This window comes from Lotus japonicus, chromosome 2 (genome assembly GCF_012489685.1).
Source record: "Lotus japonicus ecotype B-129 chromosome 2, LjGifu_v1.2".
Lineage (NCBI taxonomy): Eukaryota > Viridiplantae > Streptophyta > Magnoliopsida > Fabales > Fabaceae > Lotus > Lotus japonicus.
The window spans coordinates 32,235,531-32,307,619 of NC_080042.1; the positions used below are offsets into that span (position 1 = coordinate 32,235,531).

The 72,089-nt window shown below is 39.8% G+C and overlaps 1 protein-coding gene and 1 pseudogene across 1 annotated transcript; one reads left to right on the top strand and one right to left on the bottom strand.

Moving 5' to 3' along the window:
• The first annotated feature begins 27,027 nt into the window (after positions 1-27,027).
• Positions 27,028-28,531, top strand: LOC130736348 (multiple C2 domain and transmembrane region protein 16-like; annotated as a pseudogene).
• Positions 28,532-28,702: 171 nt separating this feature from the next.
• LOC130737898 (uncharacterized) lies at positions 28,703-33,832 on the bottom strand. The gene is made up of 10 exons (XM_057589758.1): positions 33,682-33,832; positions 33,174-33,411; positions 32,865-33,069; positions 32,023-32,113; positions 31,682-31,827; positions 30,838-31,081; positions 30,543-30,647; positions 30,149-30,331; positions 29,861-30,065; positions 28,703-29,405 (listed from the first exon to the last, which is right to left on the bottom strand). The coding sequence occupies exons 2-10, from the start codon at positions 33,391-33,393 to the stop codon at positions 28,918-28,920; spliced, it is 1,887 nt and encodes a 628-aa protein (XP_057445741.1). The 5' UTR covers positions 33,394-33,411; positions 33,682-33,832; the 3' UTR covers positions 28,703-28,917.
• Positions 33,833-72,089: the final 38,257 nt, after the last annotated feature.

Genomic DNA, 72,089 nt, shown 5'->3' on the forward strand with positions numbered 1-72,089 from the left:
TTTCTTTTATCTTTGTTTTTTCTTCACTGATCCAGTAGTAGTTAGTATCTTTTAGTAGTACTTTTTTCTTTTGATTTGGATGAGCCCTGAGTGGCTCTAGCATGCTTCTTTTTGCTTTCTTGGATGATTGTTTGTACTATTTGGCTTTCACCTATTATATATACATTTGGTATTTCCAAAAAAAAAAAGAATAACTGTGAGACAATTAGAATAAATATGACATTGTCATATTATGCAACCAAGCTAAGTATCCTTCATAAAAGGTCGATACTTGCTTCGGAATTCATTTAAGTGAGAAAATGGCTTGAACGCAATCTGCATCAAAATATGCTGCATAACTACTTTTTGCAATTGACGTCGGGTGAAGAAACTTTCTTCTGGAAAAAGATCACAAACGTCGAAAGAAATGAGGCAATGAGGATGGAAACTTTGTTAGAAGCTCCGAATAGAAAAACTCTTTATTCAGGGTCTTATTTAAAGTCCCCGAGGAGATAACGTCTAGCTTTATCAGGCTTCCGTGAAGTGAAACCTATCCTGCGTACAGTCTATAGTTCTGTATCGGAACACTGGTCATGGGAAAAATACCCTTAGGTTCTTATTTTTCTACCGGTTTTAAATTTCGCTTAAACAATGCTCTAGGAGCGGAAATAGTCTTTTTCAGATACTCTCTGTAAGACCCAAGTTTTTAAGCTTAGAATAAGTGGAAGAGATTTCCATTTACGATTAGGCTTGATGTATCGTGAAAGGAAACCTGAACAAGAGTTTACCAAATGAAATATATTTATGAAGGAGAAAGTTCAGGAAAAGTTCAAGGATTGCATTATGATCGATAAAAGTTATAGCACGATCGTTTTACGCTTAAACCTAGGTCAGAAACCCTAGTATGTAGCTAATTTTCACTTTTAGGCACGATGGAAGTTAATTCCAAAAATCTTCAGAGAAATGTTAGAACTTCTCTTTTTCCATATATCAAAATCGTTTCGAGGCGAAACTCTAGGATCTACGAACGTCCGATTCCAATCATCGGAAGTTTGCCGAAACCGAATCCCTGGTATTCCAAAACGCTATAATTTCCCGACAATGAAGACTTTATCTATTCAGAGCTTCAAATGGATATTCTACACGCGTACACCCATTTCTCTTGATGATTTCAATCTTTCTTCAGAAGGAAGTTTTCCATTCCGACATTCGATGCAAAAAGCAACTTATCGGGTAAAATAGTTTTACACCGACTTTGCACCGACTTTGCATTAGTTGCCAAAAATACAAGGAGACATCTTCTTAGCTTAGGAATTCCTTTGCCAAAACCTATCTTAGAATTCATGGAGAATGATGCCGGAAAAATCAGATTCGCGAAACTTTCATTTCGCCGCGAATTTCCATCTTCTACATATAGCAAGAAAGGTGAGAAAATTTACAAGAACTCCTCCATTTCTCTCCCAAACCCGCGAGCTCCATTGAAGAGGAAGGAAGAAGAGTTTTTCTTCATCTCTTGCTTGATCGTCGATTAATCAGTTGCTGCTTCAAGGTTTCGAGGTATAGTCGCTAATCCTTACCTCTGATCGCTTTTTCCATAGCTTTTCTGTAGAGTTTTCTGAGTGGATAGTTTATGGGTTTTTGCAAAACTATCCTGAATCTTTCATTTCTGATTCTAAACCTCTTCTATATGTGCCCAAGATCACTTCTGCCGGATTAGATTTTCCGTTATGTCGCCGGAATCAATTTTAGCCTTAAATACCCATTTTTGGAGTTTTTGAGGTAAAGCTTCAACCTTTAGACTAAAAACTATCGCCTTAGCTTAGTGTTAGTAGGATTAGTTGTCATAAACGTCGTTAGTAACGTCCCTGCAAAATTTTATTTTTGGGATTTCAGTTTTGAAAATCCTAAGTTAAAAATCATGACCAAAATACCCCTGCGACAGTTTTTGATCCGATAATTTTTCCGAGTTCAGAATACCCTTAGTTACGGCTTATGAAAGCATAGGAACCAAGTTTGATCGAAGAAAAATCGAGCCCCATAATTACCTAAAGTGGCCGAGCCCTATTAAGGGGGAGGAGGAAAATTTCCTTTTCCGAAAACTTGTCTTTCGCGCTAGATTATCGTACCTTAGAGTATAGATTACTTCGAGTAACCTTAGTAAGTATCGATAGCTTAGTTTTCGATAGATTCTAATAGTATTTCTGTGGTTTTGCTCTAAAGGTGATTTTGAGGAATTCCCAGAGGAGCAAGGCTTTGATTGTGAACAAGTGTTAGGAGATCGTCCTGGAGAATCTACAGGTGAGGGCTTCTCACTGAATCTCTAGTTAATGCTTAGGGTCGATGTTTCGACATTGTTTACTGTTTAAGCACTGGAATTGTGTGTGAATGGAAAATGTTTTCTGAGGCTTCGGCTGACAATGTAGATGATGCATCTACTGAATGTTTTTGATGAGTGAATGACATGCTAAGTGCTAATTGGGTAATTTAGGATGTGTGGTGCATGCCTTATATGCTAGGTGCTATGTGGTTATGGCTTAAGATATTGACATATGACATGTTGATTGATTATGATGAGTTAATTATGCTTTTGCACTATAATCTGAGTTTCTGAACGGTGAGAAAAGCGGGCAGGTCATGCCGATTTTATTTTGAGAGTTTTGAGGAAGCTTGAAAGGACGAATGAGATTCGGGCCTTGTTATGATATTTTTGGATCGAGACCTTCTCTGGAGTCATTTGGGGGATTAGGAGATCCCGAGAACTTATAGGAATTTCGATAAGACTAAAAAGGATATTATTTTGAAAAGAAAACTCATAAGACATTAAACAACCTCTAAAACCTTTAAGTAATGGTAATAACCTCGAAGGAAGGCATTGGAAGTCAAATCATAGTTTTGGAAAAGTGAGGAGTGTCGTCGGATCCAAGTGTTGAGGAGTTTGGTAAGTTCTGAGTATGTTGGTACTCCTTCGCTCGTTGAGCAGTTTGTTAGTCATCCAAGGGATGAGCCGAGAAGCTTCACCGAGGCGTGAGACCTTGTGAATGCGGGATACTCCACTGAGGCGTGAGACCTTGTGGAAAGCATGGAACTCCACTAAGGCGTGAGACCTTGTGAGAGCATGAAACTGCACTAAAGCGTGAGACTTCGTGAGAGTATTGATGACCCGAAGAGTCATCGTGAGCGGTAGTCACTCAGGCACGCGTGAGTCCGTATGTTCAATCCGAGGGATTGGATCGATTCAGCGATTGCCATTTTACCTCGCATGAATCCGTATGTTCAATCCGAGGGATTGGATCGATTCAGCGATAACCTTTCGACTCGCGCGGATCCGTATGTTCAATCCGATGGATTGGATCGATTCGGCGATAGTCATTGGACACGCGCAATGTCCGTATGTTCGACTCTTTTGAGTGAACCGACTTGGCGTTGTCATTTGTTGCGTGTGTGAGTCCGTATGTTCATCCCGATGGGTTGGATCGACTCGACATGCTTAATTGTGGGAGTCGCGTGAATCCGTATGTTCAATCCGAGGGATTGGATCGATTCAGCGATAACCTTTCGACTCGCGCGGATCCGTATGTTCAATCCGATGGATTGGATCGATTCGGCGATAGTCATTGGACACGCGCAATGTCCGTATGTTCGACTCTTTTGAGTGAACCGACTTGGCGTTGTCATTTGTTGCGTGTGCGAGTCCGTATGTTCATCCCGATGGGTTGGATCGACTCGACATGCCTAATTGTGGGAGTCGCGTGAATCCGTATGTTCAATCCGAGGGATTGGATCGATTCAGCGATAACCTTTCGACTCGCGCGGATCCGTATGTTCAATCCGATGGATTGGATCGATTCGGCGATAGTCATTGGACACGCGCAATGTCTGTATGTTCGACTCTTTTGAGTGAACCGACTTGGCGTTGTCATTTGTTGCGTGTGCGAGTCCGTATGTTCATCCCGATGGGTTGGATCGACTCGACATGCCTAATCGTGGGAGTTGCGTGTGCGAGTCCGTATGTTCAACCCAGGGGGTTGGATCGACTTGACATGCCTAATTGTTGGGCTATCCTGGGGATAAGTCCGGGAAACCGGTAGTTTCCGAGTATGCGATACTCTTTGCTTGTTGAGCAGTTGTGACCGTCGGATTGAGATGAGTCGGATGATCCGGAGATCATCATGAGTTATTATGTTGATGTGAAGAAGTGTCTTTTGTCGCAGAATCGACTTTACCTTAGGGTAAGCTTTTAGAGACTTTAATTTACCTAGAACACGTGGCGACGTGTCGAGTGAGAGTCGGAGAAGTTGTTTGACTAATCATCCTGCATTCATGCATACTGATTTAGTTGTCGAGTGTGATTGTTATTTGTTAATCCTATTTGGAACATGTTAATTGTTATTATTGCTGTTAAGTTCATTATGGAATATGCAACCCTAGGATGTTATCCCTAGCTATAAGCCTAAGTGGCTATTCTCTTATCTATATCTATTGGTGCTATTATTTATGTAATTCTTTGGAGTTGACCCTCGCGTCTTCTGTGTGTGCTTTGGCGGACAAACGCCCTTTGTCAGATGTCTTTGGCGGACTGGTTCACGACGGTTCACCCTTCGGGGGAAACTAGAGTTGGGATGCTGGAACAGGAGCGCATCGCGATAGCGAGCGGAGGACGGATGGTGTACATAGACTAGGTCGTTCTGGATTTCGAATTCGGACGACGATCATGCCAGCATGCAGGATTGAGTGTTAGTGTGAGCTCCTCGAGATGGGATTAGTGTAGGAGTAGAGTCTTAGCTCTGAACATTATTTGTTTCATTCGGGACAGGGTAGTTTCCCACCTATAGCTTTTTGTGTGGTTTCTTTACGGGAATCACAGAGAGTTGGTTGGACTTAGGAGGTCTTGTTTCAGGCCGATGGGCCAGCTTATTCTCAGTTTTGAGGGATAGTGTTGCGGACACTTACCTTTAGATTTGGTTTGTACATTTTGCCTTCGAGCGCTACTTTTTTCTTTTCGTCACTGGGGGTTACTCGTGACGAGGTTGTTACTTACAGCGGGGGGCTGTTTATATATTGTATATTAGCTCTATTACTTTTCGCTTTTGGGTTTTATTTAACTCAGTCTTGTCTTAGTTATTATCGAAAAAAAAATATTTCACGTTTTTCCGCATTAAGTTTACTTTTGGTTACTAAAGTGACGCCACCGAAATCGGGGTGTTACACTCTCGACCTTAGCCGGGTGTGGAAATGGATCGTGCTATCACTTAAACCGACTAAAGTACTATCCTCGGTCATTTCCTAAACTTTCTGCTTCATCTTACTTATCAATCCATCAATCGCTTGCTTAGGTTCCTCTCACGCTTACAGAGCATCTTAGGCGTGAGTCGGAATTTAATTAATTATTCTAATTCTAAAAATGTGGGTCTTACAATAGCATGTGACACCCGGGGCTGACGAGGGCGATGATTGATCGCCTTCTATGTGGAGGGACGCACCACACCCGAACAAGAGGTATTCTGAGATTGTGTAGGGATGAACTATACAGTTGAGGAGGGCATATATGAGGCTTTTGTACCCTAGTAGTATAGTTTTTTTTGGAAATTACAGCTTTGGGGTACTTTTTCTTTTATTTACCACTCTAGTATAAATCGCCACTGACAGTGGCGATTCTATTTACTTTTTTTTTAATTTTTTAAAGAATCGCCAATAACATTGGCGTTTTCATTTTTTTTCGTTTTTTATATAAATCGCCAACCATGTTGGTGTTTTCTTATTTTTTTTTTTCTGACAATCACCAATTATGTTGGTTTTTTTACCTTTTTTTTTTAAATCACCCACACGTTTTTTTAATTTTTTTTTAAATTAGTAATTAAAATGGTATTTAATCAATTGATATTCACACACAATTTTGTGTCATTACTCGCTTTTGCAGCACTTTAATCATAAATATTTGAACCGATATTTAAAGATAAACATATGCATTACATAATTTAGTTGGGGATGAAGAGTATTGGCCATCTTACTCAGGTCCTAATTGCATGCCAAATCCTCACCTTAGCGCGAGAACTTGCTGGTAGACCAAATAATTTATTATCAAAGTGCTGCAAAAGTGAGTAATAACATTAAATTGTGTGTGAGCATCAATTGATTAAATACCATTTTAATTATTAATTTAAAAAAAAAATTAAAAAAACGTGTGGGCAATTTATAAAAAATAAAAAAGGTAATAAACACCAACTATGTTGGCGATTGTCAGAAAAAACAAAAATAAAAAAATAAAAAAAATGAAAATGAAAAAAAAAACATGGTTGGCGATTTATAAAAAAACGAAAAAAAATGAAAATGCCAATGCTATTGGCGATTCTTTAAAAAAATAAAAAAAATAAATAGAATCACCACTAATAGTGGCGATTTATACTAGATTGGTAAATAAATAAAAAATACCCCAAAGCTGTAATTTCCAAAAAAAAACTATACTACTAGGGTACAAAAGCCCATATATGATTTGGTTGTACTACCCATAACAACAAGTTGCAACTTCTTTTCGGGAGCCAAACTCATAAGAACTCCATGGTTAAGTGTGCTAGCCTTGGAGTAATATTATGATGGGTGACCTCCTGTGAAGTTTTCCCGGGAAGTGCGCGAGTGAGGACAAAAGCGCACTGAAAAGACTCGTGTTGTTATCGTGAGACTAGTCGTCAGATCGGAATGTTACAAATGGTATTAGAGCCAACCTCTCCCATTACGGTGTGGTTCGAGGACGAACCTAGCGGAAGCTGGTGGGCATGTGACACCCGGAGCTGACGAGGGTGGGGATTGATCGCCTTCTATGTGGAGGGACGCACCACACCCGAACAAGAGGTATTCCGAGATTGTATAGGGATGGACTATACAGTTGAGGAGGGCATATATGATTTGATTGTACTACCCATAACAACAAGTTGCAACTTCTTTTCGGGAGCCCAACTCATAAGAACTCCATGGTTAAGTGTGCTAGCCATGGAGTAATATTATGATGGGTGACTTCCTGAGAAGTTTTCTTGAGAAGTGCGCGAGTGAGGACAAAGCGAACTGAAAAGACTCGTGTTGTTACCGTGAGGCCAGTCGTCAGATCGAGTTGTTACATTCATCTTGGGCTTGGCACGGGCTTTCAGCTACTGACGCCACCTACTTCTCTAGAGGAGGATCCGATGGAGCATCTCTCTGATGGAGTACCTTTCCACTCTACTATCGCATCAGGAGCCAGTAGCGGGGCCGAGTGTCGATCCTACTTCTGTTTCGTCCACCTCTAGGCACTTGTGCCGAAGAGAGAGTCGGGAAATTCATCCTCATCTCTGTACTTTACACCTCCCTGCTCACGTGGCTACCGTGTGGATCCTCTAGTATGTGTCGAGGAGAGGGTCTTGAGGACCGAGACGGTCGATGTGGAAACCGTTGTGGATAGGAGTAATATTAGGATCGTTCGGCGAGAGATTGTAGATGTGGACACCGAGGTGATCACGCTTGAAGACTATGATGCGAACCCTTTCACGAGCGAGGAAGAGGAGGAGGCCTGGTAGACTGTGATGTTATGGGTGGGTAGAGTTTAGAGTTTAGTTGTAGTTGCTTTGACCAGCAATGTCTGTATATTGGGGAAGGGTAGGTCCCTGACATGATACTTTTTGTGTGGTTTTCCGCTGTTGGGAATCACAAGAAGTAGTTGGACATTGGAGGTCTAGAGGAGGCCATTTTGGACTGACTATTCCCTTTTGTTAAACTTGTAACATTTTCAAACTAATGTTGTTTCACCAAACTTGTAAATATTGCCTTCGGGTCTATGTTTCTAGCAAATTGGGTTGTAATTATTCCGTTAGGGTTATGCATTGCATGTTGTGAAATGTTTTCCCTTTTTGGAAAAAAAAAGAATTACTCGCATATTTCATATTTACTTTATAAATAGGTTACTATTGTGACCCCTGAAAGTTGAGGCGTTACACTTATATTTTGTTAAAGGAATCAATAATACTTCAAACAAAAGAAATCGAGGGAACACCTAACACAACCACAAGGGAAGCAATCAAGTTTGGAAGAGCATCCTCAATCCAAACCGAACCATAAAAATTAAAAGCTAATTTCGATAGAAAATCACCAGCCCTAGTATAAGTTATTTTAACAAATTAACGAGCAAAAGAATCAAAATAAGACACTAACATGAAAAAATCTCATAAAATATAACGAAAATAAGACGGATCGAAACAACAATTTAACCAACTATTGAACAGAACTTGGCTATTCGTCTAAAAAACCATCGAAGGAAATAGAAATCCTTACTAGTGACAAGAGGCCAACTGAAACATAATGTCTCCATATTGAGAAGGACGTAGCGCACAACAAAGGAATGCAACAGGCAGTAAGGAAAAGTCCTTCACCGTATGGGCAACCATAACCAAGCCAGTCTCTCCCAAATCGTGAAGTGTTACATCAAGTTTCACCTTCATGTTGTCATTCAAAGGAGAAGCCCAGAGTACAACCTATAATGCAACTCCAGGTGGATCAGATGTACTAGACCGTAGAGCCAAAGGGACCAAAAACTAATTCTTGCGCAACAACAACATATCAAGACTAGCCAGGTTAAATTTGAACAACAACTTTTTCCCTCTGCCCCAAAGTATATAGAATCACGTGAATAGAAATTGCACCGCATCCTCATTAACATGTTCAAAAAACCGCAGCAAAAAGTCAGCAACCGTCAAGTCCGAAAAATCACCCATACACAAACTCAATGGGGACAAAAACCAGAAAGGGTCTTTCTTCAAAATAGTGGAGGAAGGCATGGTCCACAATTATGGCTCTGTAACACAAATGGGACACAAGTGATAGACGTCCAACCCAGCGAGTTAAGCCTCGTACGCACTGACACCACATCTTTGCACATCTTCTAAACCAACTCGTTTGAATGAGGAAAGAGCCTTAGCCTTCCAAAGCTACTTGTAAAAGGAACTAGGTAGCGAAGACGCAAAAGAAGTGGAGGCCTCTAGCTGAACCTGTTGAACATGTTACGACATCAACTAAATCGGAAACATTATGAACATCCATCCCGAAAGCGGTTTGATCTCCCAATAAATTAGGAAAAATAAAGGGAAACCAATTTTAATGTCGAAGACGCACCTGAGCACCATTTCCATTCCTATAACAACACTCTTTATAAAACATCCACTCCGTTTGGAATATGCTAGACCACACAAAACATGGCCTATTTCCCTTCGCTGCTTCCCATAGAGAACGTCGAGGAAAATAGACCGTCTTAAACATTTTCCTATAGAGCGAGGTTCGGTGATTCTTGAGCCACCACCAATTCTTAGCTACCAAAGCATCAATGAAAGACTTAAAATCTAGATGGCAAGCCGCCCTCCACTTGCGAAACACAAAACTTTGACCACTTTAACCAATGTATCCCTCTCTTGGAGGAATCCGCCCTTACAATACTTCCTATGAGAAGTCTTGACCAAAACTTAAGCCTTAAGAGGCTGGTACAAAGAATATAGGAGGATTCCCAGACAAGAAAATTCAACAGCTTGGAGAGGCTAGAGCAAAGAATACTCGTGAAGCCTGGAGAGATTTGGACAAAGAATACTTGTTAAGCCATTCAGAGGCTTGGACAAAGTATACTTTTTATGCTTAGATAGGCTTGGACAAATAATACTTGTTAAGCCCGAATAGGCTTAGACAAACTCATTAGTTTGGAGAGGCTAGATCAAAGGACACTTAAGAGGAGTCCCACGAATACTCAATAACTTGAGGGGTTGGATAAAACTAACGCTTGGGAGGAGTCCCTTCTAATTCTCAACAACTTGGAGAGACTGGATAAAGAACATTTGGGAGAAGTCCCTAAAATACTTGTTCTAGGACTAGTCCTGCTAATACTCTTTTATAGTGAAAATCTATGTAGAAGACCAAGGACAGAATGTAGCCCAGGTTGGGTGAATTAGGATGAAATTTTATGTACTCTCTAACGTCTACTTTCTTGCAACTCGCCTCATCAATAATCCACTGCTCTCAACATCTAGACGATTCAAGAAGATGAGTTTGAAAACAATATTTTAAAATTTTCAAAACCATCAAGATTTATATAGACACAATTCAGTCGCTCTTGTTGTGTCCATGTGTTTCTCCTTAATTAAGATTTCTCAAAGGGCTCTGATGATTTCTCATTTACTGTTCACAAATGATAGTATTATTTTTTTCATGTGCTAAGATTCAGGAGGCGATGGGTACCTATGAGATTCTTTCTATTTTTGGGCAGGTTTCTGATGTGGAGTGAGACTTAGTGGTCTAAAAATATATATGGAACGTTAAAAAAAAGAGTGCATTAACTGATCAACAGTTAGTAAAAAAAAGAGTGCAAACTAGCCGTTGAAACCACCTCGATTCAATAAGAAAAAAAGGCTTGACCCACGTGGCGACGACAGTAGGTACGATTTGTTCTTTTGAAAAATGAGGCAAAATGTCAAACACGCAGGTGGAAAAAATAATCTAAAAGCAAGAATTTCTCCTATATCCCATAAAGCAACTTGTCAATCTTTTAATTAATTAAACAATTATAGGATCATCAAAAATAGATTACTATAAAATAAACATTTCACATCAGAGTTTTCACATCGGTGGATTAAATACCTGATGTGAAAAATAATGCGGTAGCAATATTGAAATTATAGTGAACTTTTATGAGAGTTTTCACATTAGTTGAGAATATGACTAATGTGAAAAGTAATTAGTAAAGAGTTTTTATAACGGTTGAAACAATAAGCGATGGGAAAGTTAAGTGCGGTGACATTTTTGAAATTTTGATGAAGTATATTTTACATCGGTTGAGAATATAACCTAACCGTTGGGAAATGTCTCTCTTTTCTTTTCAAACTCAAACCCAACGCATCTGAAAAAACCTTTCAGAAAACATTCACGAGAAAACCTAAGTCGCCTACGCTCTTGCTCCACTTTCGCCGTCCGTGCTCACCCTCCTGCACTGTTCACTCTCTTTCATTCTCCTCTGTTCACTCTGCACAATTTCTTTCTTCCTTCTTCGTCCACCATGGAAGAAGCAGTAGCTGCAGCGGCAGCGGCACCGTCTTCTCAGAGAAAAGCCAAGAGGAAGTCTCGAACCCTAGCTTCCGGTGACCCTGAGCTCGAGCGTCTCAACTCACTCTCATGGAACCCCACTTTTCCCCAACAAGATGATGACAAAAATCTCGTTTCCCTCTTCATTGGCTCCAATGAACTTGAAGGAGGTAGGTTCCTTCCTCTCACCCCTTCTCTTTTATCTTCCCCAACCTTCTTCTACTCCCTTCGCAAATATGCATTCTCTGCGTTCTGGGACGTATAATTATGTATATGTAGATTTTGTGTTATGCGTGAATGTTTGAAGAAGCTAGGGTTTATGAGATAATCTCGAGAATTAAGCATTTATATAGTTGTTATTGTCTGAAGGTTTTGTTTGCTTTGATATTGGTATATCCTTATATGGGGTATGCAATTTTACATTGAGCTGCTTTTATTTTATAGGTTTTCTTTCACTTGAGGAGATTGATGAGGCTGATTATGGAATGTATATTCATAAATTAAGCTGGAGATGACAGCAAGAAGCAGGTGCCTAACGAGGGCAAAAAGTTGAAGAAACAGAAGCAAGATGATGGGGTTGATGGTGCTCGTAGTATCGACGATGCGCCGGAAATGCAAACCGATGGGGAAATCGCTAAGGATGAGGGAGTGAAGTCTGAGGTGAAGAAAAAGAAGAAGAAGAAGAATAAAAACAAGGCTGCTAGAGAAACATGAAGCTCGAGCCGCAGCCGGATAGTGGTGAGTGGTGATTACTTGTTTAATTTTAAATGAACCAATTAATGTTAAAAGAGTGGTTTCTGTTTTTTTGATTGTTTTTATAATGTTGGTAATTGAAGATGAGGACGACACAATCCACTAATGTCCATGTCTTCTTATAGGTTTAGATGCTGATGTGAAGGATGATGTTGGGGAAGAGAGCATTGATGAAACTGAATTTTATGGATGGAATGAGTTGAGGCTTCATCCTCTTCTAATGAAAGCAATATACAAGCTTGGCTTTCAGGGATTATAATATTAACAACTTTGATGAAATGTTATTAAATTATTAAGGGAGAAATATTGTCTGTTCACTGTTTTTTCTTTCCTGAATGCACAGATTGTGAGTAAAGAAGGTGGATTGCTCTTAAAAGATAACTGTGAGGGAGGGGCTACTTGGGAATATGAGGTTGGCTCACAATCAATGGTATGCCCTATCATAGTGGAGGATCTTAATCCTCCCCGTCAGATGCTAGTGGAGGTAGTGACTGATGCTTTATAAAATTACAAAATTGTTTGTCCTTAATACATTTTCATGATAAATTTTTAATTTGTTTGCTTGGTTTCTCTGCGAGGAACAGGGTTTTTTATGGAAATAACTGACTTAATAAGAGGATTAGATTTCACCATCATGAAGGGGGCCATGGAAGCCCGCAATGACAAGATCTAGGCACACTTTGCTGTTGAGGTAATACACCTAAAAGAGAAATATCAAATAACATATAATAACTACCAAGTATAATGAACTGCCTATAGTATAAGTCAACATTTTTTGGGTAACTTACATCGAACGCAAACCGATGTGAAAAGTAAAAAATAACCGATGTGAAAAGTACTTTTTCTAGTAGTGATAATTAAAAAATAAGAATTTGGAGAGAGTGAGAAAGAGGCTCATTGATTCTCCACTTTGGAATTTGGTAGATTGGATGAGACTTGATCTTTATACCCAATAAGCTTAAAGCATCATTTATAAACAAAACCACACAGTCAATTGCTTTAAGCGCAAAGCTACGTCAAACCACGGCTTTGATAAGTACATAGTTTTGCTAAGTCAAGTTGTGAACCAGTCTATGATAACGATATGACTATGGTATATGTAATATAAATGCTATTATATGGAGTCACTGAGAAGCAAGAAACAAAGGGTAGCTAGTGTTTGAAAGAAATTGACAAAATGAGCTTGAGGTATTGTTCTATAAGATCTAAACCACGCAAGTTTGGGATCTCATTCACTGTGCCAGATCGTGTCAGTGCAGAAATCAGTGACAAAAAGAGAATCATGGGGAAGCATCCCTTGAGGATGACTAGGATTCCTTCAGGAGGACCAAGAGAATTTCACAAGCTCATTGAAGAAGCTGAGAAAGGGACATCATCTTCTTTGACTTTGAAGAAGAGAGAATTTGGCGTTACATTCAAGAAGCTGCTACATCACACAAAGGCGTATCACAGGAGCCGCTTAAATGATTGGTATGTGGAAGCCTTCTTCTTTGAGAGTTGCAGTGACACTAGTGGTAAACCCTCAGAAGTCAAGTCAGAACCTAACTCATCAGGGTAACAATTAAATCTCACATTGCTTAAAGATAAAACCAGCTCAAATTTTAAAATTAGTAACTCTACTAGCTCCTCCCGTTGTTAGACCTTAATTTGCTCACTTGTTAATATTATCTAATTTTTACATCTAAAAGATAAATTACACTCTTTAAAGATTTATCTCAGTATCTCACATCCCCACTCCAACCCCTATGTCATGCTCTTACCACTATCATTTAACACTTGTTATTATTTGAGTTAACATTTGTGTAATTTCTCTATCTTATCTTTGTGAATATAGTTTTAAATATTGTCGTATAGCTTGAGGTATACCTTTCGTCATTGCTGTTGGATTATTAGGTAGGATTAGAGATTGTATACGAATAATTTTACTTTTTGAATTATTTTTTTCAATTTCGATTTGTGTACTATATAAATATGTAATTAATAAAATTATCCGTCGAATCATGTGAAATTAATATGATAACTGTCAAAATTCAACTAATTAAAATTAAAATTAATATGTATGTGCAAATTCATTCCTACTGGGATGGAGGTGGACAGTGAGTCAACTTCACTTGCGACAAAATTGGGGATTGTTGGTGAGACTACGGAGTTGTGCCAGTCTCTTTCAGTGGGGATCCGTCTTGTTTTGGTGTTCCTTCCTGTAGAACAGTAACATGAGTACAAATCAGAGTAGAGAGAAACACACAAAAGCTTTAGTCACACAATTAGGCTAAATTGCTTATGTCTGCGACTATAGAGCAGTTATAATTATGTTTATTAATTCGCTTTGAATACAATAAACAGAACTATAGCTGCTCTATAGTCGCATACGTAGGCAATTTGGCCGAACAACGTGACCAAAGCTTTTGTTTGTTTCTCTCTACTCTGGTTTGTGTTCGTGTTGTTGTTCTAACAAGTGGTATTAGAGTCGATGGTTCGTGAGACCATGGTAAGTACTCCTTGTATCGAAAGTCTCCCTGACAGTGTGGTCAGTGCGGAGTGTCCTGTTGCACATGGTTGGACCAAGGTGCGCACGACGGTACAAGGATGGATAGCTTCCGCAGAGGGGGCTATGATAATGTGATGGTAACTTACACTTGAGGGGAAGATTGTTGAGAATTCAAGTGCGAAGTTGGAGTCCCACATTGGTAAAGTATGGGTGAGGAGAAGACTTTATAAGAGATGAGACCCATAAACCTAATGTCTTCATATTTTGAGTTAAGATGTGTAGTCGATATCTATTGGTATCTTGCTCCTCGGCCTATGGGCACCCCTGTCTCCCCCAACACTTCTTCTTGGGGTTCTTCATGAGACATGGTTGAGTTTTTAGAGGCTAGACCCTGGGTTCCGAAGGAGTGGATTCCGAATGCGTTTCTTTTCCCGGAAACTTGTGTTAGTGCAACTGCTTCCGAGGTTCCTAATAATGTGATATTACGTTTGCTTGAAGTCGGTGGTGACACTTTGAGGAACGAGGCTGAGGGTTCTTTGTATTTGGCTTTGCTCGAGAAGTCTCTAGTTGATTTGCGCTTGGTGTGAAGTGTATGTAATTCGTGTAACGCCCCGATTTCTCGAGTGTCACACAGTAACCAAATAACCAATTTTCGTAAAGAATTTTCGTCGATTCAATTATTAATCTTCAATTAATGACAAAGGTTCATTTATTGCGAAACTCTTGAAAACTTAACCAAATTAACTTGCGGAAATAGATACCATCGTAAACCTCGACATTAATTAATTCATGGAAAATAATAAATAATATGGAAAATAATAAGTAATCGTCTGAAGGAAACCTCAATGTAAAATTACATCAATCCTTTAGAAAGAAAATATCCAAATGAAAGAAAATAAATAAAGTTCGGTGCCAACCAGTATCTCAAACCTAAAAGTAGAAGTACGAGTCACTCACCCAACCCTAGTCGTCCAGGAACCTGTCCTCCATGTAAGCCTTCAACCCCTGGTAGATACCCCTTGACCATTCTGGAACTGTCGCTTGGTCCTAGCGGTAAAGCTTCGGAACCTCAGCTCGTCATCAGATGGGGCAACCTCGTGTAAGATCAAGATTTGGTCAGGTGGTACAACTCTATGTTTTGATGATAACAAGTTTTTTATTATGTATGAGCAATTATGGTACTCTAACGTTTGTCTTTTAAGCTGTGGCAAACAGGTTCTGACTCTGATTCAAAGACTCAACATTTATTAGAAGTTGAAGACACAAGAGTAGCCAACATTACGCTTTTGCATTAACTACGTTCTTCTGAACGGTAGCAAACGCTTCAGATGCTCTGAAGATTAAAGCTCTGATGTGAACTCTGAAAAATTCAAGCTCTGAAATTCTGAAGACTAGATGTTCTGAGGAACAGTCCAGAAGCTGAAGACTTGGAAGCTCTGAAGTCCAAGAGTAAGCTGCCTCTCAAGACCAGAAGTACTTCATGCTCTGAAGGCCAGATGTTCTGATGAACGGTCCAGAAGCAGAAGTTCTGAAGGTCATAGGATCCAAGCTTCCCTCTGACTCTGATCTAGGGTTGAGCATCGGGCGGGTTCGGGTGAAACATGTCGGGTTCGAGCGGATTTGGATCTAACATATTGAAAACCAATTCCGCCCATGATTGGTTTCAGGTGTGTCGGGTTCGGGTAATCTGGGTTGGCGGGTGGATCGGGTGGGTTGGGGCGGGTTTGACTACCACCAAACAAAGAGAAGATTAACCAGAAAAAAAAAAAATTCAGAGGAGAAGAACTGTAAAGAGTTATTGAATAGAAGAAACAATACATCCAAGAGAAATAATGTTCAAGAACGAGAGGCCCAAGTCGATTGTCCTTTGCATTTTTAGAACTCTGAGATGAAGCTAAATAAAAGAGTCATGGTGATGGTGAAAAAATTACCCAGCATGAACAAGAGTAGTCACATGAGAAATGAGAGCAATGAATAGAAGACCAAGATGAAATATTGAGTGAGAAATGGTTTTTGGGTAGATTATCCTTTTTTTCTTTCTCCAGCTGAATTGAGAAGCATAGAGAGAGAGAGAGAGACGAGGGTGATGTCGTGATGATCTGATGAAGGAAGTAGGAAGAGAAGGATTTTGATTCATTCATTAATGTTTTCTCCCTCCCTCTTCATTTATTTGCTTTTCCAATATCTAAAAGTTAAATTGTTTTTTATTGAACAATATTGGGAAGTACACCTACCTAAGCTAGTGGTAGAGCATTATGATAGCGACTAGTCATGTCACTGAACACTGGCTGCAGATCATTAACGTGTAGCAGACATACATTCTTATTTTCTATGTATTTAATCAGGCGGGCTCGGTTACCGACGGGAAAAAATTTGAAACCGAACCCGCCTTTTAACACCCGTTTTAAACCATTTTTATCACCCGTCGACCCGGAAACCCGTCCAAATCCGCCCGTTTTGCTTTTTTCAACATCGGGTAAACCGGGTCCGGGTCGGTCCGGTTATTTTGCTCACCCCTACTCTAATCACTCAGCTTCACAAGTTCCAACATGTAGCGTCGCCCAAGATCAAGAGTCAACTAGGTTAAGTGATAACTCCTAGGCAAGTGTACCTATTCGTTAAGTAGTAATAAAATATCGATCTCAAGGATTGTGGTTGTCCAAATCAATTTCACCTATTAAATAACTAAAAAGACCAAGTAAAAAGATTTTGGGGGAAATGATTGTTGTTGAAAATGAACTTAATTGAAAGTTGCAGAATTCAGTGAAAAGCAAGTACGCATTATTGAAAGCAATCAAAAGGGGAAGTACCTGGGGTAGGATTTCATCAATCTCACTTATGTTCTTAATAGACTAATTAACTCATGAAATTCCTAACTTATTTATGGTGCTTGCCTAAGTTTCTACGTGATAATCTCTTAACTACGCATAACTTCCAATTAAACTGTTAACACTAATTTCTTAGTTCCTAGACGAATTTAATTGGAGAATTAAAGTACTTAGTTACAAGTCAACACGATTAGAAGTTACCTTTATCTCTAAGGTGTAGGCGTTCCTAATCAATTCCACACTGGATCCCTATTTTCTACCTATTTCTCAATCGCACACAAAATAGCAAAGTTAATCTTCATGCATAAAGATTCATAGATAAAAGATGAGAAATTCATAAATAAAAATAGGGTTCATGAGTATAAAAAGTATATCAAAACATAATATTAAAGAGTTAAACCATACACTCCAAGTACCTACGGAAGTTTAGCCAAACTTGGCTTTCATGATCAAATAAATTATTGAAATAAAAAGAGTTCTTAAAAAAGTTCAAAGTGGTGCTAAGGTTAACTTTATATATATTTTATTTTAGTAGGGCCCCAAACGAAAAAAAAGGTGGGGGAACCAGAATTGTCACGATAGGAAAGATAAAAAATAAATGACTAACGGAATAAGGAACCAACGACTCTCTATTCTAAAACAACCTATATCCTCCACACTTAATCAACATTTGATAGATTATCCAACCCCGAGCAATCTTAGTTATTGGTGGGTCTTCGGTTCGTTAGCTTGTAATTGTATAGTCATTCAGATAGTGACTAGCGTTTAAGAAGGCTCAAACTGCTCTCACTATCCCAGTCATCCTAATACTCGTTCTCCCCAAATATATATTCTTATGTTTCTTTATTTCCATTCAAATCCGTACCAATCACGTGATCTCTCACTTTCTGGCTGATTTTGCTCTTGGTCCAACTCCTGCCACGTGTCGCGTCACCATTGGTCCAATCTTTAAGTTAGTATTCCAATGTTTCGTGATTCACATCCTTATGGTGGTCCTCCAGCATGGTTGAGCCACGTTGTAAGGAAGAAAACAGCAGCCATTGATCTCCTGCATGTGCATGGTAATTTCAGTGGACTTTCAGCGCAGGATCAACCTCCCCAATTGTATGATTTCCCTGAAATTAATCATTAAATATATAGGCTTAATCCTCAAATTAGTCCCTGTCTCTGTGTCGCCGTCAAAACTAGGTCCCTGACCGAAAAAATTTGTAGACTAACTCCCTATCTTTGAAAAACGTATGGAGCCAGTCCTCGCAGGAGGGCGGAGCTCCGGCGAGTTTGCTAAGTGGCAGGCAAACGCTTACGTGGCATTTTCCACGTCATTATTGATTAAATTTTAAATGACACATATATATTAATAATTAAATTAAATTAAATAAAAAATATTAATTAAAAATAAAAACTCAAAAGATTGTCTTTTAGTTAACAACCTTATCTGCAACAAAAAAAAAAGTTAACAACGTTATCTAACAAACATCTCTGGCAACCATGAACCCCAAACTAATCTTCATCTTCATCAACCCAAAACAAGAACAAAAAATCCATAACCTATAACAAAAACCCAGAAAATCAAACTCTCAAATCCAAACACAAAAACAAAAACCCATTAATTAAAGTAAAAAACCATAAAGCTAAAAACCCAAACTCTCAAGTTCTTCATCTCAAGGAAATCCCTCCAAAGCAAACATTGGAACGACATGGTACATGGGTATATTCCAGAACCTATAACAAAAACCCAGTAAATCAAACTCCCCCACAAAACCTCCACCTTCATCTTTTTCATCTTCCTCCAATGTTTGCATTTAGAAAGTGAAAGCCAAAAACAAATAATCAAGAAACTCATGTCAAATCAAAAATCCAAAAACGAAAAACTCAAACCCCAACCCTCATCCTCTTCCACTCCCCTTCTTTCTCAGATCAAGCACCCCCAACCCAAAAAAACTCAACCCAGAAAAAATCCCTGATGAAGGCAGAAGGAGAAAAAGCTTGAACCTTTAGGAACCTTTGAGAATAAAACGACGAAAAAGCTTGTTCAACTCAACCAAAATTCCATTCTCAACCCAGAAAACCTCACTGTTGCGAATCGAGGTCATTGTCCCTTCCCCTCGCCATTTCAGCCACTGAACCCATGACCCAGACTCTACAACGTCAACGACGATGCTTCCACTTCGCACCACCTTGCCACGACTATGGTCGTCATGGTTACAAACGACCATGAAGCTTCCTCTGTCCATCTATATGGATTCCATCGCCCCTCTCTCGCCCTCGATCTCGTCTCTCTCTGTCAGGCATGGCTATCGTGATGTTTGAGATTCAGAGGGTGATGATTGAGAAGAAAAGAGAAGAAGAAAGGAAGAAGAAGAGCGACAGAGGAAGAAGAAGAAGATTGGGAAGGAGAAGAAGAGGAAGAACAGATGAACCCTAATTTCTGAGTTGATGCAATTGGGATTGGGGTAATTTGGGGGAATTAGGATTAGTGTGGGGGGAATTAAGAATTGTTAATTAGATTTGGGTTAGAATTAGAAATAGGTTTAATTATGTTAACTATATGATTGTAAATTAATTTTTTTTATTCTTTTTTTAATGTCATGTCAGCTTCATTTACACAGTCATCATGTCATTTCATCACTCGCCGAAAAGGGGACCTATTCCACAAAATTTTCTGGTCAGGGACCTGGTTCAGACGGCGACACGATGACAGGGACTAATTTGAGGATTAAGCCAAATATATAAAAATAAGATAAAGATCCAGAAATTAACAACCTAAATCCTAATCAAATCTAAAATTCAAAAAGTCCTAATTAAAGATAGATAAAAACTACTAAAATCTAGCAAATAAAAATAAAAATGAAGGTATGAAAAACGATAGAAAGGGGGGGTATAAATAGCGTTTTCAATCTAAAACCTTTCTCACTTGAGATTTTAAAAAATCTCTTCAAACACCAAAGATAAAAGTGCTAAGATAAGAGTTGAGGAAAACACACAATGATTTTATCCTGGTTCACTTGATAAATCACTCAAGCTAATCCAGTTCACCCATTAAGGTGATTTCTTCCTTCTTAGAATGAAGGCAATTCACTAATCAGAGTTTGTTACAACTACACTTGCAACCTGCAAACTGACTAACAATACACTGACTTAGCTATCACTAAGATTCACTTTCTTAGTCTTCTCAAGGATCCGACCAACCTTGGTCTCCTTAAGGAAAAACAAACAACTGTTTGAAAGTTTGGGTTTACAAAGAAATGCTTCTTAGAAAGCTAATAGTAAACACAATAGATACAATATGAAGAAAGATTGCTTAAGAGAAATATTTGAATATCGCGCGAGTTTTCTTAGGCGGCATCTTTCATCTTCAGCCTCTTTATATACTCCAAGGATTAAGGTTTGGAAGTTTGCATGGAATGCTACCGTTGGAGGGCAGATCTGGGTTTTCCAGGTTCTGCTGTGGCTGAATAAGTTAGGTAAGGTCGTCAGAAAGAGACGATGAGGTTAGTGACAAATGTAGGATTTCATGAGGTTAGAGGCGACAAACCCAAAAAATACGAACAACTTGATTTTGATGTTGGACTACTTTTGTAAATTTGTTGATTAAAGAATACATGAGGCTACCATTTTGTCAAAACATGAATATTTAAGATTCTTTTTTGTTATATGACTACATTATGTATTTGACTGAAACCAAGAGGAAGAATTTTAAGGAAAAAATAAAAAAACAATTGAAAGCAGAACTCATAGATAACTTGTCATTAATGAAGAACAATGTTAAATATAAGTTGGTGCAATACCCTTCATTCTTGGTAGTGTTAAAATCAAACCACCAACATAATCTCCTTCATGATTGCACATACTTACACAACAACATTGCTTTTACCTCCTATCATAACTAAAAATCAAAGTCATGGCATAACAGTATTTTCTTGAAGTTGATAACTGAATTTAGTTTATCTTTTACTTAGATGGTGTTTTCTGGCAAACAAAGAATCATTTAACATATCTTGGTATGAGTTTGGGGATAATTTCCGGATATGTATGATATAGATGGAAAACAACCTGTTGTGTGCTTACACTGATACACATTGATTGTCCTTATTAATGCACATAATAGGTCTTCTTCCATAAAACATGTTGCGAGTTATTTTAGTTTCTGTAAATATTTACACAATTCGAGTGTATTCTTAAATGGTTCTCATGTTCTTAGATTTTTTCTGTGGGATAATTCCTATTTATCCAAGAAACATGCTATATTAGTTAATGTGAAGTTAGGAGTTTTCAATCTTCACAAAATATATTTTTAAATGATAGTTTTACCGTGGTTTCCATTATGAACCTAGATATTGGTTTAAGTTTGAGCTTATTGTGATCTTGTGAAAGCAAATTATAAATCAAAAATCAAAAGTTCTTCTCAACAAGACACTAAATCATTAATTAACATCTACTGAACAGTTTCAGATGCTATAAAACATTAATTATATTATATTTCGGAAATGTCATCAATGCTTTAATATATTCTATCTGCGATATGATGGCTGGTTCAAAAACCCTAATATACTTCATGCTACATAGAAGAACTTTATTGGAAGTTTTTACAAATGTAGCTACAAATGGATTAGTGGAGTATCTAACCTAAGAAGTGCAGCGCGAAGGTTTACCTATTGTCTTTTCCCTTGCTTTTTCATGAATAGACAACCAGAACAAACTTCAATCAATCTTGTACATGTATCAAGAAACTTAATGTATAGTAATCAAATAAGTATTTAAAATGATACTAGTTATTCATTTTTTTTTACCCAAATAGCTTGATGTGGTGGCACCTGGCAGACCACCTAATTGACATGGTGATGACGAGGTTGGTGCTTTGCGCTAGAAAGGATGAGGTTAGAGACAAATGTTGGATTACATGAGGTTAGAGGCGACGAACCCTAGAAATACGAACAACTTCATTTTGTTGTTGGACTACTCATGTGAATTTGTTGATTAAAGAATACATGAGGCTACCATTTTTTCATAACATGAATATTTAAGATTCTTTTTTGTTATATGACTACATTATGTATTTGACTGAAACCAAGAGGAAGAATTTTAAGGAAAAAATAAAAAAACAATTGAAAGGAGAACTCATAGATAACTTGTCATTAATGAAGAACAATGTTAAATATAAGTTGGTGCAATACCATTCATTCTTGGTAGTGTTAAAATCCAACCACCAACATAATCTCCTTCATGATTGCACATACTTACACAACAACATTGCTTTTACCTCCTAGCATAACTAAAATCAAAGTCATGGCATAACAGTATTTTCTTGAAGTTGATAACTGAATTTAGTTTATCTTTTACTTAGATGGTGTTCTCTGGCAAACAAAGAATCATTTAACATATCTTGGTATGAGTTTGAGGATAATTTCAGGATATGTATGATATAGATTGAAAACAACCTGTTGTGTGCTTACACTGATACACATTGATTGTCCTTATTAATGCACATAATAGGTCTTCTTCCATAAAACATGTTACGAGTTATTTTAGTTTCTGTAAATATTTACACAATTCGAGTGTATTCTTAAATGGTTCTCATGTTCTTAGATTTTTTCTATGGGATAATTCCTATTTATCCAAGAAACATGCTATATTAGTTAATGTGAAGTTAGGAGTTTTCAATCTTCACAAAATATATTTTTAAATGATAGTTTTACCGTGGTTTCCATTATGAACCTAGATATTGGTTTAAGTTTGAGCTTATTGTGATCTTGTGAAAGAAAATTATAAATCAAAAATCAAAAGTTCTTCTCAACAGGACACTAAATCATTAATTAACATCTACTGAACAGTTTCAGATGCTATAAAACTTTAATTATATTATATTTCGGAAATGTCATCAATGCTTTAATATATTCTATCTGCGATATGATGGCTGGTTCAAAAACCCTAATATACTTCATGCTACATAGAAGAACTTTATTGGAAGTTTTTACAAATGTAGCTACAAATGGATTAGTGGAGTATCTAACCTAAGAAGTGCAGCGCGAAGGTTTACCTATTGTCTTTTCCCTTGCTTTTTCATGAATAGACAACCAGAACAAACTTCAATCAATCTTGTACATGTATCAAGAAATTTAATGTATAGTAATCAAATAAGAATTTACAATGATACTAGTTATTCATTTTTTTTTACCCAAATAGCTTGATGTGGTGGCACCTGGCAGACCACCTAATTGACATGGTGATGACGAGGTTGGTGCTTTGCGCTAGAAAGGATGAGGTTAAAGACAATTGTTGGATTACATGAGGTTAGAGGCGACGAACCCTAGAAATACGAACAACTTCATTTTGTTGTTGGACTACTCATGTGATTTTGTTGATTATAGAATACATGAGGCTTTCATTTTGTCATTCTCTTTTTGTTATATATCTACATTATGTATTTGACTGAAACCAAGAGGAATAATTGTAAGTGAAAAAATGGTAAAAAATTGTAAGGAGAACTAATGGATAACTTGTCATTGATGAAGAGCAGTGATACGTTTGAGTTTTTCAATACCCTTCATTATTGGTAGTGTTAAAATCCAACAACCAAAATAATCTCCGTCATTATTGTACCTACGTAGACAACAAGATTACTTTTTCCTCATAGCATAACAAAAAACAAAAAGTTCATGACAGACAGTATTTTATGAAAGTTGATAATTGAAATTAGATTATATTTTCTTAAACGGTGTTTTCTGGCAAGCAAAGAATAATTTAACATATCTTGGTATGAGTTTGGGTTGAATTTCGGGATATGTATGATGTAGATTGAAAATTACCTGGTTCAGAAACACTATTATACTTCATACAATGTTGAAAAATTTAGGGCTAGTTTTTACTGATGCATCTGCAAATGGATTAGTGGAGTATCTAACCTAAGTAGTGTTGCGCGAAGGTTTACCTGTTATCTTTTCCCCAATTTTTTCATGAATGGACAACCTGAACAAACTTCAATCAATCTTGTACACCTATCTAGAACTTTAATGTATAGTAATCAAATAACTATTTATAATGATACTAGTTATTCATATTTTTCCTAAACAGCATGATGTGGTGTGACTTGACGGACCACCTGATTGACATGGTGAGGATGAGGCTAGTGCTCTCCGCTAGAGACGATGAGGTTAGAGAAAAATGTTGGATTTCACGAGGTTGGAAGCGACAAACCCTAGAAATAAGAACTACTTGATTTTGCTGTTGGACTACTCAAGGGAATTTGTTGATTAAAGAATACATGAGGCTACCATTGTGTCGTAACATGAATATTTAAGATTCTCTTTTTGTTATATTTCTACATTATGTATTTGAGTGAAACCCAGAGGAAGAATTGTAAGGGAAAAAATGCTAAACAATTGAAAGGAGAACTCATGGATAACTTGTCATTAATGAAGAATAGTGATACATATAAGTTGGTTCAACACCCTTCATTATTTGTAGTGTTAAAATCCAACCATCAACATAATCTTCTTCATTATTGCACATACTTACACAACCAAATACTCTCAAATGACTGTATGAGACATCTTTCCCTCATCATACCCTCTTAGGAACATCACCATCAAGAGGAATTGAAGGAGAAAGGTTGATCAAATCTACTACAGTTGTCAATGCTTCACCCCTAAAGGATTAGATAATTTGGCATGAGAGAGTATGCACCTGATTCTGTCATTAATAGTGCGATTCATTCTCTTTGCAACTCCATTATGCTGTGGAGTCTTTGGAAATGCCTTCTTAAGCTTGATTTCATTCTCGTTGCAATAATGCTCAAATGGCCCCCTGTGCTCACAACCATTATCTGCTCTGACACATTTCAACAATTTACATGTTTCTCTTTCCACACTAGCATGAAAGTGTTTGAACACATCAAGTACCTGGTCTTTGGATTTCAAAACAAAATCCCACACTTTTCTAGAATGATCATCAATAAATGTAACATAATATGAATAATCACTAAGAGATTTAACATCCATTGAGCAAACATCAGTGTGAACTAAATCAAAGATATGTGACCCTCTATGAGGAGGGTGAGTGTGGAAAGAAACTCTTTGTTATTTACCAACAATAAAATAAAAGCAAGTCTTTAAAGATGCACCTTTCACCGGAAGCAGAGTTTTCCTTACAAGAATATCATGTCCCTTCTCACTCAAATGACCGCGCCGCTTATGCCATAGCTCTGTAGAACAATCCTCAACTGCATTCATCTAAGGTGCTGTCATTTTTGTGGAAGTCCAATAAAGAGTATTTTTCTTCACTCCCTTTGCTACCACTAAAGTCCCCTTGTTGCACTTCCAATTACCATCAGCAAAGAAATTATGGTAACCATCTTTATCAAGTACATGTACCGAAATCAAGCTGAGGCGCATGCCAGGAATGTGTTTGACGTTCTTCAAGTGTAGCTTGCATCCAATATTAGTTTCTACCCAGATATCTGCAATGCCAGCAACCGTGCTTACCCCGTGATTACCCATCTTCACCTGCCCAAAGTCTCCAGTAGTGTAGGATGTAAAATACTCACGATGAGGAGTAACATGAAATGAGGCAACAAAATCAACAACCCATTCATTATCTTGGCACGTGAGATTAACATAATCATCTTGAAAAACAGCAACAACTTCACCATCAGATACAACTGCAGCAGTTTCTTTATCTTCTTTCTTATCATTGCATATTTCCCTTGATTTACCTCTTTTCAGAGACCTGCATTCTCTTCGCATGTGTCCCATTCTATTACAATTAAAGCACTTGATGTCTTTTATTGTCCTTGAACTTCCTCTTGACTTGCTCCGGTCATGTGATTTATGAAATTTATATGTTGAATTCTCCCCCGTGACTCAGCAACCAAAGCTTATGTGTGAGCCGATGAACTAGACATATTGTGTCCCTTCCTCCTGATTTCTTCATTCAAGAGGGCTTCTTTTACAGTAGTGAGACTCATATTCCCATTAGTGGAGTTACTCAGAGATACCACCAATGTTTCCCAACTGTCTAGCGATGAACTAAGCAACAACAATGCAAGTATCTCATCAGATAAGGAAACTTCTATAGTAGTCAAATAATTCACAATATTTTGGAAACTGAGCATATGCTCAGCCACTGAAGAACCATCCCTGTACTTCTGATTAACCAGTCTACGAAATAGAAATACCTTGTTTTGTGCCTTTTTTGACTCAAACTTGTCCTTCAATTTCTTCCACAAACTATGAGCATTAGTCTCACTAGCCACATGATGATAGATAATCTGCTCTATCAATTGCCTGATCATAACAATAGTTTTTCTATTTGTCTTTGTCCATTTTGCTTCAGATGTATTATCTGGTTTAGTGCCATCTCCGTCAATGGGATCATACAGATCTTTACAAAAGAGAAAATCTTCCATTCAGGATTTTCCAAATAGAGCAATTGGAAGAATCCAATTTCAGCATGGTATCAGCAACATCACCTTCACCCATTTTAAGAGCACCAAACAGAACTCCAACCAAGGAGCTCTGATACCAGTTATTGGGGAAAGATGACAAATAATTAAACATATAATAATTTAGCGGAAGCACCTAGATCGACTTTTTTCCTCCGTGCAATTAAAATGGTTGTCAGACAAATAATTCAGGCAACAATTATAAACACAAAAATAAAAAATAATAAACAAGAGACACCAGAATTAGTTTAACGTGGGAAAAACCCTCAAAGAGATAAAAAAAAACCCACGAGACCAAGCCAGTAAAATTCTCCACTAATAAATTAATGAATTACATCACAAATCTTTCTGGAACCACAAAGGATCAACAGAGCAATTACAATTTTCACTAATAAGGTGGATAATAGCACAATAAACTCTCACCTAAAGAGTACACTGAACGCACCTGATTCCTTCCCGCACGAAAGACCATGCTATTAAAGTGGAACCGGACCTTCGCTTTTAGCCACAACACACCTGATTCCTTCCCGATACTCGAGATCATCGTGTGGGACCCATCAATAAGGAACCACGCGTCTAACGTGGACGGTCGTAGCCTCCTGGGTGGAGTGTGTTTTGATGTGAATGAGATTCCAGTAAGGGTCCCACCAGACAGCCCTTTGGCCCCGCAGTGGTACAGAATGGAAGGTGATGGGGCTCAGCACGGGGACCTCATGATAGCCATGTGGATCGGCACATAGGCTGACGAATCATTCCTCGACGCGTGGAAAAGCGACACCTCCAGTAACGTCAATTCATGAGCCAAGGTGTATTAATCAGCAATGTTTTGGTACCTTCGTGCCACTATTCTAAAAGCTCAAGACGTTATGCCTTTAACGTCGTCGAAGGAGGCATGGTCTCAAGTCAAAGCCCAAATTTGGTTTCAGGTTCTGAAGTAAAAAATGGTTGTCGTTGCTGAGTCCACCACTGACTAACTTGTTATAACTTTGGTGAATCGGCAACACAAAGCCCCGATGACTTCGGGTTTGCTAAGAATACCTCTCACCGCGATCAAAAGGAGAGTCGATGACCGGAGTATCACGTCGCGCTGGTTCACCTTCGAGAGCCCAAACAAGGAGAAAAGTGGTTACAAGGGAAGGAAGCACCTTTGCTTTTGCTTCGACGGTGGGTATAACGTGATGGACGAGGCCGCTCACGTGTGCAACGATTACCGCCCCACGGAAAGACAACTTTGGAAGCCTCCAGTTGGCACGGTGGAGCTTGGCGTCATTAGTTGCAAGAATCTAGTACCGATGAAGATGGTAAATGGTAAAAGCTCAACCGATGCGTACATCGTAGCAAAATATGGTAACAAATGGGTAAGTACGAGGATCGTATCGGATAGCTTGGAGCCAAGGTGGAATGAGCAGTACAAGTGGAAGGTGTATAATCCTTGCACTGTTTTAACCATTGGAGTGTTTGACAGTTGGGGCGTGCTTGAATTGGACAACCTAATTGAACCAACGAGACCTGACTTTTGTATAGGAAAGGTAGGTCTGTATATTTACGCTTCAAACGGGTCGGGTATATAGAAATACATATTCTCTCTTGGTTCTCACACATGCTGGTATGAAGAAGATGGGTGAGATCGAGCTAGCAATAAGGTTTGTTCGCACGACTCAACGGTTGGATTTCCTCCACATTTTCTCGCAGCCGATACTGCCGTTGATGCACCACATCAAGCCCTTAGGGGTGGTCCAGCAGGAGCTACTCCAGAGCACCACCGTGAAGATTCTTGCGAGTCATCTCTCAAGATCTGAACCATCTCTGAGAAAAGAGATGGTGTTTTACATGCTGGATGCCGACTCTCACAACTTCAGCGTGCAAAATGTGCTTGGTGGTTGCGTTGATAATGTATTTGGTGCTTTTGGAAATGGTAGCGATAGCTTGCGGGTTTTACTGTGTACGCCACCCTATATTCCGTGACCGATTGCCGTTGCCGGGAATGAACGTCCTTAGAAGGCTACTTCATTGTCAGATCGAATTATGTAGTTTTTTTTGTTTACATTGTTAGAATTTACGTCAGAAAGTTAATTGTATGAGATAGAAGTTCAAAATCATAAGTGCTATGTTGGCTTTTGTCTTTATAACTTTAGTTGAATGTAGCAATTTGTGGACATACGACCATGATTCGACCACCCATAGAGATTGAGGCTGTTTATTACCGCCACAATCTGTCGAAGAAAAAAAAATTAAACACTTCTTAGATATTTTATGCACCATCATAAAATTGCATGTTTATTTTGCATTAATTTTGTTGATAATAATAAACAATGGAGAAGAATGGTAAAAGAGGCAACTATGTTGAATTTTTAATTGGCTTTGTTGGGTTTGGTTGTTAGGCCAAATCCAAATGGGAATAATGGGTCATAATGAGGATCTCCAACATTCATAGGCAACTGATCAACACTCTTGAACCATGTCCTTGGGAGCTTTCCACTGAACCCATAGTCACCAAATAACACATCACTCACACCTTGACCTTCACTACCAGGGAGCCAAGCAGCAACAAGGGCATCAATTGCATCAAGATATGGCTGCATAACCACAGGGCGACCAGTGATAAGCACAACAACACACTTCACTCCTCCACAAACATTGTTTATGATCTCAGAACCAGGATTAGAGAGGGTCAAATTCAAGCTATCACCATTGGTTTCAGCATATGGAGTTTCTCCAACTACCACAATAGCATATGAAAAGTTATTGGACTTCACATAGTTTAGATCAGGGTTCTCCTTGTAGACTATCTCTGTATCTTCCTCAACTGTGCTTGTGATAGCACTCAGAATTGTGGTACCTGTACATCAGATAAGCCATAAGTGTCAGCATTGTATTCTCAGTGCAACAAGGTAAGGAAAATATAGCATGTATGGATGAGCTTCATATTCACTAGAATCAATTCTGAAACTCATAAGCTACTCACAAAATTTACTCCACGTGTTCGGATAAGCATTTGTCATAATTGATTTTGTTAAAATTGGTTATAGTAAAAGTAAGTTCAAAGTGAATAAGTGATTTTTGTTGTGTAATGTTATGCAATTCAGTTGTAAAATTTATGTTCAATGCAAAATCTACACTCTCTAGCTTCTATCACAATTATTTTGAGTTTGAAATAAATTCTCCAAAATACTCCTAAATATTAATATTTTCTTCCTGAATTTATTTTTACTCTACCAGAATTGATTATAGGATTTCCTAACAAGAAACCAAACATGTACACACACAAAGTTTAGACGGAATGTATAGTATTACCACTAGTAAGGTTGTTGCCACTGAGTCCTTGCCATTCAATGGTCCATCCACCACATTGATAGCCTAGATTATTAGCATGGGTTCCAGCAACAAGTATTTTTGAAGCCCTTTTAGGAAGAGGGAGCAATGGTTCATCAACACTTTCTCCATTCTTTAATAAGACTAATGATCTTCTCACAGCTTCCCTAGCCAAATCTCTATGCTCCTGTCAAATTATAGATGACCCCTGGGTATAAATGAATATATGAAGCAACATATTTATACATGACCAAGTGATTGTTTAATTACCTGGCTCCCAAGCTGGCTCACTAGACTATAATCAGCCAATGGATTCTCAAATAGACCCATAACAAACTTGACCCTCAAAATTCTCTTAACTGCATCATCAATTCGACTCATTGGTATGAAATTATTTTTCACCAGCATGGTTAGGCCATCAATGAGTTCTGTGAAGTTATAGGGAATCATTACCTGCAGCATTATGAAATCAATTTAAGAGTAAAAAATGATATATGCATTGTTAAAAATCAAATAAGGCTATGCATAGGCAACAAACATGAAACTCTTGGACCTTGTTTGGTTGAAGACTAAAGAGCACCACTTATTGTTGTTTTCTTGAAAAACAATAAATAAGCTCCAATAATTGCTTTTTGGTCGGTATCCAAAAGGGGTCTTAGCTTACCATGTCAATACCAGCACTGACTCCGGCTTGAATGGAATATGTATAGTTTGCATGAGGAGGGTAAGTTATCCTGTCAATTCCCTGCCAATCTGATATGACAAAACCCTGAAACAAACAGATACATTTCTTAGGACTCTATTAATGTGATGATTCATAAACAAAGACCTTTAGGCCGAAATCAATGTTGTGATTACACATAACACGTAACTAAGGCCTTATTCTTTTGATTGAGGTCGGTCAATTTTACGTTGGCTTCCACAAGCCTAATTCAAAAGTAGAGGAGGTAAATTGTTACCCTAAAACGAAGTTTGTTCTTTAGAAAGCCGGTGACTAGATCACGATTAGCGTGCATTTTTTCTCCGTTCCAGCTGGAGTAAGAGACCATGATGGTTGCCACACCCTTAATGATTGACTTATAGTATGCTGGCATGTGAATGCTGAGCAACCCATGTCTGTCTATCACTGTGTTGTTCTCATTTATTCCTTTTGTTGTTCCACCATCACCAACATAGTGCTTAGCACAAGCTGCAACTTTATTCCTGTGAAAAAAAAAATCCCAGCACATCAAACGCTAACGCTGAGACAAATTCCATCATTGTCAAAAATATAAAGGAAAAGTTAAGAATTGAAGAAGAAAGATCTAAAATTAACAAAATAATCAACATGAAAAGCAATGACAGACAACATTTGATATGACCTATGAAGAATAAAACAAGTATTGGTGGTTTTCGATAAATCGGTATAGGATAGGCTATGATACCATCTTAATTTGGGTTAAGTCTTATTCTACCCCAAAAGCTAGGTTAGAGGTGATGCTTGCTCTACCCTTTATAAGGACTATATTGGCCATATCGTTAGTCAATATGAAACTTCTCAACCATAAGTCGTTAGGCAGAAAGGAAAATGCGTGATAGCACGAGACGAAAAATCATCTCTGTGCCTTGGTGATGTTTATTGGTTGATTTTATATCATTGTTGTTTTTATTTCTGGACCCCATTAATGACTTTAGCTGTGATTGGTTAATTCAAAAATTTGTCATGTCATATTTGTGGCTAAAAAATTCAAGCCACCAATCACTTCTCAGGGAGAAAACAAGCATATGAAACTAAACTACCTACTGCAAGACATGAATTCTTACTTTCCAGCAACAAATGGAACTCCCTTTGGTGAGTTTGCTGGGATGTCACCTTGCAGTCCTGGAATGAGCTCAGTCATAGCTTGAACTATTGTATGATCTTCACTATAACTTTCATAGCATCGGCCCCACCTAGGATCTCGGCAAACCTATAAAAACAGAGATATGTTTATCAAGTAAGTATTAGAATTTGAGTCAGACTTAACTCTAATCTAAAAGCGAATTTCGGAACGAGCGTTTCTCTACCCTTTTTAAATACTTAGTTAGCCATATTTCTAGTGAATGTGAGACTTATCAATAACAAGACACTCAAGAAAAACGCATAATGGGCATTTCTCAATTACCGCTATGCAAGGAGCAAAAGCATATTGAATTCCTGTTGCTCTAACTTCAAGTGCAGTTGCTTCTCCAATCTTCTTCACCAGTTGAGGGTCTCTATATGTTTAGGTTAAAACTTTGTCATGAAGATACATATTAATATAGTAACAATATATGTATATATAATCTGATTCACTCAAGAAAGCCTATGCCTAGTTAACTCTTCCTATCAACTTTTTGGAAAGACAAGTTTGCACTGTTTTTCAACATCACCTATATAAAAGGGCTTACTTACAATTTTCATCGTTATAGTTTTGTGAATGCGTGGTTTTGATTATTATAGTTTCAATTTTTCCAATTAAGTCCATATCCTTTTAAAATTGAACAAATTTGGTACATATGCTAAGTTGTCATTCAATAACTGACAGAAAAAATTGAAATATATCACAATTTTTTACATAAAAAGTGACATAATGTGTCTAAACATGACAGTCAAAAAAAAGTTAATCAGTAAATCAGTTCAAAAAAGAAAAAATTAGAAACTGTTACGTAAATTAGTTAACTTTTGCTTAATTAGAGCAATTGAAACAATAGAGAAAAAGATCATGTAAAACTATAGAACCAAAATAATAGTTAAGCCAAAAAGTTTGAAGATTAAGATATAACAAAAGGTTAAAAAAGCAACTAAAGAATAATTTACAGCATTAATCTAAACACCAAATTGGATATCCATTTAGCTAAACCAGTGAAACCATGATTAAATTAGTTTTAAATTGAATATTTTGATTATCACTCATACTGATATAGGGAAGAGCATAACCACTTGAAACTAATTAAAATGGTGTACATAAGCATAGTGGTGATTTACCTGGTAGCTCCTAGACCAACATTGTGAGGAAAAATGGTTGCTCTATAGACATTGTTATGGCCATGAACAGCATCAATCCCATATATCATTGGAATTCCCAACCTAGTAGATAAAGCACCCTTTTGAAAATCATTCACCATGTCAACCCAATCCTCTGCAGAAGCATGTTGCTTGGGAACACTGCCACCCCCACTTAGCATACTCCCTAATAAAAATTACTCATTAAGTAAATATGTCATAAATAAAATAATCATATATTCCAATATGTCAAGGATTTGGCAAATTAGAAAACACAAAGATGAATCTTACCAATAAAATACTTCTTCATCACATCAGCAGAAGCAACACTGCGATCAATCTGCACCATCTGGCCAATTTTCTCTTCTAAAGTCATCCTGTTAATAAGGTCCTTGATTCGTGTACTCAGAGGCTGTTTTGGATCTTTGTATTTCAAATACTCTGCCTCTGCCATGGCTACCCAACAGTGCAAGAGCACAAGCCCCACAAAAAAGATGACAACTTTGGCCATTTCTTCTCCTCAACACAACTTCAGTATAAAATCAGAACAAGATTCACAACAATCCACCACCAAAATAAAAAAAAAATATAAGGCAAACATAACAGAATCCAAATGAAAAGTGAAGCTAAACAACTACACCAAGTCTACACTTATTCTTTGGAAATTATGAACTGCAAATAATAACTCTAGAACAGTGCAAAAAATTGAATAATTTCAAATTGAGCCATGAAATTTAAAAACAACCCAGATCAACATTGAACATTACATAGATTAAAAGAATGATGAACACCCACTTACCAATCTTTTCATAACAACAAAGAGGTAGAAAGACTCAATCTTTGTTCTTTCACGAGGATGAGAATTAGTTTATATAGGCATGTCGTAAAGTATCCACGTTAACAACACGTTTGAAAACCTGAGGTTTGTCCTTTTTTATTTTCTGACAAAATAGCAATCAGAAACAAAGCCAAATGAAAGAGCCAATAATCTTCAGTCACAACACAGATTATATTTTTATTACATTGGAAAGATAAATTGTCATGAAATTTATAGCTAAAAGTTTTGCTGACAATTTATCTTAATTTTTAAATGATTTGTTTTTTTATTCTATTCTATTTTATCCTTTATATACTATATACTATTTCTGAAACTAAAAAGTGACAACTCCGACAAGTGTCACCTCTCGTTATATGTCTTTCTTCCTAAGCTTTCTCTCTCATATTATAATTAGTAGGTAGATAATATCATATTTATATTTTGTGATTTTTTTATTAATTTATATATTAAATAATTCCCTATTTTTGACATTATAATTAATTTATTAATATTGCATTTAATCGTTATTAATGACATTAGAATAATTAGTAAAATTTATTCGTGACTTTTTTCAAAAATAACTATTGTATTAATTTGACATTTAATGATTTTTAATAACATTAGAATAATTAATAAAAGTCAATTGTGACTTTTCTAGCATTAAAATGTATGCTGACAAACTTTTTTTTGTAATGATTATGGTTATTTTTAAAATTATAAAATAAAAAAATTAAATATAATATCTTACGTTCAAAATATGATATTAAATATGCCATAAAAAATTGCTATCAAATAGTTTTAAAGGATTGATTTTGAAATTAACTCAAAAAATTTGTATTTTATGTTTTTTATATACATCTGTAAGAGTAAAATGGTTTTGCTATTTTTTGCATCGGAAGGTTAGTTTTGGTGTATTGATACAAAGAATAAAAAATTAGAAGAAAAAAAAAAGAATTGGAATGTAACTAGGATTAGAAAAAAAAAACTTAGATATGTGATATACGTATTTAAAAAAGAAAAACGAGAGAGGAAATGTGAAAAAGTCTAATGTATGCCAACTAAGTACTCATATTCTATCAGTGCATGATGCGAGATCAATACTACCGACAAGTGTCACACTCTCATTCTATACCTTTCTTTATAAGTTTTCCCTCCCATGCTATAATTAGTAGGTGAATGATGTCATATTTATATTTTCTAATTTTTTAGTAATTGAAATGTTAAATGATTCCATATTTTCAGAAATAATTAATGTATTAATATTGCATCTTTTAGTTACGTATTAATATTGTATTTAATAGTTAATTTAATAGTTATTAATGACATTAGAATAATTAACAAAAGTCAATTGTAAATTAGAAATAGTAACTTTTCTACCATTAAGATGTAGGTTGACAAAGTTTTTTTTCAATGATCATGATTAGTTTTTTATATTCCAAAATAACTTTTTTGAATGTTATGTTCAAAATGATATCAAATTTGCCAAAAAATCCTTAAAAAAATATGCCAAAAGAATTGATATCAAATAGTTTTAAAAGATTGATCTGGAAATTAACTTAAAAATTCGGGGCTTTATTTTTCGATGAAGCAAAAAAAAAAAAAAAAGAGTTTTGCCTCTCCATATTACCAAAAAAAAATTAAGTTATATTTTATGTTTTCGTATATACGTCTAGAAGATTAAAAGAGTTTTAGTATATTGTAGACAGCTTTGGGACGAGCTCCCTCGTCTTAGACCATCGTTGGGTGACCCTTGGCTCGTCTTAGGGGATTTTAATGCCTACTTGGAGGCTGTGGATAAGGCGGGTGGGTCTGACCTGAACGTTTCCTCCATGCGTAGATTCCAGGATTGCCTATTCTCTTGTGGTCTCTTTGACATGGGATTTAAGGACCCTCCGTTCACCTAGGAGGGTAGGGGTGTAAAGGAGAGGATCGACATGGGCGTTTGCAACCCTCACTGGTGGCACAAATTCCCGGAGTATGTGGTGGTTCACTTGCCACAATTGAAGTCAGACCACAAGTCTCTCCTTATTGCTGTTTCGGGTCTTGTCAATCGACGCCTGGGATTTAAGGGCCCTTCGTTCACCTAGGAGGGTAGGGGTGTAAAGGAGAGGATCGACAGGGGCGTTTGCAACCCTCACTGGTGGCACAAATTCCTGGAGTCTGTGGTGGTTCACTTGCCACAATTGAAGTCATACCACAAGCCTCTCCTTATTGTTGTTTCGGGTCTTGTCAATCAACGCCAGTATAAGCGACCCTTTAGGTTCTTAGCAAGCTGGCTTACCCATGAAGATTTCCCCAAGGTCGTGGAGCATGCGTGGAAGGAAAGGGATGACTGGATTTCTTCTTCAAGTGACTTTCGAGAGGAGGCCACGACGTGGAATAATGAGATTTTTGGTAATATTTTCCGCCGTAAACATAGATTGATGAAGAAGCTTGAGGTATCAATTTGAGGCTTAGTATGGTGTTTAATCGTGGCTTGGAAGACCTGCAACGGAAGCTATGGAAAGAGTACCACACTGTGCTGGTCCAGGAAGAGTTATTATGGGCCCAGAAATCCAGTTGTTTGTGGCTTCAATATGGTGACCGCAACACCAATTTCTTTCATACAACTAACTTAATCCGGAGGAAGAGGAACAAGATTGAAGCCCTCTTGAAGGAAGACGGTAGAATGATCACAGAGTATGAGGCTCTGTTAGACTACACAGTAAATTTCTTCCAGCAGAGTGATGTCAATGAGGGTGGCGTCGAGAACCTGCTTTGTGATAGTAGCTTCCCTTCCTTGACCCAATCAGAGCTGTCCCATCTTCAAAGGGGGTTCATGGAGGAGGAAGTTAAAGATGCTATTTTTAGTATGGGGCCTTTAAAAGCCTCGGGCCTAGATGGCCTACAACCAATCTTCTTCCAATCTCAATGGGGGATGGTTGGTAAGTCTGTGTTGAAGCTTGTAACTGATTGTTTTTCTAACCCTTCTCTTGTGCAACAGGTGAATGAGACTTTGCTCGTGCATTTTCCTAAGGTTGATGCCCCTGAGCGTATTACACAATACATGCCCATACCTCTTTGTAATGTGGTGTATAACTCTATCACTAAAGTCATTACCAATAGACTCCAAAGGGTGATGGCTAAGTTAGTATTCCCAATCAATGCAGTTTTGTACCTGGAAGGCATAGCTCCGACAATATCATTATTGCACAGGAGGTGTTCCATTCCATGCGGCTTCTTAAGAGGAATGAGGGTTGGATGGCCATTAAAGTGGACCTGGAAAAAGCTTATGATAAATTGAGGTGGGATTTTGTTCTTGAGACTCTTCAGATGATTGGTCTAGAGGATCACATGTGTACCCTTATCATGCATTGTATTACCTCTTGTAGCTTCCAAATTTGTTTTAACACGGACCGGTCTCCTTCTTTCCGGCCTCAAAGGGGACTTCGCCAAGGGGATCCTCTCTCCCCCTATTTGTTTGTCCTTTGTATGGAACGTTTGGCTCATCGTATCAATGATGAAATGGCTAGTGGAGGATAGGAACCGATTAAGCTCTCAAGGAATGGCCCCCCTCTTTCGCACCTTTTCTTTTCTGATGATCTCTTATTAATTGGCAAGGCTTCCCTAGATCAAATGGAGAACACGATGTCTTGTCTTGATGAGTTTTGTAAAGCCTCTGGGATGAAGGTTAGTCTCTCTAAGATCCATCTCATGGTATCACCGAATGTTAACAGGAATGTGGCTAGACAACTTGGGGAGGTAGCGGGTTTCACCCTGACAAATGACCTGGGCCGCTACCTTGGAGTACCCTTGGCTCACCAGCGAATGGGGTCAAGTTAGTATCAATTCATTCTGGACCGTACACAGAAAAGGCTCTCAACCTGGCGATCCCATGTTCTGAGTTTTGCAAGTAGTACTACCTTAGTAAAGTCAATGGTAAGTTCTCTCCCTACTTATTGTATGCAGACAAACCTCCTCCCGAAACAGGTTTGTGGAAGCTTGGAGCGTATGCAGCACGATTTCATTTGGGGATCCGTCGAGTCTTCTCGTGCAGCACATCCCATTGCTTGGTAAAAAATTTGTCATCCAAAGAGCGAAGGAGGTCTGGGTATTCGCAAGCATAATGAGATTAACAGAGCGCTTGTAATGAAGATGGGATGGGGCCTTATCTCTAATCCTAATGCTCTCTGGGCGCGGGTGCTCAGGGAAAAGTATGCTTGTGTTCTATCCAAGAACATAGAGATGAGGTACGGTACCCATAGTGAAAGGATCGTGATGTGGGAATCTAGAGATAGTTTAGAGCGTAACCGCTTAGAGAGAGAAAGTAACTGAATTTCAAGCTTTTATTTCTCAAATGAGCTAAGAGTCCCTTACAATTGGTAACCGTCCCCTATTTATAGATTTGGGGGTTGGGCTTGGCGCCCCTAGTTTCTCTTAATGGGCTAGTTGGGCCTCCGGGGACAAGGCCCAATTTCCTGGCTCGCACGTCGCCCCGGGCTGGCGCACTTGGGCGACGGACCCTAGGGTCTCGCCCAGTCCACAAGACACCGAGCTCGAAGCATGAGAGCTAAGTGTGTCTTTTAAGAAGAAACCTGAGGCGACGATTATGAGAAAACTAACTAGTGCTAAAGCCTAATGACTCAAAACAATCGCCAACATGGCATGATAACTAAAGCCTAAGACTGACTTTTTGATTTTCCTAACAAGTTTCTTCGATCTCCCTGAAGGTATGAAAAACGGTAGAAAGGGGGGGTTTGAATAACGTTTTCAGTACAAAACTACCACCTTAAAGATTTTAACAAATCTTTTCGAGAACTAAGTGCAAAAGATAGAGATAGAAAATCACACAAGGATTTTATCCTGGTTCACTTGATAAATCACTCAAGCTACTCCAGTCCACCCGTTAAGGTGATTTCTTCCTTCTTAGAATGAAGGCAATCCACTAATCAGGTAAGAGTTACAACTGCACTTGAAACCTACAAGTGACTAACAATTACACTGACTTAGCTCACACTAAGATTCACTCTCTTAGTCTTCTCTAGGATCCGATCAACCTTGATCTCCTAAAGGAAAAATCAAACAACTGTTTGAGGTTGGTGTTTACAAGGGTTTGCTTCTGAATAAGCTGAGTGTAAACTAAAATAAATTACAAGATGAAAGAAAGCTTAGAATATATCTTGCGCGTGTGTATTGCTTCTTGTATATTTTTTCTTCTTCTAGCCGCTTCTTTCAATCTTCAGCCTCTATATATACTCCAAGGATTAGGGTTGAGCGTTGCATGGAAATGCTACCGTTGGAGGGCAGTTCTGGAAAATCCAGCTTCTGCTGTGGCTGAGAACGTTAGGTAGGTCGTCAGGAAGGTACACTTGCTTTTGTACTTGGATAGCGACTTGACCTTTTAACCTAGGAGACTTCTGATCAGAGGAATGCTTCGTATTGGAACTTGTGAAGCAGGTTGATCAGAGTCAGAGGGAAAGCACAGATCCTCTGACCATTGTATCTTCTGATTCTGAACTCAGAGGGAAGAACATGGCCTTCAGAGTTTCTTGCTTCTGGACTTCAGAGTTTCCACTATTCAGCTTCTGGATCTTCAGAGTCTTCTACACCATCGGAACATCTGAACCTTCAGTGTTTCTTGGTTGTCAGAACTTCTGGATCATCAGAGCTTCTAGCGACTGAGTCCTCATCAGAGTTTGTATAGCTTCAGATCTTCTGAAGCTTTTCCACTGTTCATACTGAACATGGTGAATGCGAAAGCGTTGCTTGGGTTACCCTTTATACACAGTGCTTCTGATTCGTGTGAAATTGAGTCAGGGTCAGAGCCTGTAAATAGCACACTCAGAAAAACACGTTAGAGTACCACAATTGTTCATATCAAAAGGTTAACTTGTAATCATCAAAACATAGAGTTGTACTACTAGATCAAAACTTGATCTTACAATCTCCCCCTTTTTGATGATGACAAAACTAAGATTTTTGATGAACAATTCTTAAACATTAAACTGAATTCACTCAGAGTTTAGAGATATAGAATAAGACTTATCCTGATGTGAATAGTTTATCTTGCTCATTCTGAATTCAAGTCACTGCTTGATTCTGAGCTTAGCTCCCCCTGAATCTAATACTTGATGAAAACGTTAGTAAAGTCTAGATTCTGAGCTAAATCATATAAGAGTTCAGAGTGAAAAGCTTATGACATAGATGAAAAACGAATAATCAGAGCGCATAAGTGATCAGAGTCATGGACAAGGTATCAGAGTCTTGGGTATCAGAGTCAACTTAGAATCACTTCAGAAGAAGTGAAATGTATTCCTTGTATTTGCCCAGTGACACATCTATGGTCATGAAGGTGGAACTCTTAAAATCTCCAAAAGAAAAATAAGTCACACTAACACATCTTACACATCAAAAACTGGGTTTACTCCCCCTTTTTGTCATAAGCAAAAAGCTTGGGGTGTGAAAAACTTAGCTTGAAGTACAAGGTACTTCCCCGTTAGAGAAGGTCTAAGTTGAAAGAAAAAGAAGACGATGTAAGAATCAGAGTGAGGCGATAATAAATAGAAGAGTTAATGCAAGGGATGAACGTTTACCACCGGTCAAGTGAGGAAATAGAAGGGTCAGTTACCAAGTACTTAACCTCGAGAAACTGTAAGAGCATTAACTTTCAGAGAGAAAGTGAAGCCTATAAAAACGTTGGAGAGAAAGGTAAGCTTCACACCTCGAATAATATTCAGAAAAAAAATGGCATCATACAGAATGGCATTAGAAGAGCTCAGAAGGAAGGCGTTTGAGGAAGATATGTTCCTCAATATTAGGCATCCCGATGGTACAAAGACCATACAAGAGCTGACGAAGACACTGCTTGAAGAAGATCTTGGTCCAGCGATGGAGAAAGATCTGAAGGAGTTCCTCTGCTTCGTGGAAGAGATTCAGGAGCTTTGCCAGCGGGAGCTGAATCTGCTGGAAGAGAAGGAGACTGTGGAAAAGAGACTCAAGACGACAGAAGATAGTCTAGAAAAAGATGATCTGAGCATCAAACTTGGCAACATAGAGTATGCATTGGATCGTCTGGAGAAGGAAAGAGTGGAGCAGCGCCAAGAATGCAGAAGAATGAGGAAGGATCCTCCATTCTAGATATAGGGAATAATGTATGATGTAAACATAGAGCAATGATGAATAAAACAGGTTTTGCAAACATATGTGCCACAAATATATATAGATATATGCATATAGAATCACAAATGAACAAATTAAAGTAAGTAAATAAGCAGAGTTTAAATAAAACAACGTTAAATAAAAAGGAAAAAGAAGAAAAAGAAGAGATCCTAAAAAACTAAGATTTGTCAGTACGGCGCAGAAGTTCCATCATCATGTGCTTCATCTCAATCAGCATGGATTCATGAGTGTCAAGACGTTGTTCCATGATGTCGAGTCTGGATGAGCTTGTCGGAGTAGAGCTGGAAGGAACGTTCTGAGCAGCTTGAGGTTCTGGAATGGAAGCAGAAGCAGCAGGAGTAAACAGAACTGGTGCAAGTCGCTCTGCCTCAGCCTCAGCTTCAAGACGTTCGGCCTCAAGTCTGGCTTGTTCAGCCTGAGCTGCTGCTTGACGGGCAACTTCTTCTTCTTGTTCTTTCTGTCTCTTGGCTTCTTCAATGGCTTCAAGAAGCTTGGTTCTCTGTTCGAGTTCATGAAGAGCCACCCTCCTAGCAAACCTTTGCTTTGCAGCCTCAATGCTCTGACTTCCCTCTGCATGCAGGAGCTGCAGCATAACGGGAAACTGAGCCACCAGCCAAGTGCTCAAATTGTTCCACTCATCAGCCACATTTTCAGCATTCTCACAGAGGTCAGTCTGACCGTGCACATTGCGGAGCCTCAAGGAGGCTTCATGATTGAAAATATTGATGCACTCAGAGAGAGATGTGGGTTGAAGGTGAGTATAGGGAATGATGGAGAGGTTGGGTGCAGGAGAGGCTGGGTGATTGCTGCTATGAGCTTCAGAGGCACCTTGTGGAGAACCAATGTTAATTATGGGAGCATTGGGTTCAGAGGTTCCACGGTGAGGGTCTGAAGTTTCAACCAGAGGGTGAGGTGATCTAACCGAGGATTGGTTAGATACTGATTGTTCAGGTTCAGGGTCTGGTTGAATTGGCTCTTGTTGGTCAGGGACAGGGTGAGCCTGTTGGACTAAGGGGTCTGCCTCTTGGATAGGATTGGCCAAGATAGGTTCATCTGGGTCAACTAGACGTTCAGGTCTAGGGCCAGGATATTGCCTAGGGCTTGGACAGGTAAGGTAATATTCTTCCAAGGCAGATACCTTCTCTTTCCTAACCTCCATGAATTTTCTAAGTGATTCAGAGGTATTGGAGGGAGGAGAGTCAAAGACATTGATGGGGAAGGATACAGGTGTGAAGGCTGATGAAGAGTCTGTATCCGTGGTTCTGACAGCAGGACGTGCTGATGCTCTGGGAGCAGAGTGATCAGACGTTCTGGGTTGTGGTTCTGTTGGTTTGGGTTCTGGTTGGTTGGGGATGATGGGTTCAGAAGTTAATGGGTCGTATGGAATGGTAAGGAGAGAGGTTGGATCTTCTGACCTAGAGGGTTGGTTCTGAAGCAAATTCCAGAGTGGTGCTTCAGTAGGAGAAGGTTGAAAGAATGAAGATCTTGGGGAATGTGGTGGAGAGGTGGTTTGTGCGGCTGGCTGGGATTCATGAATAGGAGTGAGGGGATTTGAAGAGTGTTGGAGTAAGGCAGAAATTGGGAGTGCATCAAATAAATTCAAATCATCATCAGAGGTAAGTGCAGGCTTACTTGTATGTGCTGATGATCGAGTCACTCTGGCAGGAGGTTCAGTCCTTCTGACCTCTGCAGCAGCTGGTTCCACCCGAGTAGGCTTCACCACAATTCTGACTTTCTTCTGCTTCTTCTTTGGAGGACCATCCTCACTATCATCACCATCATCATCATCAGGCTTGCTCTTCGCCTTCTTGACCAGAGGGACATCAGATTCCTCTGAGGATTCGTCCAGAACCATCTTCCTCTTGGTTTTCTTCTTGGGAGGAGAAGGAAACTCTGGAGCTGGTGGAAGTCTGCTGACGAAATCATCAAGGTCAATCTCGAATCCTTGAGCCCTGAGGTCTTCAACATAGCATCTGATGGCTTCAGGATGGTCTGCTTGAGTCCACAGAGGGTAGTCATTCAGAGGCATTCTTCTTCCTCTGATCTCAGAAGATGTGTCCTCATGAGCAGGAGCAATCTTCTTCTGGACCAAACCCATCTTCTTCAGAGAGTTGGCAGTGAAGACATCGCTAACAATTGTGCTCAAATCCTCTGTGCAACCAGCATTGATCAAATCTTGCACCAAGTTGCTTTCAATGAGAAAGTCTGAGATCAGCCTCCCAAAAGGGATATATTTGATGGCTGACTTGATGGAGGAGGTGGTGCGAGACTTCCGGATGCATTCCTTCAAATAGGAGAACAGGAAGTAGGGAAGGCAGATCTTCTCCTTGTCTTGAATGAAGAACAGCATCGCCTTCTGATTGAAGTTGATGTAGTCTGGAGAACTGCCCTTTGGTCGTTGATTGATGCAGTTGAGCAGGATCTTGTGCCAGACCCTGAGTTTGGGTTGAAGGTCCATCACTTTGTAGCTCGTCTTGCCCGGTTTGAAGGTGGTGTACAGGGCCTTGTTGACGATGTCCTTGGTTCTGGGTTTCAGCTTCGATTCCGTCAGTGAGAACCGATACCCATGAGCAGTTTCTGCACCTAGCAGATTCACGAATGACTTCTCCGTGATGATGATCTTCCTACCCAGTATGTAAGAGACCACCTGAGTGTCATCACAATCAGCGTGCTTCCAGAATTCCTTTACCAGCTTCTCATACACCGGTCCTCGAAGTCGATTGAAGTAGTTTCCCCAACCTTGAGCTTGGACTTCAGGACGAAGATCAAACCCATTTGCAGCCAAGTTGTCGAGGTTGAATCTCCATTCTGCAAGGACTTGGAGTTCCTCAGGAGGAAATACACAGTGAACGGCACAGCCCCGTTCTGCAATAGGAACAATCTCCTCTTGAGCTTGAGCTTGTTCTTGTGCTGGGTTCTCAGAGCCCCGTTGACCCGTTGCCAACCCGACTACCATGTGAGGGAACTGAGGTGCATTTGCAGTAGATCTTCTGGTTTGTCTCACCATTTTGAAGAGGTTGAAGGTTTGAGGTAGAAGATGAAGTTTGAAGGATGAAGAGAGATCGAGAGAGAAATCACGAAGGAGGCGGTTTTGAAAAGCAGGGAGTGCGAGAGTGAAAACCGGAAGTGAGAGAGAACGTGTGTGTATAGTGGGTTTTATCAAATAACCGTTGTTGATTCAAAAAGCACTTTAAGATCAACGGTTGAAAATTAAAGATACACAGTAACAGTAAAATACACAATCACACACAGGAGATAAGCATATCTACACGCAATCACAACAGACTGTCACACGGGCACAAGGAACTATGCATCAGAAATTCTGACGCACGTGTTGTTGTCTCAGCTTCAGAGTCAGTACCAGTGGGCACACACACTCTGATTGAGTTACCTTCTGGACTAGACATCTTCTGATCAAGAAGTATCATAGTCAGAGGTTCTGATCTATCTTCACTCTGGACAAAAGTCCATGTTTAGATTTTTCAGAATAAAATTAAATCTATCTTCAGCTAAGGGCTTTGTAAAGATATCTGCCCATTGATGGTCAGTATCAACAAACTTCAGAAGAAGTACGCCCTTCTGCACATAATCTCTAATGAAGTGATACTTTACCTCAATGTGCTTTGCCCTTGAATGCAAGATAGGATTCTTGCTCAACGAAATTGCAGCAGTGTTATCACAATAGATTGGGATATTGCTCTCAAGGATCTGATAATCCTCCAGCTGATGTTTCATCCAGAGCATCTGAGTGCTGCATATTGCTGCTGAGATATATTCTGCCTCTGCAGTTGATAGAGCAATGGTTGATTGCCTCTTGCTTGCCCATGAGACTAGATTGCTTCCCAGAAATTGACAATTTCCAGAAGTACTTTTTCTCTCTGTTCTATCTCCAGCATAATCAGCATCACAATAACCTGAAAGCTTATACTCTGATGTTTTCTTATACATCAAGCCAAGGTTAGTGGTGCCTTTCAGATACCTTAGGATTCTCTTAACAGCAGTTAAGTGGGTTTCCCTTGGATCTGATTGGAAACGAGCACATAAATGAACACTAAATAATATGTCTGGCCTAGATGCAGTTAAGTACAGAAGTGAACCTATCATGCCACGATAGAGCTTCTGACATACTTTACCACTTATATCTTCTTTTTCCAGAATGCATGTTGGATGCATTGGAGTCTTGGCCACTGTAGATTCCAGCATATTGAACTTCTTCAGAAGTTCTTTAGTGTACTTGCTCTGATGGATATATGTTCCTTCTGGTGTTTGATCAACTTGTATTCCCAGAAAGTACTTTAATTCTCCCATCATACTCATCTCAAATTCAGCCTGCATCATCTCAGAAAATTCTTTGCATAGAGATTGATTAGCAGAACCAAATATAATATCATCAACATAAATTTGCACAATTAAGATATCATCTTTATAAGTCTTGCAAAAGAGAGTTGTATCTACTTTACCCCTTACAAACTCATTCTCCAGAAGGAATGAGCTAAGTCTCTCATACCATGCTCTGGGAGCTTGCTTCAGACCGTAGAGTGATTTCTTCAATTTGAACACATGGTCTGGTTTCTTTTCATCTTCAAAACCTGGGGGTTGATGAACATAGACTTCCTCTGAGATATAACCATTTAGGAAGGCACTCTTTACGTCCATCTGATGTAGAACTATGTTGTGATTTACTGAGAAAGAAATCAATAGTCTGATTGCTTCCAGTCTTGCTACTGGAGCAAATGTTTCAGTGTAGTCTATTCCTTCCTGCTGGCTGTAGCCTTGAGCAACTAGCCTTGCCTTGTTTCTGACTACATCTCCTTTCTCATTTAGCTTGTTTCTGAATACCCATTTCGTTCCAATAACATGGACATTCTCAGGCTTCTTCACTAAGCTCCAAACATCGTTCTTGGAGAATTGATTCAATTCTTCTTCCATGGCCAGAATCCAATCCTTGTCCTGAAGAGCTTCATCTATGGACTTGGGTTCAATTAAGGACACCAATCCTTTCAGACTCAGCAAGGTCTCTTCAGAGGGTCTGAAGGCAGATCTGGTTCTGACTGGTTCATCTTTGTTGCCCAGAATCAATTCCTTAGGATGAGCTGCAGTGATTCTGCTCTTCTTCAGAGTTTGTGAGTTAGAGGGACCAGCTTCTTCCTCTGGTTCATCTTCCTCTGGCTCAACTTCCTCTGGAGCTTTGCCTTTGTCAGAAACATTAATGCTTAAATCTGCAAACTTTTCAACTAGCTTTGACTGGTCAGAGTCAAGCTTATCATCAAATCTAACATGAATAGATTCTTCAATAGTCTTAGCATCAGTATTATAAAATCTAAAACCTTTAGATCTATCAGAATAACCAAGTAATAGACACTTAGAAGATTTAGCATCAAATTTATGCAATCTATCCTTAGTATTGAGAACATAACAAACACAGCCAAAAGGATGAAAATAAGAAATGTTGGGTTTTATGTTCTTCCACAATTCATAAGGAGTCTTATTCAGAATTGGTCTCACAGAGATTCTGTTCTGAATGTAACATGCTGTATTTACTGCCTCTGCCCAAAAGTGCTTAGCCATGCCAGTTTCTTGGAGCATGGTTCTAGCCATCTCCTGAAGAGTTCTGTTCTTCCTCTCAACAACACCATTTTGTTGAGGAGTTCTGGGACAAGAGAAATCATGTGTAATTCCATAGGAATCAAACAGACTCTCAAACTTGTCATTCTCAAACTCTCCACCATGGTCACTTCTGACACGCACAATTCTACAAGCCTTCTCGTTTTGCACTTGAGCAATGAAGGTAGAGAACACAGCATGAGACTCATCCTTGCGGGTTAGAAACTTTACCCATGTCCAGCGGCTATAGTCATCAACGATAACCATCCCATATCTCTTGCCACCTATAGACTCAGTTTTCACTGGTCCAAACAGGTCGATATGCAGAAGTTCTAACGGCCTTGAGGTTGAGACAACATTCTTTGCCTTGAAAGGGACTTTTGTGAATTTGCCTTTCTGACATGCTTCACAAAGAGCGTCTGAAGCGAACTTCAGATTGGGTAAGCCCCTGACAAGGTTTAGCTTGCTCAGCTGAGAAATCTTTCTCATACTGGCATGCCCTAACCGTCTATGCCATACCCACTGCTCTTCATTAACAGACAGAAGGCACTTCACATTCTGAGCCTCCAACTCAGATAATCTGATCTTATAAATGTTGTTCTTCCTCTTGCTGTTAAACAGAACAGAGCCATCGATCTGACTTACAGCCCGGCAGGACTTTTGATTGAATATAACATCATAACCCTTGTCAGCTAATTGACTTATAGACAATAAGTTATGTGTTAAGCCGTCTACCAATAAAACATTATCAATGCATGGACTACTATCTACACAAATAGTACCAGTACCAATAATTTTACCCTTTTCATTTCCTCCAAAGCCAACTTCGCCTCCAGGCTTAAGTTTCAGCTCTCGGAACATACGCTTTTCTCCCGTCATGTGACGCGAGCATCCACTGTCCAGATACCATGATTGGTGTTTCAGTGGAGCTATCAAGGATATCTGCAACATAGATAATCTTGTCCTTAGGTACCCACTTTCTGGGTCCTCTTTTGTTAGTTACCCCAAAGGTTCTGATCACCTTGGGTGTCTCAACATGATATTTTAAAGGAATATTTGCATGATATTTAGTCATAGAGAAAGATCCCTTTTTAAGAGGGTTTTTAGCAACTTCAGCAGGTACAGGATCAGGCAATATGGTACCAGAGGGAACAAAGCATTCATACAAGGATTTAGCTTTAGACACCGAAGGCTCATTTCTAATTGGTTTAGAATAGCCAATGCCATGCATTCCATTTCTGCTTACACCATAGATCATTGAAGCCATTAAGCTTCTATCTACGCTTTTAGCCAGGAATCTTTGAAAAGATTTTTCATACTTAGATTCATGCTTACTATCAGAGGCATCGCAGGCAATAACTTCTTCTAACTTTGCAATTTGATTCTTAAGCACAGAGTTAGAATTAACTAAAGCATGGTTATCATTTTTCAAATCAGATATGATTTTCTCATGTTCAGAAGGAGTTTTAGAAACAGCAGATAAGTTCTTTTTCAGCTTCTTATGCTTAGACAACAAGGAGTTATACTTATCCATGATATCAGACAAAGCATGTTTCAGTTCAGAGGTAGAGAAGGAAGCAAATACCTCATTTTCATCGTCAGAGTCTGGATCTCCTTCTGATTCTGAGTCAGAGTCAACAGCTTCCTTTGACTCTGTTCCTTTGTCTTTGACAATAGCCATGAGTCCTTGGACTTCACCATCAGAGTCAACATCCTCTGACTCTGATTCATCGAATGTCACCATCAGACTCTTCTTGGTCTTGAAGTGCTTCTTTGGCTTCTTGTCCTTCTTCAATTTTGGACAGTCACTTTTGTAGTGCCCTGATTCTTTGCACTCAAAGCAAGTGACTTCCTTGATTGATGACTTCTTCTGACCTGAGGATTCAGACTTTCCTCTTGCCTTTCCAGAGCCTTTGAACTTGCTCTGCCTGTGCTTCCAGATGCGGTTGAGTCTCTTGGAGATCAGAGTTAGCTCATCTTCATCAGAATCTTCTGATGCTTCTTCAGATTCTTCTTCTTCAGCTTGAAGAGCCTTTGACTTCTCAACCTTAGCCTTTTCAGATTTGGATTTCAAGGCTATGGACTTTTTCCTCAGATCTTGCATCTCTGAGCGCTTCAGCTCATGGCATTTCAAAATGCTGATGAGTTCTTCTAAACTCATATTCTCAACATCTCTCGTGAGCTCTATTGAAGTCACCAAAGGCATCCAACTTTCAGGAAGACACCTGATGACCCTTATGACGTGATCTTTTGTTGTGTAGCTCTTGTTGAGAGGACGTATGCCAGCTACAAGCAGTTGAAATCTGGAGAACATTTCTTCAATGGACTCATTTGGCTCCATGATGAAGGATTCATACTTTTGGATCAAAGACAATGCCTTTGATTCTTTGACTTTCTTGTTTCCTTCATGAGACATCTTCAGAGAATCAAAAATGCCTTTAGCAAACTCACGATCTGTAATCTTCTGGTACTCCTCATAGGAGATAGCACTTAGAAGAATTGCTCTTGCTTTATGATGTTGTGAGTACAGCTTCTTTTGATCTGCAGACATCTCTGACCTTGAGATCTTTTTGCCATCTGCATCAACTGGACGCTCATAGCCATCCACAATGATATCCCAGAGATCTGCATCGAAACCCAGAAAGAAACTTTCCAGTCTATCTTTCCAATATTCGAACCTTTGACCATCGAACATAGGAGGCTTTGCGTTGTAACCATCTCTTTGAGTTTCACTGGTGGTGGCAGCCATTGTTTTTCACACCGGCCCGGATCACTGAACACTGTTAGGTGTGGTAATCAGAACTTGCGCTCTGATACCAATTGAAGGTATGAAAAACGGTAGAAAGGGGGGGTTTGAATAACGTTTTCAGTACAAAACTACCACCTTAAAGATTTTAACAAATCTTTTCGAGAACTAAGTGCAAAAGATAGAGATAGAAAATCACACAAGGATTTTATCCTGGTTCACTTGATAAATCACTCAAGCTACTCCAGTCCACCCGTTAAGGTGATTTCTTCCTTCTTAGAATGAAGGCAATCCACTAATCAGGTAAGAGTTACAACTGCACTTGAAACCTACAAGTGACTAACAATTACACTGACTTAGCTCACACTAAGATTCACTCTCTTAGTCTTCTCTAGGATCCGATCAACCTTGATCTCCTAAAGGAAAAATCAAACAACTGTTTGAGGTTGGTGTTTACAAGGGTTTGCTTCTGAATAAGCTGAGTGTAAACTAAAATAAATTACAAGATGAAAGAAAGCTTAGAATATATCTTGCGCGTGTGTATTGCTTCTTGTATATTTTTTCTTCTTCTAGCCGCTTCTTTCAATCTTCAGCCTCTATATATACTCCAAGGATTAGGGTTGAGCGTTGCATGGAAATGCTACCGTTGGAGGGCAGTTCTGGAAAATCCAGCTTCTGCTGTGGCTGAGAACGTTAGGTAGGTCGTCAGGAAGGTACACTTGCTTTTGTACTTGGATAGCGACTTGACCTTTTAACCTAGGAGACTTCTGATCAGAGGAATGCTTCGTATTGGAACTTGTGAAGCAGGTTGATCAGAGTCAGAGGGAAAGCACAGATCCTCTGACCATTGTATCTTCTGATTCTGAACTCAGAGGGAAGAACATGGCCTTCAGAGTTTCTTGCTTCTGGACTTCAGAGTTTCCACTATTCAGCTTCTGGATCTTCAGAGTCTTCTACACCATCGGAACATCTGAACCTTCAGTGTTTCTTGGTTGTCAGAACTTCTGGATCATCAGAGCTTCTAGCGACTGAGTCCTCATCAGAGTTTGTATAGCTTCAGATCTTCTGAAGCTTTTCCACTGTTCATACTGAACATGGTGAATGCGAAAGCGTTGCTTGGGTTACCCTTTATACACAGTGCTTCTGATTCGTGTGAAATTGAGTTAGGGTCAGAGCCTGTAAATAGCACACTCAGAAAAACACGTTAGAGTACCACAATTGTTCATATCAAAAGGTTAACTTGTAATCATCAAAACATAGAGTTGTACTACTAGATCAAAACTTGATCTTACACTCCCGAGTCCACAAGTGAGCTAGTGGCGGCAGCCATCATCAACGCTTGGTTTTCTCGCCCAGTTGCAGTCATGCATGTGTCATGAGTCGTGGTGGCTTGACACCCATTAGTAGGCCTATGCCACGTGGCAGCAGAGGTCTGCAGAATCCCAACTGCCCTCCTTGAAACGTCCCCTCAAAATCCCCGCAAAAGCCTGCCAGTTTGAATTTGAACCAATTAGCTTCAACTGTTGCAGTTTCCATTTATTTCGACATTCCCACTACCCGAAATCCCGCAACTGCAATCATTTCTCCGTCGGTATGGTGCACGATTTTCCACCTTCCCTCCTCATTTCTCAACTGCCCACAACACTTCCTCACACGTTTCCCTTCCATCATCATCATCCCCCTCCTATAAAGACGTTGCTTCCCCATCCTTTACTCCTTTCACAACCCCAACTCCTGGCCACCCTTTTTACGAGCGAAACCCCTTCAACAGACCATTGCCTCAGTTCTCACAGCACCCCACGCACCGCCCTTTCTCCCGGTGAGTCTTTACAACTTCAGAGTAATTTTCATTTCCTGTGCCCTTTCCTTTAATGGCTTCAAGACGCCGACCCAAGAACTCCAACCGCAATGTCACCGTGGCCACCCCCTTATGGTACGTTCCCATTTCACACATGTCTCCAGTGCTTGAATCTGAGTTTCGGGTGAATAACCTTGAGAGTGTGCTGGGTATAACTAGGAATTTTGCTCAGTCTTTGACCGAGGCTTTGTTCACACGCTTTTCCTGTAAGATCAGGTGTGGCCCCACCAGCCTTATTAGGCGGGGACTTATGTTTGCTCAGGACCCAATGGCCATGTGGGTTGCCCGAGGCTTGGCCTAATTAAAAATGCTCGCCCGCGTTTCGGGGAGACTTGACTCGCCCATATTTCGGGGACGTTCTTGGGATAAGAAGCTTATCCGCACACGTCGCCAACGGGTGGCTACGGTCAGCGCCGGACTTTCCGGAGCGATCCCCAGACATTAAGGTCAGGTTGGGATCGCCACCTTCAGGGAATTTTTCCCACTAGGCTGCCGTATCAATTCAGTTGAGGGTTAGGAGTATTGCTGAGAATATCCTTGTATATTTGATTTGTAAAAAGGTTTTACATTCGAGAGATGCCTAATTAAAAAACTCCCGTGGTGGAGAAAAAGAGTGCATCTTTATTTTTGTCCTAGTTCTTCAGTCTCCTCGCCGCGCCCTTGCTCTGTCGCCAGCTCCCTTGATCAGAGCACCACACCTAACACCCCATCCTTCTGCCCGTCGCCCTGCTAGACAACTCTATAGTAAAAGGGAGGCCTTCCTAGCTCGTTCTCTCACCCGACACGTTGGTCCGCCTTTGTTGGCCTCATACCCGCGGCCTCCGCTGGGTTCTCGCCCTTCATATTATTCCTTTTCTTATCCTGACGGCACTGTGATTGAGTCAGACCAACTTCCCTGCTTGCCCCTTATAGCTCCGCCCATTTCACCTGTTGAATGTGGGAAATCTTCGGAGCGTTGCCTCCTCTTGTTCCCAGCTAAAGAGGTCCACGTTGTCCTCTACCAACCTATCCAGGCGCCCTTCCTGCTCGGCGATAAGCTTGGGCTCAATTGCTAGCACACCCCTATTGGATGCGTCCACATCCCAATTCTCCCGACGCCTCTTATCAATGGTGCAAGTAGATTGTTCATTCTGCCCTGTCTCTCAGCTTTCTCTGTCCTGACTTCGATCTTTTCTTGACCTTTTTACGCTTTCGCTGATCAGCTGCTCCCGCCTGCTCGTGGCGCTCTGACCCTGTACAGCCGGCTGTTTCCGTCCGCCCTCAGAGACTTCAATTTCATGACACTTGTGCCCATCATTAACCCCCTTTTTCCCATATAAACTAAGGCAGTTTCTGTAGCATTCCCTCGCCCCTCGCTGATCTACTGCGATTTTCCCTACTTTACCGCAAATCAGTGGGTACTTTACTGCCAGGTGAGCCGTTGATATCACTGCGCAGAGGCGATTCAGCGTGTTCCGTCCTATGATGACATTGTATGCCGCCACAACCTGCAAGACCAAATACCTTATGCGCAGAAGTTCAGCGCGCACCTGGACCTGCTTCCTAGAGAAACCTACTAGGGTCAGCGTGTACGACTTCAAATCTTTGTCCGTTAATCCCAACTGATCAAATGCATATCCGTAAATGATATATGCGGAACTCCCCTGGTCTAGAAACACTCTTTGCACATTCAAGCCATTGATTATTACCATTACCACCACCGGATCGTCTTTGTGCGTCTTAATCCCTTCAAAATCTACCGACGATATCACTATTTATGGGTGTTGACAACCAAATGAGGCCGGATACTCTTGTACCGATGTTATCGCCTTCTCAGGCTTTTGTTTCGCCATCGACCTGTTGCAGCCCTCGCCGAAGCCTCCTGCGATTGCGTTGATCGTTTCAACTCACGACTTGACATCGCTGTTGAAAGTTTCTTTAGCTCCTTTCTTCCTTGTCACCTTCGTCCTCTTCCTGCCTGCTGCTGGCGCTCGCCGACAGCCGCCCTGTTGGTCCTTGTCTGATTCGCGGTCTGTTGCTCGTGATCGCCTCGCTCTGATCAGCCTTCCGACTTTGCCTTTCAACGTGAAACAATCATTGGTGTCATGTCTGTAAGATCAAGATTTGGTCATGTAGTACAACACTATGTTTTGATGATTACATGTTAACTATTATGTATGAACAATTATGGTACTCTAACGTTGTTTTCTAAGTGCTTAAACGACAGGCTTTGACTCTGGTCAAAATACACTTTCTTAGAAGCACTAAGTCAAAAAGAGTAACCAACGCAACGCTTTCTCACTCACTATGTTTTGTTTGAACAGTAGTATATGCTTCAAAAGTTCTGAAGATGATAAGCTTTGATGTGGATTCAGATCACTTAAAGTTTTGAAGACCAGAAGTACTGAAGGTCTAGAAGCTCTGAAGGTCCAGAGGCTCTGAAGGTCCAGAAGCTAAGAAGTGAAGATTATGAAGTCCAAGAGTAAGCTGGCTCTGAAGACCAAGTATTTCCAACTCTGATGTCTAGAAGCAGAAGATACGAAGGTCAGAGGATTCAAGCTTCCCTCTGACTCTGATCACCAAGCTTCACAAGTTCCAACATGAAGCGTCGCCTGATCAGAAGTCAACTAGGATAAGGCTCACGTCGCTATCCAAGTACAAAAGCAATTGTACTATCCTGACGGCCTTACCTAAGATGTTCAGCCACAGCAGAATCTGGAAGTTCCGGATTTGCCCTCCAACGGTAGCATTTCAAACAACGGATACAACCCTAATCCTTGGAGTATAAGTAAAGGTTGAAGTTGGAAGAAGACGCTAAGAAACTTTGTGCAATACTCAAGCGATATTCAATCTTTATCTTAACAATCTTTCTTCACCATTCTTATTGTGTTTACTCTAGCTTTCTTAGAAGCACTTCATTGTAAACCAAACCTTTCAAACCGTGAGTTTGTATTTCCTTAAGGGACCAAGTTTGATCAGCTCCTTGAGAAGACTAAGAGAGTGAATCTTAGTGTTTGCTAGTTCATTGTATTGTTAGTCACTGAGCAGGTTGCTAGTGAAGTTGTAACAAACATTGAATAGTGGATTGCCTTCATTCTAAGAAGGAAGAAATCACCTTAACGGGTGGACTGGACCAGCTTGAGCGATTATCAAGTGAACCAGGATAAAATACTTGTGTGCTTCTCTTCATCTCTTATCTTTGCACCTTGTGTTGTTTGTTCGAGAGATTTGTCTAAATCTCAAGAGGGAAAAGTTTTTAGTTGAAAACGCTATTCAAACCCCCCTTTCTATCGTTTTTCAAACCTTCAATTGGTATCAGAGCGCAAGTTCTGATTACCACACCTAACAGTGTTTAGTGATCCGGGCCGGTGTGAAAAATTGTGATGGCTACCCCCAGTGATGCGCAAAAAGATGTCTACAGTGCAAAGCCTCCTATCTTTGATGGAGAAAAGTTCGAGTATTGGAAAGATAGAATCGAAAGCTTCTTTCTGGGCTTCGATGCTGATCTCTGGGATATCATCGTGGATGGCTACACGCGTCCAGTTGATGCTGATGGCGAAAAGATCTCAAGAGAGAAAATGACGGCTGAGTAGAAGAAGAAATACTCAGAACATCATAAAGCTAGAACCATTCTTCTCAACGCTATCTCTTATGAAGAATATCAGAAGATAGCAGATCGTGAGTATGCTAAATCTATCTTTGATTCCTTGAAGATGACTCATGAAGGAAACAAAGAAGTTTAGGAGACAAAGGCACTGTCTTTGATTAAGAAGTACGAAGCTTTCCAGATGGAACCTGGCGAATCCATTGAAGATATGTTTTCCAGATTCCAGTTGATTATTGCTGGAATAAGAGTTCTCAACAAAAGCTACACCACTGCTGACCATGTCAAGGGGATCCTTAGAGGTCTTCCTGAAAACTGGGTACCTTTGATAACTTCCTTGAAGTTTTCAAGAGACCTTGACCAGTTGAGTTTGGAAGAACTCATAAGTATGTTGAAGAGTCATGAGTTATATCGTGAAGAGCATCAGACTCACAGGAAGAAGTCTATAGCCTTGAAATCCAAATCTAAAAAGGCCAAAGCTCTCCAAGCAGCAGAAGAATCTGAAGAAACCTCTGAAGATTCTGATGAAGATGAGCTAACCCTAATCTCCAAAAAACTCAATCGCATCTGGAAGCACAGGCAAAGCAAGTACAGAGGCTCATCAAAGGTCAAAGGAAAGCATGAATCTTCATCCGGTCAGAAGAAGTCTTCATCAAAAGAAGTCACTTGCTTTGAATGCAAAGAACCAGGACATTACAAGAGTGACTGTCCCAAGCTGAAAAGGGACAAGAAGCCTAAGAAGCACTTCAAAGCAAAGAAAGGCCTCATGGTGACTTTTGATGACTCAGAGTCAGAAGAAGTTGATTCTGATGAGGAAATTGTTGAAGGACTAATGGCAATTGTCAAGGACAAAGAAGCAGAGTCTAATGATGCAACTAATGCTGAATCTGCATCAGAGGATGATCCAAACTCAAATGATGAAAGTGAGGTATTCGCATCTTTCTCAACTTCTGAACTTAAAGATGCTTTGTCTAAAATCATGGATAAATATAATTCTTCTGACTAAGCATAAAAAGTTGAAAAAGTATTTATCTGCTGTCTCTAAAACTTCTACTGAACATGAGAAAAGAATTTCTGAATTAAATGAGAGTAATCATGCTTTAGTAAATTCTAACTCTGTGCTCAAAAATCAAATTGTCAAATTAGAAGAAGTTGTTGCTTGTGATATCTCTGATAGTAAGAATGAATCGAAATATGAAAAATCTTTTCAAAGATTCCTAGCTAAAAGCGTAGACAGAAGCTTAATGGCTTCAATGATCTATGGCGTAAGCAGAATTGGAATGTACGCCATTGTCTATTCTAGACCCAGTAGAAAGGAGCATCCTATGCCTAAGGCAAAATCTTTGTATGAACATTTTTTACCCTCTGGTATTATATTGCCTGAACCATTGCCTGATAAAGTTGCTAACCCCCCTCTCAAAAAGGGGACTTTCTCTATGTCTAAATATAATGCTCAGATTCCTTTGCATTATCATGTTGAGAAACCCAAGGTTGTCAGAACCTCTAGGGTAACTAACAAGAAAGGACCCAGAAAGTGGGTACCTAAGGAAAAGATTATCTATGTTACAGATATCCTTGATCGCTCCACTGAAACACCAATCATGGTATCTGGATAGTGGATGCTCGCGACACATGACGGGAGAAATGCGTATGTTCCAAGACCTGAAACTTAAGCCTGGAGGCGAAGTTGGTTTCGGTGGCAATGAGAAGGGTAAAATTGTTGGCTCCGGTACTATTGGTATTGATAATAGTCCATGCATTGATAATGTTCTGTTGGTAGACGGTTTAACGCATAACTTATTGTCAATAAGTCAATTAGCTGACAAAGGTTATGATGTTATTTTCAATCAAAAGTCTTGCAGGGCTGTAAGTCAGATCGATGGCTTTATTCTGTTTAAAAGCAAGAGGCGGAACAACACCTATAAGATCAGATTATCTGAGTTGGAATCTCAGAAAGTAAAGTGCCTTCTTTCTGTTAATGAGAAGCAATGGGTATGGCATAGACGGTTAGGGCATGTCAGTATGAGAAAGATTTCTCAGCTGAGTAAGCTTGACCTTGTCAAGGGCTTACCCACTCTTAAGTTCTCTTCAGATGCTCTTTGTGAAGCATGTCAGAAAGGAAAATTTACAAAAGTTCCGTTCAAGGCAAAGAATGTTGTTTCCACCTCAAGGTCGTTGGTACTTCTGCATATCGACCTATTTGGAGCAGTGAAAAATGAGTCTATAGGTGGCAAGAGATATGGGATGGTCATTATTGATGACTATAGCCGCTGGACATGGGTAAAATTCTTAAGCCGCAAGGATGAGTCTCATTCTGTGTTATCTACCTTCATTGCTCAAGTGCAAAACGAGAAGCGTTGTAGGATTGTGCGTGTCAAAAGTGATCATGTTGGAGAGTTTGAAAATGAGGAGTTTGAAAATGAGAAGTTTGAGAGTCTGTTTGATACCTATGGGATATCACATGACTTCTCTTGTCCTAGAACTCCTCAATAGAACAGTGTTGTTGAAAGGAAAAATAGAACTCTCCAAGAGATGGCTAGAACCATGCTCCAAGAAACAGACATGGCAAATCACTTATGGGCAGAGGTAGTAAACACAGCATGTTACATTCAGAACAGGATCTCTGTCAGACCAATTATGAATAAGACTCCTTATGAATTGTGGAAGAATATAAAGCCCAACATTTCTTACTTTCATCATTTTTGTTGTGTTTGCTATGTTTTGAGTACTAAGGATAGATTGCATAAATTTGATTCTAAATCTTCTAAATGTCTATTACTTGGTTATTCTGATCGTTCTAAAGGTTTTAGATTTTATAATATTGAAGCTAAAACTATTGAGGAATCTATTCATGTTAGATTTGACAATAAGCTTGACTCTGACAAGTCAAAGCTAGTTGAAAAGTTTGCAGATATGAGCATAACTGTTTCTGATAAAGGCAAAGCTTTAGAGCGAGCTGAGCCAGAGGCAGATTCTCCAGAAGAAGCTGGTCCCTCTGATCCGCAGCTTCAGAAAAAGAGTAGAATAATTGCCTCTCACCCAAAGGAATTAATTCCGGGAAACAAAGATGAACCAGTCAGAACCAGATCAACGTTCAAACCTTTAGAAGAGACTTTGTTAAGCTTAAAAGGTTTGGTGTCATTAATTGAACCAAAATCTGTTGATGAAGCTCTTCAAGACAAGGACTGGATTCTGGCTATGGAAGAAAAACTGAATCAATTCTCCAAGAATGATGTCTTGAACCTTGTTCAGAAACCCAAAGGTGTTCACATCTTTGGAACCAAGTGTGTCTACAAACACAGCATGTTACATTCAGAACAGGATCTCTGTCAGACCAATTCTGAATAAGACTCCTTATGAATTGTGGAAGAATATAAAGCCCAACATTTCTTACTTTCATCCTTTTGGTTGTGTTTGCTATGTTTTGAATACTAAGGATAGATTGCATAAATTTGATTCTAAATCTTCTAAATGTCTATTACTTGGTTATTCTGATCGTTCTAAAGGTTTTAGATTTTATAATATTGAAGCTAAAACTATTGAGGAATCTATTCATGTTAGATTTGACAATAAGCTTGACTCTGACAAGTCAAAGCTAGTTGAAAAGTTTGCAGATATGAGCATAACTGTTTATGATAAAGGCAAAGCTTTAGAGCGAGCTGAGCCAGAGGCAGATTCTCCAGAAGAAGCTGGTCCCTCTGATCCGCAGCTTCAGAAGAAGAGCAGAATAATTGCCTCTCACCCAAATGAATTAATTCCGGGAAACAAAGATGAACCAGTCAGAACCAGATCAACGTTCAAACCTTTAGAAGAGACTTTGTTAAGCTTAAAAGGTTTGGTGTCATTAATTGAACCAAAATCTGTTGATGAAGCTCTTCAAGACAAGGACTGGATTCTGGCTATGGAAGAAAAACTGAATCAATTCTCCAAGAATGATGTCTTGAACCTTGTTCAGAAACCCAAAGGTGTTCACATCTTTGGAACCAAGTGGGTCTACAGAAACAAGCTCCATGAGAAAGGAGAAGTAGTCAGAAACAAAGCAAGGCTAGTTGCTCAAGGATACAGTCAGCAAGAAGGGATAGATTACACTAAAACATTTGCTCCAGTAGCAAGATTGGAAACTATCAGACTGTTGATCTCATTCTCTATGAATCACAACATAGTTCTTCATCAAATGGATGTCAAAAGTGCGTTCTTAAATGGCTACATCTCTGAAGAAGTATATGTGCATCAACCTCCTGGATTTGAAGATGAGAAGAACCCTGACCATGTCTTCAAATTGAAGAAATCTCTCTATGGTCCGAAGCAAGCTCCCAGAGCATGGTATGAGAGACTAAGCTCATTCCTTCTGGAAAATGAGTTTGTAAGGGGTAAAGTAGATACAACTCTCTTTTGCAAATCTTACAAAGATGACATCTTAATTGTGCAAATTTATGTTGATGATATCATATTTGGATCTGCTAGTCCATCTCTTTGCAAAGAATTTTCTAAGATGATGCAAGCTGAATTTGAAATGAGTATGATGGGAGAACTTAAGTATTTTCTGGGAATACAAGTTGATAAAAAACCAGAAGCAACATATATCCATCAGAGCAAGTACACAAAGGAACTTCTAAAGAAGTTTAACATGACAGAAGCTACTATAGTCAAGACTCCAATGCATCCTACATGCATTCTGGAGAAAGAAGATGGCAGTAGCAAAGTATGTCAAAAGCTCTATCGTGGTATGACAGACTCTCTTCTATACTTAACTGCATCTAGGCCAGATATTCTCTTTAGTGTATATTTATGTGCTCGATTCCAATCAGATCCGAGAGAAACTCACTTAACTGCTGTTAAGAGAATTCTCAGATATCTGAAGGGTACCCCTAACCATGGCTTGATGTATAAGAAAACATCAGAGTATAAGCTTTCAAGTTACTGTGATGCTGATTATGCTGGAGATAGAACAGAAAGAAAAAGTACTTCTGGAAATTGTCAATTTCTAGGAAGTAACTTAGTCTCATGGGCAAGCAAGAGGCAGTCAACCATTGCATTATCCACTGCAGAGGCAGAATACATCTCAGCAGCTATTTGCAGCACTCAGATGCTCTGGATGAAACATCAGCTAGAGGATTATCAAGGCCTTGAGAGCAATATTCCAATTTACTGCGATAATACTGCTGTTATCTCACTCAGTAAGAATCCTATCTTACACTCAAGGGCCAAGCACATTGAGGTAAAGTATCATTTTATTAGAGATTATGTTCAGAAGGGTGTACTTCTTCTGAAGTTTGTTGATACTGACCATCAATGGGCAAATATCTTTACAAAGCCCTTAGCAGAGGATAGATTTAATTTTATACTGAAAAATCTGAATATGGACTTTTGTCCAGTATGAAGATGAATCAGAACCTCTGACTATGATGCTTCTGCTCCATATCAGAAGTTGTCTAGTTTAGAAGATAACTTTATCAGAATATGTGTACCCATTGGTGCTCCTTCTGAGACAAGACAGCAAACGTGTGTCAGTCTTTTCTGATACCTTATTCCTTATGCCTCTCGAGAATTTCTGTTGTAATGATTACATCTGTTTTATTCTCCACCGCATGATATATACTATTATTTCTTGTTATTATGTCATTAATTTCTAACCGTTGATTTTTAACCTTTATCTGTGGTTTTCTAACTACTCAACGGTTACTTTCAAAATTCACTACTTACCCACGTTCGCACACACACGTTCTCCACTTCACACACTTTCTCTCTCTCTCTCTTCGAAAATTCAAGTGTTAAGGTTTTCTTAAAACCCTCTCTTCTCTCTCCTGCTCATCACCCTATTTACCCAAACCCTCATCTGTAAGATCAAGTTTTGATCTAGTAGTACAACTCTATGTTTTGATGATTACAAGTTAACCTTTTGATATGAACAATTGTGGTACTCTAACGTGTTTTTCTGAGTGTGCTATTTACAGGCTCTGACCTCAACTCAATCTCACACAAATCAGAAGCACTGTGTATAAAGAGTGACCCAAGCAACGCTTTCGCATTCACCATGTTCAGCATGAACAGTGGAAAAGCTTCAGAAGTTCTGAAGTTATACAAACTCTGATGAGGACTCAATCACTAGAAGCTCTGAAGATCCAGAAGTTCTGATAATCAAGAAACACTGAAGGTTCAGATGTTCTGATGGTGTAGAAGACTCTGAAGATCCAGAAGCTGAATAGTGGAAACTCTGAAGTCCAGAAGCAAGAAACTCTGAAGGCCATGTTCTTCCCTCTGAGTTCAGAATCAGAAGATACAATGGTCATAGGATCTGTGCTTTCCCTCTGACTCTGATCAACCGGCTTCACAAGTTCCAATACGAAGCATTCCTCTGATCAGAAGTCTCCTAGGTTTAAAGGTCGCGTCGCTATCCAAGTACAAAAGCTACTGTACCTTCCTGACGACCTACCTAACGTTCTCAGCCACAGCAGAAGCTGGATTTTCCAGAACTGCCCTCCAACGGTAGCATTTCCCATGCATCGCTCAACCCTAATCCTTGGAGTATATAAAGAGGCTGAAGACTGAAAGAAACAAAAAGAAGCATTCACATACGCAAGACATATTCGAAAATCTTCTAAGTTTTCTTTCATCTGAAATTCATTGAGTTTACTATTAGCTTTTTAGAAGCAAATCTCTTGTAAACGATTCTTTGATAAACAGTTTGTTTAGTTCCTTTAGGAGATCAAGGTTGATCGGATCCTAGAGAAGACTAAGAGAGTGAATCTTAGTGTGAGCTAAGTCAGTGTAATTGTTAGTCACTTGTAGGTTTCAAGTGCAGTTGTAACTCTTACCTGATTAGTGGATTGCCTTCATTCTAAGAAGGAAGAAATCACCTTAACGGGTGGACTGGAGTAGCTTGAGTGATTTATCAAGTGAACCAGGATAAAATCCTTATGTGCTTTTCTATCTCTTATCTTTAGCACTTAAGTTCTCGAAAGATTTGTCAAAATCTTTAAGGTGGAAGTTTTATACTGAAAACGTTATTCAAACCCCCCCTTTCTACCGTTTTTCATACCTTCAATTGGTATCAGAGCGCAAGTTCTGATTACCACACCTAACAGTGTTCAGTGATCCGGGCCGGTGTGAAAAACAATGGCTGCCACCACCAGTGAAACTCAAAGAGATGGTTACAATGCAAAGCCTCCTATGTTCGACGGTCAAAGGTTCGAATATTGGAAAGATAGACTGGAAAGTTTCTTTCTGGGTTTCGATGCAGATCTCTGGGATATTATTGTGGATGGCTACGAGCGTCCAGTTGATGCAGATGGCAAGAAGATCCCAAGGTCAGAGATGACTGCAGATCAAAAGAAGTTGTACTCACAACATCACAAAGCAAGAGCAATTCTTCTAAGTGCTATTTCCTATGAAGAGTACCAGAAGATTACAGATCGTGAGTTTGCAAAAGGCATTTTCGAATCTCTGAAGATGTCTCATGAAGGAAACAAGAAAGTCAAAGAATCAAAGGCATTGTCTTTGATCCAAAAGTATGAATCCTTCATCATGGAGCCAAATGAGTCCATTGAAGAAATGTTCTCCAGATTTCAGTTGCTTGTAGCTGGCATACGACCTCTCAACAAGAGCTACACAACAAAAGATCATGTCATAAGGGTCATCAGGTGCCTTCCTGAAAGTTGGATGCCTTTGGTGACTTCAATAGAGCTCACGAGAGACGTTGAGAATATGAGTTTAGAAGAACTCATCAGCATTTTGAAATGCCATGAGCTGAAGCGCTCAGAGATGCAAGATCTGAGGAAAAAGTCCATAGCCTTGAAATCCAAATCTGAAAAGGCTAAGGTTGAGAAGTCAAAGGCTCTTCAAGCTGAAGAAGAGGAATCTGAAGAAGCATCAGAAGATTCTGATGAAGATGAGCTGACTCTGATCTCCAAGAGACTCAACCGCATCTGGAAGCACAGGCAGAGCAAGTTCAAAGACTCTGGAAAGGCAAAAGGAAAGTATGAGTCCTCAGGCCAGAAGAAGTCTTCAATCAAGGAAGTCACATGTTTTGAGTGCAAAGAATCTGGGCACTACAAAAGTGATTGTCCAAAGTTGAAGAAAGACAAGAAGCCAAAGAAGCACTTCAAGACGAAGAAGAGTCTGATGGTGACATTTGATGAATCAGAGTCAGAGGATTGACTCTGATGGTGAAGTCCAAGGACTCATGGCAATTGTCAAAGACAAGGAAGCAGAGTCAAAGGAAGCTGTTGACTCTGACTCAGAATCAGAAGGAGATCCTAACTCAGACGATGAAAACGAGGTATTCGCTTCTTTCTCTACCTCTGAACTGAAACATGCATTGTCTGATATTATGGATAAGTATAACTCCTTATTGTCTAAGCATAAGAAGCTGAAAAAGAACTTATCTGCTGTTTCCAAGACTCCTTCTGAACATGAGAAAATTATTTCTGATTTGAAAAATGATAATCATGCTTTGATCAATTCTAACTCTGTGCTTAAGAACCAGATTGCTAAGTTAGAAGAAATTGTTGCCTGTGATGCTTCTGATTGTAGAAATGAATCTAAGTATGAAAAGTCTTTTCAAAGATTCCTAGCTAAAAGCGTGGATAGAAGCTTAATGGCTTCAATGATCTATGGCGTAAGCAGAAATGGAATGCATGGCATTGGCTATTCTAAACCAATTAGAAATGAGCCCTCTGTGTCTAAAGCTAAATCCTTGTATGAATGCTTTGTTCCCTCTGGTACCATATTGCCTGATCCTTTACCTGCTAAAGTTGCTAAAAACCCTCTTAAAAAGGGATCTTTCTCTATGACTAAATATCATGCAAATATTCCTTTAAAATATCATGTTGAGACACCCAAGGTGATCAGAACCTCTGGGGTAACTAACAAGAGAGGACCCAGAAAGTGGGTACCTAAGGACAAGATTATCTATGTTGCAGATATCCTTGATAGCTCCACTGAAACACCAATCATGGTATCTGGACAGTGGATGCTCGCGTCACATGACGGGAGAAAGGCGTATGTTCCGAGAGCTAAAACTTAAGCCTGGAGGCGAAGTTGGCTTTGGAGGAAATGAAAAGGGTAAAATTGTTGGTACTGGTACTATTTGTGTAGATAGTAGTCCATGCATTGATAATGTGTTATTGGTAGACGGCTTAACACATAACTTATTGTCTATAAGTCAATTAGCTGACAAGGGTTATGATGTTATATTCAATCAAAAGTCCTGCCGGGCTGTAAGTCAGATCGATGGCTCTGTTCTGTTTAACAGCAAGAGGAAGAACAACATTTATAAGATCAGATTATCTGAGTTGGAGGCTCAGAACGTGAAGTGCCTTCTGTCTGTTAATGAAGAGCAGTGGGTATGGCATAGACGGTTAGGGCATGCCAGTATGAGAAAGATTTCTCAGCTGAGCAAGCTAAACCTTGTCAGGGGCTTACCCAATCTGAAGTTCGCTTCAGACGCTCTTTGTGAAGCATGTCAGAAAGGCAAATTCACAAAAGTCCCTTTCAAGGCAAAGAATGTTGTCTCAACCTCAAGGCCGTTGGAACTACTGCATATCGACCTTTTTGGACCAGTGAAAACTGAGTCTATAGGTGGCAAGAGATATGGGATGGTTATCGTTGATGACTATAGCCGCTGGACATGGGTAAAGTTTCTAACCCGCAAGGATGAGTCTCATGCTGTGTTCTCTACCTTTATTGCTCAAGTGCAAAACGAGAAGGCTTGTAGGATTGTGCGTGTCAGAAGTGACCATGGTGGAGAGTTTGAGAATGATAAGTTTGAGAGTCTGTTTGATTCCTATGGAATTGCACATGATTTCTCTTGTCCCAGAACTCCTCAACAAAATGGTGTTGTTGAGAGGAAGAACAGAACTCTTCAGGAGATGGCTAGAACCATGCTCCAAGAAACTGGCATGGCTAAGCACTTTTGGGCAGAGGCAGTAAATACAGCATGTTACATTCAGAACAGAATCTCTGTGAGACCAATTCTGAATAAGACTCCTTATGAATTGTGGAAGAACATAAAACCCAACATTTCTTATTTTCATCCTTTTGGCTGTGTTTGTTATGTTCTCAATACTAAGGATAGATTGCATAAATTTGATGCTAAGTCTTCTAAGTGTCTATTACTCGGTTACTCTGAGAGATCTAAAGGTTTTAGATTTTATAATACTGATGCTAAGACTATTGAAGAATCTATTCATGTTAGATTTGACGATAAGCTTGACTCTGACCAGTCAAAGCTAGTTGAAAAGTTTGCAGATTTAAGCATTAATGTTTCTGACAAAGGCAAAGCTCCAGAGGAAGATGAGCCAGAGGAAGATGAACTAGAGGAAGAAGCTGGTCCCTCTAACTCACAAACTCTGAAGAAGAGCAGAATCACTGCAGCTCACCCTAAGGAATTGATTCTGGGCAACAAAGACGAACCAGTCAGAACCAGATCTGCCTTCAGACCCTCTGAAGAGACCTTGCTCAGTCTGAAAGGATTGGTGTCCTTAATTGAACCCAAGTCCATAGATGAAGCTCTTCAGGACAAGGATTGGATTCTGGCCATGGAAGAAGAACTGAATCAATTTTCCAAGAACGATGTTTGGAGCTTAGTGAAGAAGCCTGAGAATGTCCATGTTATTGGAACGAAATGGGTATTCAGAAACAAGCTGAATGAGAAAGGAGATGTAGTCAGAAACAAGGCAAGGCTAGTTGCTCAAGGCTACAGCCAGCAGGAAGGAATAGACTACACTGAAACATTTGCTCCAGTAGCAAGACTGGAGCCTATCAGACTGTTGATCTCTTTCTCAGTAAATCACAACATAGTTCTACATGAGATGGACGTAAAGAGTGCCTTCCTAAATGGTTATATCTCAGAGGAAGTCTATGTTCATCAACCCCCAGGTTTTGAAGATGAGAAGAAACCAGACCATGTGTTCAAATTGAAGAAATCACTCTACGGTCTGAAGCAAGCTCCCAGAGCATGGTATGAGAGACTTAGCTCATTCCTTCTGGAGAATGAGTTTGTAAGGGGTAAAGTAGATACAACTCTTTTTTGCAAGACTTATAAAGATGATATCTTAATTGTGCAAATTTATGTTGATGATATTATATTTGGTTCTGCTAATCAATCTCTATGCAAAGAATTTTCTGAGATGATGCAGGCTGAATTTGAGATGAGTATGATGGGAGAATTAAAGTACTTTCTGGGAATACAAGTTGATCAAACACCAGAAGGAACATATATCCATCAGAGCAAGTACACTAAAGAACTTCTGAAGAAGTTCAATATGCTGGAATCTACAGTGGCCAAAACTCCAATGCATCCTACATGCATTTTGGAGAAAGAAGATAAAAGTGGTAAAGTATGTCAGAAGCTCTATCGTGGCATGATAGGTTCACTTCTATACTTAACTGCATCTAGGCCAGACATATTATTTAGTGTTCACTTATGTGCTCGTTTCCAATCAGATCCAAGGGAAACCCACTTAACTGCTGTTAAGAGGATCCTAAGGTATCTGAAAGGCACCACTAACCTTGGCTTGATGTATAAGAAAACATCAGAGTATAAGCTTTCAGGTTACTGTGATGCTGATTATGCTGGAGATAGAACAGAGATAAAAAGTACTTCTGGAAATTGTCAATTTCTGGGAAGCAATCTAGTCTCATGGGCAAGCAAGAGGCAATCAACCATTGCACTATCAACTGCAGAGGCAGAATATATCTCAGCAGCAATATGCAGCACTCAGATGCTCTGGATGAAACATCAGCTGGAGGATTATCAGATCCTTGAGAGCAATATCCCAATCTATTGTGATAACACTGCTGCAATCTCATTGAGTAAGAACCCTATCTTGCATTCAAGGGCAAAGCACATTGAGGTAAAGTATCACTTTATTAGAGATTATGTACAGAAGGGCGTACTTCTTCTGAAGTTTGTTGATACTGACCATCAATGGGCAGATATCTTTACAAAGCCCTTAGCTGAGGATAGATTTAATTTTATTCTGAAAAATCTGAACATGGACTTTTGTCCAGAGTGAAGATGGATCAGAACCTCTGACTATGATACTTCTTGATCAGAAGATGTCTAGTCCAGAAGGTAACTCAATCAGAGTGTGTGTGCCCACTGGTACTGACTCTGAAGCTGAGACAACAACGCGTGTGTCAGTTTTTCTGATGCATTGTTCCTTGTGCCCGTGTGACAGTCTGTTATGATTGCGTGTAGATGTGCTTCTCTCCTGTGTGTGATTGTGTATTTTACTGTTACTATCTATCTTTAATTTTCAACCGTTGATCTTAAAGTGCTTTTTGAATCAACAACGGTTATTTGATAAAACCCACTATACACACACGTTCTCTTTCACTTCCGGTTTTTACTCTCGCTCTCTCTGCTTTTCAAAACCGCTCCTCTCGATTTCTCTCTCGATCTTTCTTCATCTTTCAACCTTCATCTTCTACCTCAAACCTTCAACCTCTTCAAAAATGGTGAGACAAACCAGAAGATCTACTGCAGATGCACCTCAGTTCCCTCACATGGTAGTTGGTCTAGCAACGGGTCAAAGGGGCCCTGAGAATCCAACTCAAGATCAAGTTCAAGCTCAAGAACAGAGTGTTCCAATTGCAGAACGGGGCTGTGCCGTTCACTGTGTTTATCCTCCTGAGGAACTCCAAGTCCTGGCAGAATGGAGATTCAACCTCGACAACTTGGCTACAAATGGGTATGATCTTCGTCCTGAAGTCCAAGCTCAAGGTTGGGGAAATTACTTCAACAGACTTCGAGGACCGGTGTATGATAGATTGGTCAAGGAATTCTGGAAGCACGCCGATTGCGATGATACTCAGGTGGTATCTCATATTCTTGGCAGAAAGATCATCATCACGGAGAAGTCCTTCGTGAACTTACTGGGTGCAGATACTGCTTTTGGGTATCGGTTCCAACTCACGGAATCGAAGCTGAAACCCAGCACCAAGGATACAATCAACCAGGCCCTGTACACCACCTTCAAACCGGGCAAGACGAGTTACAAGGTGATGGACCTTCATCCCAAGCTCAGGATCTGGCACAAGATCCTGCTTCACTGCATAAACCAGAGACCGAAGGGCAGTTCTCCAGACTACATCAACTTCAACCAGAAGGTGATGTTGTTCTTCATCCAAGATCTGAAGAAGATCTGCCTTCCCTACTTCCTGTTCTCCTACTTGAAGGAATGCATCCGGAAGTCTCGCACCACTGCCTCCATCAAGTCTGCAATCAAATATATCCCTTTTGGGAGGCTGCTCTCAGACTTTCTCATTGAAAGCAACCTGGTGCAAGATCTGGTTAATGCTGGATGTGTAGAAGATCTGAGCACAATTGTCAGTGATGTCTTCACTGCAAATTCTCTGAAGAAGATGGGTTTGGTCCAGAAGAAGATTGCTCCTGCTCATGAAGACACATCTTCTGAGATCAGAGGTAGAAGGATGCCTCTGAATGACTACCCTCTGTGGACTCAGGCAGACAATCCTGACGCCATCAGGTGCTATGTTGAAGACCTCAGGGCTCAAGGATTCGAAATTGACCTTGATGATTTCGTCAGCAGACTACCGCCAGCTCCAGAGTTTCCTTCTCCTCCCAAGAAGAAAGCTCAGAGGAAGATGCTACTGGACGAATCTTCTGAGGAATCCGATGTCCCTCTGGTCCAAAAGAAGAAGAGAAAGCCTGATGATGGTGATGATAGTGACAATGAGGATGGTCCTCCCAAGAAGAAGAAGAAGAAGGTCAGAATCGTGGTGAAGCCTACTCGGGTGGAACCAGCTGCTGAAGTGGTCAGAAGGACTGAACCTCCTGCCAGAGTGACTCGATCATCAGCACATCCAAGTAAGCCTGCACTTGCTTCTGATGATGATTTGAATTTATTTGATGCACTCCCTATTTCTGCCTTGCTCACACACTCCTCAAATCCCCTCACTCCTATTCCTGAATCCCAACCAGCCGCACAAACCACCACTCCACCACATTCCCCAAGATCTTCCTTCTTTCAACCTTCCCCTACTGAAGCACCTCTCTGGAATTTGCTTCAGAACCAACCCTCTAGGTCAGAAGAACCAACCTCTCTCCTTACCATTCCGTACGACCCATTATCTTCTGAACCCATCATCCATGAACAACCAGAGCCCAACCAAACAGAACCACAACCCAGAACGTCTGATCACTCTGTTCCCAGAGCATCAGAACGTCCTGCTGCCAGAACCACGGATACAGACTCTTCAACAGCCTTTACACCTGTATCCTTCCCAACCAATGTTGCTGATTCTTCTCCCTCCAATAACTCTGAATCCATTAGAAAATTCATGGAGGTTAGAAAAGAAAAGGTGTCTACCTTAGAGGAATATTACCTTACTTGTCCAAGCCCTAGGAGATATCCTGGCCCTAGACCTGAACGTCTAGTTGACCCAGATGAACCTATCTTGGCCAATCCTATCCAAGAGGCAGACCCTTTGGCTCAACAAGCTCACCCTGTCCCTGACCATCAAGAGCCTATTCAACCAGAACCTGAACCCGAACATTCAGTGTCTAAACAATCCTCGGTTAGATCACCCCATCCTCTGGTTGAAACTTCAGACCCTCACCTTGGAACCTCTGACCCCAATGATCAAATGATTAACATTGGTTCTCCACAAGGTGCCTCTGAAGCTCATAGCAGCAATCACCCAGCCTCTCCTGAACCCAACCTCTCCATAATTCCCTATACTCACCTCCAACCTACATCTATCTCTGAGTGCATCAATATTTTCTATCATGAAGCCTCTTTGAGGCTCCGCAATGTGCACGGTCAGACTGACCTCAATGAGAATGCTGAATGTGTGGCTGATGAGTGGAACAATCTGGGCACTTGGCTAGTGGCTCAAGTTCCAATTATGATGCAGCTCCTGCATGCAGAGGGAAGTCAGAGCATTGAGGCTGCAAAGCAAAGGTTTGCTCGAAGGGTGGCTCTTCATGAACAAGAACAGAGAAATAAGCTTCTTGAAGCTATTGAAGAAGCCCAGAGAAAGAAGGCTCAAGCAGAAGAAGCTGCACGTCTAGCAGCAGCTCAAGCTGAACAAGCCAGACTTGAGGCAGAGCGACTTGAAGCTGAGGCTGAAGCTCTTAGATGCCAAGCACTTGCACCAGTTGTGTTTACTCCTGCTGCTTCTGCTTCCATTCCAGACTCTCAAGCTGCTCAGAATGTTCCTTCCAGCTCTACTCAGACAAGCTCATCCAGACTCGACATCATGGAACAACGTCTTGACTGTAAGATCAAGTTTTGATCTAGTAGTACAACTCTATGTTTTGATGATTACAAGTTAACCTTTTGATATGAACAATTGTGGTACTCTAACGTGTTTTTCTGAGTGTGCTATTTACAGGCTCTGACCCTGACTCAATTTCACACGAATCAGAAGCACTGTGTATAAAGGGTAACCCAAGCAACGCTTTCGCATTCACCATGTTCAGTATGAACAGTGGAAAAGCTTCAGAAGATCTGAAGCTATACAAACTCTGATGAGGACTCAGTCGCTAGAAGCTCTGATGATCCAGAAGTTCTGACAACCAAGAAACACTGAAGGTTCAGATGTTCCGATGGTGTAGAAGACTCTGAAGATCCAGAAGCTGAATAGTGGAAACTCTGAAGTCCAGAAGCAAGAAACTCTGAAGGCCATGTTCTTCCCTCTGAGTTCAGAATCAGAAGATACAATGGTCAGAGGATCTGTGCTTTCCCTCTGACTCTGATCAACCTGCTTCACAAGTTCCAATACGAAGCATTCCTCTGATCAGAAGTCTCCTAGGTTAAAAGGTCAAGTCGCTATCCAAGTACAAAAGCAAGTGTACCTTCCTGACGACCTACCTAACGTTCTCAGCCACAGCAGAAGCTGGATTTTCCAGAACTGCCCTCCAACGGTAGCATTTCCATGCAACGCTCAACCCTAATCCTTGGAGTATATATAGAGGCTGAAGATTGAAAGAAGCGGCTAGAAGAAGAAAAAATATACAAGAAGCAATACACACGCGCAAGATATATTCTAAGCTTTCTTTCATCTTGTAATTTATTTTAGTTTACACTCAGCTTATTCAGAAGCAAACCCTTGTAAACACCAACCTCAAACAGTTGTTTGATTTTCCTTTAGGAGATCAAGGTTGATCGGATCCTAGAGAAGACTAAGAGAGTGAATCTTAGTGTGAGCTAAGTCAGTGTAATTGTTAGTCACTTGTAGGTTTCAAGTGCAGTTGTAACTCTTACCTGATTAGTGGATTGCCTTCATTCTAAGAAGGAAGAAATCACCTTAACGGGTGGACTGGAGTAGCTTGAGTGATTTATCAAGTGAACCAGGATAAAATCCTTGTGTGATTTTCTATCTCTATCTTTTGCACTTAGTTCTCGAAAAGATTTGTTAAAATCTTTAAGGTGGTAGTTTTGTACTGAAAACGTTATTCAAACCCCCCCTTTCTACCGTTTTTCATACCTTCAATTGGTATCAGAGCGCAAGTTCTGATTACCACACCTAACAGTGTTCAGTGATCCGGGCCGGTGTGAAAAACAATGGCTGCCACCACCAGTGAAACTCAAAGAGATGGTTACAACGCAAAGCCTCCTATGTTCGATGGTCAAAGGTTCGAATATTGGAAAGATAGACTGGAAAGTTTCTTTCTGGGTTTCGATGCAGATCTCTGGGATATCATTGTGGATGGCTATGAGCGTCCAGTTGATGCAGATGGCAAAAAGATCTCAAGGTCAGAGATGTCTGCAGATCAAAAGAAGCTGTACTCACAACATCATAAAGCAAGAGCAATTCTTCTAAGTGCTATCTCCTATGAGGAGTACCAGAAGATTACAGATCGTGAGTTTGCTAAAGGCATTTTTGATTCTCTGAAGATGTCTCATGAAGGAAACAAGAAAGTCAAAGAATCAAAGGCATTGTCTTTGATCCAAAAGTATGAATCCTTCATCATGGAGCCAAATGAGTCCATTGAAGAAATGTTCTCCAGATTTCAACTGCTTGTAGCTGGCATACGTCCTCTCAACAAGAGCTACACAACAAAAGATCACGTCATAAGGGTCATCAGGTGTCTTCCTGAAAGTTGGATGCCTTTGGTGACTTCAATAGAGCTCACGAGAGATGTTGAGAATATGAGTTTAGAAGAACTCATCAGCATTTTGAAATGCCATGAGCTGAAGCGCTCAGAGATGCAAGATCTGAGGAAAAAGTCCATAGCCTTGAAATCCAAATCTGAAAAGGCTAAGGTTGAGAAGTCAAAGGCTCTTCAAGCTGAAGAAGAAGAATCTGAAGAAGCATCAGAAGATTCTGATGAAGATGAGCTAACTCTGATCTCCAAGAGACTCAACCGCATCTGGAAGCACAGGCAGAGCAAGTTCAAAGGCTCTGGAAAGGCAAGAGGAAAGTCTGAATCCTCAGGTCAGAAGAAGTCATCAATCAAGGAAGTCACT

Bases quoted from the DNA above. Each gene is read 5' to 3' on its own strand.
- LOC130737898 (XM_057589758.1), bottom strand. From the start codon at position 33,393: ATGGCCAAAGTTGTCATCTTTTTTGTGGGGCTTGTGCTCTTGCACTGT. The intron at 30,332-30,542 runs GTAAGCTAAGAC...ATAATGCTGCAG, and splicing joins TCAGTGCTGGTATTGACATG to GTAATGATTCCCTATAACTT. The intron at 29,406-29,860 runs GTAATACTATAC...TCTGATGTACAG, and splicing joins TGGCAACAACCTTACTAGTG to GTACCACAATTCTGAGTGCT.